General features: G+C 43.8%; 1 protein-coding gene across 1 annotated transcript; it reads right to left on the bottom strand.

Annotated features, from left to right (window-relative positions):
• Positions 1 to 6,779: 6,779 nt before the first annotated feature.
• On the bottom strand, positions 6,780 to 36,814 carry glcci1a (glucocorticoid induced 1a). Its single transcript, XM_080295859.1, is given in 9 exon segments — positions 6,780 to 8,066; positions 8,149 to 8,269; positions 12,985 to 13,195; positions 13,301 to 13,453; positions 21,883 to 21,939; positions 22,159 to 22,205; positions 35,349 to 35,597; positions 35,600 to 35,675; positions 36,761 to 36,814. Coding segments are annotated over 9 exon segments (1,278 nt in total). The 3' UTR covers positions 6,780 to 7,756.
• Between the last annotated feature and the right edge of the window lie 22,599 nt (positions 36,815 to 59,413).

The raw sequence follows: 59,413 nt of genomic DNA, 5'->3' as shown, positions 1-59,413 counted from the left end.
AAAGTGAGATAATATTAAGAATCACAATAAATTGTCGAAAGAGTCACATAGTTTTGTCATTTTCTTGATCATTAAAATGATCCATATTATATGACCTTTAACATTTCACACTTGAAGCCACTAACAAAAAAATCACCTCACAGAAATTAATGTTACGTGCCATCAGGACCCCAAAATTCTTGATCTCTGATCCATTTTCATCTTGACAGGTGTCAAAATGACTCTCAAGTGTCATATAGGCATTTCTGATATTCAAATTAGATGACTACGATGTAATAAATAAAGCAGTCCTTTGACTCAAAATGAATAAATATCAAATACTGTGGCTCGTGTGGTAGAGCAGTTTTGGTTCAAATCACCTGTCAAAACGCCAGAAAGACCTGGATCCACTGTTTTATTGCTGTTAATGTAGAAAGAGTCTCTGGTTTTAAACAGTATTCAAATGAGTGATGTTATGGTGAATGATGCAGCATCAGCCCATTAGAATGTGCTGGATCTCTGTCAGCTGGCTGAACTCTTCATCTTGTGGCAGGGAACCTTGGCTGGACAGAACTACACCACTGGAAGGCAAAACCACATGACAGCCAGCATCTGAAGCACACACGATAAGGTTTCATTACCATATATTTATTTTGCTCTTTTGAAGCAGCTGCTAAAACAAAAGGGCACTTGATTACTTTTTCCTTGATCAGTGTAGCATTCAATGCATCTGATTTGAAAGGGGGAGGGGAACCAGGACAATGAAATCCCTCCCAGGGAGAAGGGGGTAGCTGACATGCATACAAGGCAGGGAGGTTTGGATTCCTGAGGTGGGATCAGCCTGTCTCGTCTTCACAATAGACCCGTGAGAAAAGACAGATGCACAAAAGAGCTGAACGTGGCAGTCCATCCACTTGACCAGCTGACGTCCCCAGAGATGACGAGTTGGTTGCTTAGTCCTCCGCCTTCACAAAAGCTTCCTTCAGCATTGTACTCAATATTTGACAAAGTTGACACATCTGTTTATACTAGGAGTGAGCATAAACAGAGGAACATTTTTTTAAAGTGGCAATAAGTTTTATGTAGTTTTTTAAACAGCTCAAACTGCAATCTTTCCGCATCAGCACAAATGAAAAGCTTTTTTAAATTGTCTTTTCACTCACTTTGGCCATTTGTTTGTAAGCAAGGTCTGGGGTAGTTTTACATTTGTTGGTAGAATGTAAACAAATTTAGGTTAGAAAATATTGACAAATAACAAATTTCTCCATGAAATGTGTGCATACATTTGAGAAACACGTGAGTAAGTACCGAAAAATCAACTGTTCCATTTGATTTTAGGGTAGAGTGTTCAGAAAAAGAAAGGAGAAATACTGACTCATTTCAAACTAAATTAAAACTACCCTTAAAACGAATGAAACACCCCAAACTAGCGTGACTACTCATCAGCTACTCTTCTCTGCCTGCTCCATAGGTCCAGCAGATTTTGGAAAAAGCACAGTCTTTATTAATAAGAGTCAAACATATATACGTACGCTTAAGACTAGTTTATAAGACATGGACCAAAGCTTCTACAGGGGCTAACATTCAGTACCAACATGGAGCCGAAACCCATTCAAATATTGTAGCAGTGTTGAGCTTTATTTCTACAGAATCAAATTAAATCTGCACATGAGGAAAAATAACAAAAACAAAAAATAACAATTTCAATAAAATAAGTGTTTATCTCAAATTGAGATTTTGAGGGTGTAAGGAAAATGCTTGCTGTTGAAATTTTCCATGTTTTGTTTAATTTCAGGTGAAGTTAATCAATATGATAAAATAACAGATGAATGGTTAGAGAGAAATATTTTTGTTTTATTTTCATTGAAAGGTCTGAATAAATATCTGTTATTTAGAAGCAGCCTCTTAGTGCAAGTGTGACTTTAACCTTTTAACCTTTAAACTCTGTCTTAGTGAGCAGCACTGATTGGAGAGAGCTCTGATTAGGGACAACTCTCTTATGCATCTAATAATTTGAAGGCTTGATTGATCCAAATATGAATTCAGAGTGAGGGGCAAACCCAGCTGTGTGGCTATGTCTTAATAAAACCAGACATCATATCTGGGGTTCTTATTTGTTGTATTATCTCTGTGCTTTGATAAATGAGGATTAGCATTTTGCACAGAGCTGCTCCTGAATGGAGAAACAGCAGCACAGCAGGAAGCAGAAGGCCGGGAATCTGGGGATTACAAGAGGCTTTCTGCTCCCTAATTTGCTTTTAAAAGAGTCTTACCTTTGTTCTATTAGGTTCAGTTAGGATGTGCTGGAAGCTCGAGATTAGCACAGAGAATCGAGTTTGTGACAAAGCCGATTAGCTGCTGAAACAGGGCCAATGATGCTTTTGTTTAGAGAAACTGTTCCTGTCAGGCAGAGAAATATTTCCTTTTCTGAATTTAGAAGCTAATGTAAATATAAATGTTGGTGCTATGATATCCCTTAGTGCACAACGGCTAGAACAAGTTTTAGTTGTAAAGACAGGTGGAGGTTTGGAGCTCTCAAAATGAGAGATACAAACAGCTGTTTGAGCCCTTTACATGCTAAACTGTGACAAAATCTGAAATCAGCCAAATTCAACTGGGTGCCGGTTGTCTACTGCCATCTGCTGGGGGATATATATCACTGCTGGGCAGAGGTTACAATTTATAAAACAAATGAAACAGCTGTTATTCAAATACAGCACCGGTTCACAACAGTAGTAGTGCTTTATGTAATAGGTAAACAACTATACTATTCATTAGACAATGTTCTGTCGTGTCTTAACCTCCTTGCTGTGATATTTCTTTGTTTGAATGCTGACTGGGGCTTTTCTGTGTGGCACTATGGGTTTCAGCACACATAATTAACATAATTTCTAACCAAGAAATTAGCTTAGAGAGTCATTATAAATTGGCTATAAATATAAATGTGAGGGAGACAAAGTAGAATAGCAGTAGAGTAAAACATTATCGCATGGATTTTAAACTAAAGAGGTTAGATTAGTTGGTAAGAAAATCAGATTAACTAAAGACAGGATGACTGGTCTAGGGAGCACACTGCCCTCTAGCTGAGCTTCCACATATGGTGAAGAACTATAAACTTATTGGTTAGTAGATTATTTCTTCATTGTAACAATGCTTCTTGGCAAGAAATCTTATATTGTTAGAAAGCCTGTTTATTTCCCCTTAAAAGGTACAATATTTGTGGGTTCACCAAAGGTTGAGTATTTGGGTATGAAATACTTGTCAAATCAATGCTAATGTCAATGAGCTGTGAATGGCAACCCATTCTTCAACCGGCATTTGTCACAACTCAGCCATTGTGGTTGCTGTTGGTCATTCTGGTATGACGTATTTATGGAGTTGAGGTTGGGGATGCAGGCAAGCCCTTCCATCCTCTCCTCTTCCAAATTCTGGAGGTAGTGTCTGATAAACCCTGCTCTGTGGGGCCAAGTGTTATCATCTTGGAGGATAGGGTTCGGTTGCACACTGTGGGGATATGGGATTGCCGCTGGTTGCTGAATCTCATCTTAAACTAAATACATTTTCTGACTTCAGATGACCTAAAAGGAAAGAAAGGAAGGAGGGAAGAAAAGAAAGCGGGACAGGACTCAGCATCTTAACTGAGCTGTCCAAAGCTCTCCCTATGTCTTCTTAATAATTTTGATTTCTTTCTAAATGTATTTCAGATTTCTGCTGTCAGGCTTAGCTCCTTGACAAACTATGACTGGAGTTTAGTCTGAAGCTTTACTCATCACCCTCGTTGGAGAAATGGAGCTTGGATTTGTTTTCTAGGCAGCGCTGGGGCAGCTGCTGAGGTAGTGATGCTCGTTCAGGTGGGCTGTACTTGTAGGATTTTGATTGCATCTCAGGGTTGGACATGAAACTGCGGGTTAATGGACTGTCGTGGACAACTGTACACCTAAACAACTGATATGAATACAAGGCTTTTTAAGAACTAGCCCAAGAAACACACAGGCACAAGTGTATGTGTCATAGTCAAAAGTTGATTAAAAAAGGCAAAAATGAGTTCATAATTAAAAACTGTAATTTAATTTCAGTCATTTCTGCCAGTGGGGTGTTCACTAGTTGCAATTCAACTTATATAGTGCCTCACAATATTTTCTTGGAAAACAAATTATATTTAAAATGGAATGATTAAAGTGTTAATGTTTAAACTATTTGTGCATATGTTTGCCACCATCTTCATCTCTCTTTTTTAATCAAAATCACCATCATCTTTTTTTTCAGGGTGATTGCTGCAAACATCAGACTGCTTAGATACACACGAAGACCTACCTGCTTCAGCTAACTCTTGATTTCTTTTTTGTCATCAACAATTTTTATTTATTTCATTTTAAACTTCAATAACAGAACTTAAGGATAACTACATAAATAAATAGTTTAAAAAAACAAACAAACAAAAACAACAAAAACAAAGTTATCCTATTCTTTCTTCGCACACCAATCCCCACACCACCACTCTGTCATTACTCTTCTGTTCCTCAAGTTACAGAAAGCCAGCTTGTAAAGGGGACCAAATACAATCATATTGATGCAATTTGTCTAATAAACCATAAGTCACTTTTTCGTAGGACGCCAACTTAGCCATTGTCTTTAGCCACTCTTCATAGGGAGGGGGGTTCTTTTTCCACCAATGTCTTAGCAGGACCCGTTTGGCCGTAGTAAGAGCCAGAATAATCCATCTTTTTGTATAACTGGAAAAATCTCCACCAGAAAGTTCTGTGGTTATACCAAGTATGGACAGTTTTGGTGAGATACCAAATCTCCTTTTTAGAACACTGAAAATTACCACCATTATATTTTCCCACCAATCCCGAAGTGCCGAACAGCTCCATAAGATAGCTAACTCTTGATTTCTAATGACCTGTACAAGACTAAGAAAAAGAAAAAAAGTTCCTTATGTCATCACACATTTCACAGCTGTGATGAATAAAACCCTGTATGACACACAAAAATGAACAGACAAAATCCAGATTTTTTTTTTTCCTTTATTGCCATTGTGCATGAACTTTGACACTACTGGTTACACAAAGAGGAGCTGATGAACACTCTGACCTGCCAGTGGTGTGCTCTGGTCATTGCTGGTTTTGTATCAGTTGATGGCTTTAACAACAAACTTCTTGCTGATTCAGCCTTCATGCTCAAAACCAAAGGAATGTGAGATGAGACATTTGTGTCAAAGAACGAAAAGACAACACCTTTTCTTTTTAATTTTTTTTCCTATTATTGCACACATCTAGGTTACCAATGCCAAGTATATGTGGAACATTGGGAAAGCTAAAATTCTTGGTAAGGTGCTGAAATGTCTTTAGAAACCACGACATTGAACCTCCTTAAAAGCCTTGTATATACAAAATAACGTATATACAAAAGGAGTGTCAATACAGGGATTCAACAAATACACCAGTTATCCAAAGAAATGATGAGTAAGATGAAAATGCACTGGTTATTTACACTTGGCCATGTTCATGTCTGTTTGTAACATTGCACAGAAAACATGAAATGCTATGGTATTGTAGTTTGGTGGTAGCATCAGGGTGCCTACAGCATCCCATAATAATAATAATAACAGTGAAAACGAGGCCGGCCAGTGTAATGCTTTCTCTATGCATCATACAGCAGAAGGCGCTCTTGTAGCTGCAACCAAAAGTCTGAGTACAGAAACAAAGATCAAACATAATTTAGGAATCAATCACCTCTCATGCTCATATCTCATGGAATGGATTTCATTAGAACAGTAAGTTTCGAAGCTTACCAGAGTGCAGAGTGGAGGGAAAGGTTGTACAAATATTCATTTTTAACTTGCACAAGAACTGCGTCATCCCAGACCAGGCGTCATGAATAGTGAAAATCAGACTTTGATCTGTCAGTCACAATTTACCTGGATTTATATATTTATTTACGCTTTTTTCTTAATTTTGGCCACCTGGGGGCAACAAAACAACTTACTCGTTAAGGGCAAAAGCTGCCTGTCACTGGCATGTTTTGTAGCTCTTGACATACACTTGGAAAGATTGTCAGAATTAGAACAATACAGACCCTGTGGGAACATGCTTACCTGCAGTCCATCAACACGCCAAAAGCATGCTGCTTCTGGAAAACAGTGCTATGCATAGGTCAGTTGCTGCTTGTTTGAAAGCTTGGATTGAACTATAAATGAAGATACTACAGAGCTCACTCAGAGGAAAAACTACTTTCCAGGTTTTGGGAGTCACTGTAGCGATCCAAAAGAATGCTGCTGTCACTTCTACAGAGCAATAAAAACAGTAAGGTCACGTAGCTCATGCCTGAAAAGGGCTGACGTCTTTTGGAAGTGATGCAATCAGCAACCCATAATCATTAAGAGATATAGCTCCATACATTTAACACTGCCTCCATGTGGCGGCTGACAACTGGAACATCTCCAGAGCTCTGAATTCCCTATTTAGACATTCAGTAGATGTGGTCCACTATTTAAAGTTCTCTCTGTCTGGATCTGACAATCACAAGTCCAATAATCATTCTCTCCTGGTTTTATCCAGCTTTTTATCATCTCTGTGTCCTATGGAGTAGTGAGGTCTGTCACTTAACAGCAAGCTTGCTGTGTCAAACCTCCAGGCTTGACTGAATATATTCTAAGATGTGGAAAACTAAACTTTAAAAAATGTTGTGGTAACGCATCTGGGTTATAAATAAAAACAAGTTTATGCTGCTCACAATATTTTGGGTGGAAACCGCAATTACCCTTTGAGCAGCGGTCTAATCTGCCAATCCAGTGCCAGTTTTACGTCCTCAAAGTTTTATTTCCTCAAAGACAGGTTGCATTTGAACATTTTCCTCATACTTTCACATAGTGTTACTGCATCCTCATTGCTTTTGCTCCACCATCAGCCAATCACATTATCATTAAGCTTAACAGGCAAGCTCAACCCCATCAGTACATCCACAACAACACATGGCAGAGGTCACAACAGCCTTCACTATTTGCAGCCATGAGCTCAGGTCTAGTCACTGAACAGAAAAGAGTGATTCGTATATTAATGAAAATGTGAGGGAATAAATGTCAGGGAATCTGTTCTGCTTTTTATGGACATACATTCCAAATTACCTGAGTATAGACTCCGATTGTGAAATACCTGAAGCAAGATCTGACACCGTGTAACCATTTGAGGCCATTTTCTCCTTTTCTTCCAACGTTTTCCTTGTTGCATTTAAGACAAAGCTCAACAACATGACCTGGACAGTGTAAACATCATCCTGTTCTTGTTGTCTTTCCTGTTCCATTTATAACACAGCCATAGAGTTTTAAACAAAGACTTTTCTTTCTTTTTATAGAGCTATATGTGGATATACATGTTTAAAGAGCTTATTCATACTGTGAATGTTGAAACAGAACACAACACATCATTTCATCAGAAATACACTACCAGCTTAAAATGCATGCCCCTCCCCGATCCATTGTGTTGCACTCCTCACTACGCCTGCATATGAACCCTTGAACTGTCAGGTCTCTTCCTGCCAACAGCAGCTCACTTATTATGCAGGACAGGAGGTTGAGGCAGCAAATCATATTGGTTGTGGTGGATATTCTGGACACTGTTGCTACGCCATGCAAAGATAGAAGGGCAACGGAGACAGTGGGCACAGAGAGATAGAGACCCCCTGGTGGAGCAGAAGGTGGTGTTGGTGAGAAAGTCAGTGGTGGTGCTCGATGGTTGCAAGTGTACATCCCAGAGACAGAGGCCAGCTCTGCTCAGGTCTAGCTGATGGCCGGGCTGTCTGTCTGGGACTCTGATGTCTCTGAGGGTGAGGCAGGCTCCTCTGGGGGATCATCTGTGCTGGTGCTCGTGGACACCTGAGTAGGGACACCATAGAATGACGTGGTTCCGTGTGGGTCAGAGCCAGAACCTGCTTCCCTGCTGTCCTCGTCTTCCTCGGGCTCTGATGCAAGGGTGAGTTGTAAAGAGCCAGGGAGTTTGACGGGACAGAAAGCTGAACCCGTTGGGATGAAATTCACTTTGTTTTTGTCAGGGCAGGAGAAGAGGGGTGCCGATGTGGACTGCCTGGAGCTGCACAAAAACATGTTCAGCGGAATTAAAGGGGGCAGCAGAGTACTGAGGAAATTCAGTATAAGTATCAAAGCATCTATACCTCATTTCCTCAAAAGCTTTAATCTTCTCACAGCCCTCTGGTGGTTCCCGCTTGAACATATAGCTGTTGTTGGGTTTGGGTGAGGAGGCAAACTTTGGCAGCGGTGAGCTGCTTCCATTGTCTGAAAACAGAAATATGATGCTTTTATCTTTTTTGGGATTGATTAGTAAAGACTATTCTCTGCAGTCATCTGCTCAAATGACACAGATCCACTGTGAATGCATATTTTATATAATAACTGATTAAAGTTTCGATTTCTACCAAAACTCCTGAGATATTATCTCATTGGTGAGCAAATTCAAGTGTCTCCTCTCAACTTTTCAGGAGAACACAGATACTTACAGAATACAGTTCAAAGACATGTTAGGCTAATGGGTGATTCAAAATTCTCCATGGATGGTACATAAAGTGCTGAACGTGTATAAATTAAAACACTCTACACTGAATATAAAATTGCCTTTATATGTCTGAAACTCTTTGAGGGGTCAGTAAGAAAATAAAAGCACTGCATAAATATCGTTCCATTGCAAAGCACATATTTGCCCTTTTTGTGCCATGTCAATTTTGTACTGGTTTCTTTCAAAGATAATAAGATGAAAAGCAGATATTTCATAAAATCAACATTTCTTAAACGGGCACAAAGGACAAGATATATACAGGGTGGGCCATTTATATGGATACACTGTATAAATGGGAATGGTTGGTGATATTAAAGTCCTGTTTGTGGCACATTAGTATATGTGAGGGGGCAAACTCCTCAAGATGGGTGGTGACCATGGTGGCCATTTAGAAGTCGGCCATCTTGGATACAACTTTTGTTTTTTCAATAGGAAGAGGGCCATGTGACACATCAAACCTATTGGTAATGTCACAAGAAAAACAATGGTGTGCTTGGTTTCAACGTAACTTTATTCTTTCATGAGTTATTTACAAGTTTCTCTTTGTTCACAGCCATTGACATGTCGAAGAGGTTAACACGTGAGGAGCGGATCGAAATCGTGTTTATATCTGGTGAACGCAGTAACCGGGTCATTGCAGAAGATTTCAATGCAAGACACCCTACGAGACCACCTATCTCCCATGCTACAGTTAGCAAACTGCTTGCTAAGTTTCGTGAAACTGGTTCAGTGTTGGATTTGCCACAATGTGGACGCAAGAAAACTGTCACTAATGAAGAAACATCAGTGGCTGTCCTAGCTTCATTCAGCAAGAGCCCACAGCGTAGCACTGGAGAGTGGCATTAGTAGAACATCCCTTCGGCGGATATTAGCTACTCACAAATGGCACCCTTACAAACTCCAGCTACTGCAGCATCTCAACGAGGATGACCCAGATCGGCGCACAGAATTTGCAGAATGGGCAAAACAAAAATTGGAACAGGACCCTCAGTTCACGCAGAAGATTTTGTTCAGTGATGAGGCAAACTTTTATGTGAATGGTGAAGTTAACAAACAAAACCACCGCTATTGGTCTGACACTAACCCACATTGGATGGATCCCTCCAAGACTGTTGGAACAACAAAAGTGATGGTTTGGTGTGGTATATGGGGAACAATGATAGTGGGTCCATTCATCATCAATGGAAACCTCAAGGCCACTGGATATTTGAAATTGCTATATGATGATGTGTTTCCTCTTTAGGCACTGAAGCTGGCACGTTCCCTGAGTTTTTCCAGCAAGATGGTGCACCACCACATTATGGGTGCTAGGTCCGAGCATTCCTAGATGAACAGTTTCCTGGAAAGTGGATTGGTTGTCGTGGGCCAGTTGAATGGCCCCAAGGTCTCCCGATCTGACCCCCTTAGACTTTTATCTTTGGGGTCATCTGAAGGCAATTGTCTATGGTGTGAAGATACGAGATGTGCAGCACCTGAAACTACGGATACTGGATGCCTGTGCTGGCATTTCTCCTGCGGTGTTGCTATCAGTGTGTGAAGAGTGGGAGAAGAGGGTTGCATTGACAATCCAACCCAATGGGCAGCACATTGAACACATTTTATAAGTGGTGAGAAACGTGTAAATAACTCATGAAAGAATAAAGTTACGTTGAAACCAAGGACACCATTGTTTTTCTTGTGACATTACCAATAAGTTTGATGTGTCACATGGCCCTCTTCCTATTGAAAAAACAAAAGTTGTATCCAAGATGGCCGACTTCTAAATGGCCACCATGGTCACCACCCATCTTGAGAAGTTTGCCCCTCACATATACTAATGTGCCACAAACAGGACTTTATATCACCAACCATTCCCATGTTATTACGGTGTATCCATATAAATGGCCCACCCTGGAGATTTATTATTATTGTTATCCCTATTTGCTAAAAGTCAACCGAAGTATAATAAAGATTCTATGTGTGTGTCTGACTTATAAAATGTGTGACTTATCAAAAAGTCTAACTGGGTATACTGTGATTGACAAAAACAGAGTTTTAAAGAGAAAAACAAGAAAGAAAGTATTCCTCTGTATTTTAATTAAAAGGGGGATTATTTTAAAATGAAGGCTCATGTGAGAATATGCTAAAGACAAATCTAATTTAATTACAATTACATAAACTAAATGAAACATGAAGTCAATTAGAAGCATATGTGACTTTGTTAAGAATTAAAAGATATGAGGTTCTTCCCTTTTGTCTTCTGCGAGATGAGCAGTTCAGAAGATGGGATCTTAAGAGGTCACAGCTGCAAATTCCAACGCTGGAGTGATCAACTGATGCCAAACTGTGAACCTGCAAATTGGTTTTGTATATTTTTGGCTTTTCCTCTGCTCAGTTTTTGCCACATTAGATGATTAATTCAGAAGGATTTTGGTTTACACCATACGGCCACTGAATGACAAGGGTATGCCGGTTTCCTGTTGGGTGGTTATCATCAACTCGGTATACAGAGATAAGTGCATCCATTTATTCGCTCCAACCATTCTCCTCAAAAGGATCAGAACATAATTAGCATTAGCTCAGACTATGTTAATTAGATAAATGCAATTCAGTTAATTTGATTATTATACACCGAACTGTACTTTTATTAAATTTTTGTTAAATTGTTTTAATAAAATATCTTGCAACTAAAGTCTAAATTGTGGACATTTACTTTTTAACTCCTTGTGAAACAGTAAAAGTAAAAACCTGAGTATAAAGTTCATTTCAGTGTAAATAGCTTTGACAGGTTGCTCCAACCCTTTTTTATTGTTCAATTTCAGGTAACAAACTATGTTATGGTGCTTGTGGGCTTGGTGGTAGTCAGATGTGGATTAGACGGTTCTGTGAATTGTACAGGGACAAGTACTGCTGCCTATTGCTGGGTTTTGATATGGATGAAGCTTTACTGTTTGAGGTGTTGCCTACTTGAGGCGATTTGTGATTTGGCACTATATAAATAAAATTGAATTGAACTGCAAAAAACTCCCCACTGCTGGACCGCGATTCATAAGTCTTGTCATCAGATATTGATGTTTCTTTCATATATAACACAAAAAAATTGGACAAATGCTTAATTCCCAACACAACTAACTATCCCTAAGATGCTCAACCCATGTTGCTGTCTGGATTATTGTTGAAGTCCTAAATTATCACCTTTAAAATGTTTGTGTTAATGACATGATGTACAGTAAGGCATGCACTGAGCGCAACACTAACTGAGAGACTGAACAAACGACATACTCAGTTCAAATCAGCACAGAAGACTTTTACAATACACAGGCATCTACCTGAAATGTATTTATTTAATCTATCGTCATTGATATTATTACACAACCTCCAAAACAAGAATGGTTTTAAAGGTGGAGGCAACTGATATTCTTTGCTCCTAATTTTTTTCTGTCTGTTTTGCAGTTGACTGGGGTCAGTGTCACTCCCGGTAGCATAAGGTGATATCTGGTGACATCTAGTGTCCAGCACTAGAACTGCCCTACTGGCATTTGTCGCAGAATATCAAAATTGGTAGGTCCACCACTGGTGCTCTGTGTTTTTCACAGATAAGAGCAGGTTCACCCTGAGCACATGTGACAGACATGCAAAGGTCTGGAGAAGCCACAGAATGTTCAATTCAATTCAATTTATATAGCGCCAAATCACAACATAAGTCGCCTCAAGGCGCTTCTGAATGTTGCCCGTAACAAAGTGACTGGTATGTCGGTGGGTCAGTGATGGTATGGGGCAGTATATGGATGGAGGGATGGATAAACCTTTACAGGCTTGGCAACAGCACTTTGACTGCTATTATATTGGGATGACATCTCTGGACCCATTTTCAGACCCTACATGCTAGTGCAGCTGGTTCTGGTGCATGACAATGTCCAGGCTCATGTGGTCAGAATATGCAGGTAGTTCCTGGAGGATGAAAGAATGGCTTCCATGCTCCGCTAACCTAAATGAAGAAGAAGACCACTGGGACATTATGTTTTGGTCCATCTGACGCCATCGAATTGCAGAACATCTCAGTCCAGAAACCCGGTGATGCCCTGGGTCATATCTGGGAGGAGATCCCCCCCAGAACACCATTTGTTGACTCATTAGGAGTATGCCCCCATGCATACAAGCACATGAAGGCCATACAAACTGCTGACAACAATTTGAGTTTCTGCAATGAAATGTCACCAAAATGGACTAGTGGCAGAGAATTTTGAATTCACGCCTCTATAGGTTTAAGTTTCCATTATCATCAAAAGATGTTACATAGCCAATATAGGCTATGGTCTACATTTGATTTACTCCATTCCTTTGCAATACTGTAGAGTTTTAGTGATCTCCTCCAGGATCTGGTCAGGATAGGAACAAATCCCTTGACCCCAGCAGCTACTTTTTGTGGACACTTCAGTAGGACCTTAGCGTTGCTTACCTTTATCTCGGTCATATAGTAGATCATCTGTGGAGTAAGGACTGCCATCATGTGATCCCAGTGGGCAGGCTGGCGAGGGGGATGGTGACAGGCTAGAGCAGCTGCTGGACCGGCCAGGAGCTGAGGGGGTCTGGGTGTCCACACTGCGGGTGCTGCTGCTGCGCTGCTGTGGAGGGAAAGGTGCTCGTCGCCCATCGGGAACCTCCAGGGACTGCAGAGAAAACAATATAAGATTCAAAGCTCAGTCAAGAGATGGCAGTGACACAAGTCACAGGTTTACTAAAATACCATGCTGAAAATGGAAACTGAGCCCCACCTTAAGTTCCTCCTTATCTCCATTGTCTTTAATGAAGACCTTCTCCAGCTCATGGTTGATGCCTTCCATGCTGCTGGGCACCCTGGAGATCGAGGGCTTTGGCACAGTGATGTTGGACAGTGGCATCTGGGCAGACTTCGACATGGAAAACTGCTGCAGCGAGCACGCACACGCACACGCACACACACACACACACACACGAACCTTCTTGAGGCACACACACTACTCCAGCTTCACTATAGCCACTTCTCAGCTCCGTAATGTCTCTTTTCCACTAGTACCTACTTGGCTCGACTTAATTCAATTTTGGGGTTTTGTATTAGGTGGGATTACCTGGTACCAGGTACTGTCTGAATAACGGTTCAGCCAGTGTTCCAAGCAAGCAACCCATTTATGAAACCCGGCAACAGGGGAAATGGCTGTACAAAACCCAACACCACAGTCCCTCTATATCAGGGGTTCTTAACCTTTGTTACCTCGGGGCCTAACTTTTCCACCACAAAGTGGCTCGGGGCCCACTCAGATATTAACACTGTATTGAATAAACTGATGTTGCTCATCAATTTATTCAGTACAGGTGATTTATATTTAATAACTAAATCAAATGTACTTGATTTTAACAGCTAAAACCTTGTAAAATAAACATGATGATGCAATGCAAGAATCACAAAGACATTTATTTATTATGTGCAAGTGAACCTGCACATAAAACAAAATGCCAAACAGGTTAACAATACATGGAACAAATCAAACTTCAAGTAGAAATTGAAAGATTCAAGTCAGGCTTAATAACACAAAAATAATGAATAATTCAATTTTACTCCAGCAAAAGAGACCAGGACAAAATGGGAAAATAGAAATCGGATAAATAATGTCTTGATAAAATAAATACATTCAAAATAATTTTCTAATTAAACGAATAAATAAACAGTTTTAAAACTTAAAGTGCAAATGAAAACAGGGCTTGCAAAATCGCTAGCCCCGGGACGTCGGGCTAGCGATTTTTCCAGTCGGGCTACCAAAATCTATCTCTGCCCTGCCCGTCGGGCTATCGTAGGAAGGAAAAATATATGTCAATGCTTTTGCATTCTTTCGGAAATGTAGCTGGGTAATTATGTCATTGGCATCGGTGAGCCACTGTCAATATGTGACATATTGAAATCGCGTTTGAATTTGCGCTTGTTTTTTTGCTTTCACTTTGCAATCGTGTGAACTGTGTATAGAGAGCGACAGCACTGATTGGTGAGTGATGATAATTTGTGCACCAATTCCTCTGACATCGTCTTATTAATCGTTAGCTTACTATGCAAACATGACAAGTGAAATCTCCCGCAGCAAGCTTAAACATGTGAGAGGTTGATCGCGCAGAGAATCGCTGAGCTTATGTGAGTGAGTGTGTAAAAGCAGCAGGATATATATTTTAGTTCTGCTGAGCCAAATAAGACAGGTCAGGGTGAAGAAGTGACAGCCAAAAAGCTTACCACAAAACGGAGAAGTTATGACAAATCAGACTATAAGGCAAAAAGAAAGTGCAGCTTTATGGTTTCATGGACAAAATAATTTCTGTGGCTGCAATATGACGAGCTAAATAACCAGGGCTGCACATAAGTGGTCCGCAGGTGCGCATTCGCTGTCAAAATAAAAAACACGCACAAGAGAAGTTTTTCTGGAGGAGGACAGACATTTGTTTAGAACTCTTAAAGATGTCGAAGAAGCTCCTTTAAGCAATTACTTTGGTGTTCCTCCACCTCCAAAGAAATGTCAGAAGGAGTCCGAACCACAAAAGAAGCACGTATTCTCGGAAAAGTGGTTGCAGGAGGTGAGCTGGCTTCAAACAAATAATGAACGCACAGAGATGTGGTGCAGAATGTGCCGTGAAAATCCCACTCTAGTGGACAAAAACAGCTTTTTATATGGACGCAAACGCGCGTTGCAACTTCTTATCTGGTGCGTCTTTTATTTTGACAGCGAATGCGTACCTGCGGACCACTTATGTGCACCCGTGTAAATAACATAATGTTCTGCCGGGTGTGTTGTTGGTTTTCCCTTGATTTCTGAGTCGACAAGCGCCTTTGTTACTGGGACCAGTAATTTTAAGAAAGGCCCCCATTAGAACCCATGAGAAATGCAAGAAATGCATTATTGCTCAGTCTGCAGTATCTTTCCCGGAACAAACACCAATTGAAAATAACATACTAAAAATAAACCTGAAAGATCTGTTTAGAACAGCGTACTATGTTGCAAAGAGTGAACTACCACTGGCAAAATTTAGCAGTCTTTGCAAACTTCAAAAAGCAAATGTCCTAGATCTTGGTTCCACTTGCCTCTTACCCGTGACTTCAGTGCAAATTTCAAATTCAGGATCTGACACAGACTGATTCATGTCCTACACAGTTCTTACAAGTTCATAGAAATTTCTGTTCAATTAGAACCAAGTATTTGAGTTGATGATTGTAATTTTTATACAATGTTGTAATTTGTGTTTCAACAATTTTTTGATTAATGTTTTGTTTCCTTTATTATACATTAAAGTATAATATTGTAAAGGAAACAAAACAGGAAACAAAACGTCAATCAAAAAATTGCTCTCTTTTTTATTCGGGCTACTTAAATTTATTTTGGGCTACCAAAAACTGAAGAGTCCCTGCCCGAAGGGCTACCAGGGATTTTGAAATTTTGCGAGCCCTAGAAAATATAGCCTTATGCCTATGAGTGAATCTGAAAGTTGCTTCAGCAGTAAACCTTTTTTTCATTGGCAGAACCAGAAGTTACTCTTTATATTTGAGACAAATGAACAACAACAAACAGTCACAACAGCCCATTTTTATGTTCACCTCTTAATGAGACACTAGAGCCTGCCTCTGAGACCTAATCAGATCCAGTCTGGGTGGAATAGGGGAAAGGCTCACTCTCAGAGCAACACTGGAAGCTACTCTGAGTTCGTTTTGGGCTTTGGTCTTGGTTGTGGCCAAGCTGTGGGAAGCTGTACTGTAATTGAGGTCTATATGACAAACACCCAGAGACTGAGCAGTAGGTATAGCATTGACTTGACATTCTCCATTGTTGTGTTGCATATAGCAAAAGACACAAATGATACAAATAATGTCACTGGACTTTTGGCCACATTGCTAGAATAACCCCAAGCACACTGAGGTAATGGAAAACGGCTGAAACAGAGTGAAGTCGAGTCGAGTTGAGCCGAGCAGGGCTTTCGTACCCTTTCCAACAATACCTACTCAATTTGGCTCATTTTCTATTACAATCAAGTACCACCTAATGTGCGTGGGGTCATTATAGCAACGCAGCCAAATGTCCTGTTACATCATTTGTATGTGACACAGATGACAAAATAAAAGCAGGATGTCGAGGCAATGACATTGGTGTTGCTTGGTCTGTGGTTTTTTGTCAGCCTCAGGGACCACAGTGTTGTTTGTTGTGCAGCCATTTGTCTTGTTGTCTGGCGGTTTTGATTTTCGTGAAGGTGAGTGATGCCACTGACTAGCCAATCGGTGGCATGCAGTCTGACAAGGTCACATTTGCGGATATGTTTCACTTGTCTTTATGTACATTTTAACTTCTTTATTTTTTACATTCATTTAATGTATGGCCATTACAGGACACTTTGCTCTTAAAATCAAAGTCTGCTTGACAAGGTTATCAGAGATACCTGAGAGTGGATGACTGAGGTGAAGATGGCTGATGGTACTAGTCAGGGCAGGGTGCTGATGCTGTAATGTACTTGGAAGAGTCAGCCTTTACTGAGGGGTTCTTCTTTACTGTGCTGGAGCTTTGCACTCTGCTGGAATTACAAAGGAAAACACAAGAAGCTGTGAGAGCAGACACCATGAAATGGTGACATACAACAGTCACAAATTTGAACACGATGTGACCTTGCACAGTAGTTACAGACTGAAACCACACAGCCAGACAAATCTCTTTACATTCACCTCAGTCAGCCACTCATCACTTCCCTTTCTGTAGTGAGCAAAGCTCCAAAATGAAGTAATGGAATATGCCAGCACTAGTCCACCAAGTAGAGCAGGGCGATATGGCCAAAAATATTTATCACAATATATATTTGAAAATTTGCGATAACGATATAACTGAACTTGTACTTGTGAGCATGCATTTTCTTCAGCATTGGAGTCCTGCGTGGTGCGCGTGGCTCAGTGCTTTACTTGTTGTTTGCTTTGAAACAATTGTACCTGCTAATTCCAGGTCTTTCTGTCTCTCTCCACAACTGTTCCTTGGCTCTTGGACAACTCCTTTGACCATTTTTTTCACTCCTCTGTCTGAAACCTTGCAAGGAGCATCAAGTCGTGTTCAGTTTATCATAAAATGATGTTCTTTCCACTTCTGGATTATGATCCCAACAGCCCTTACTGGAACGGTCAGTATTTTAAAAATTCCTGTGCAGAAGATGTCATCAATATATTTTGAAACAATAAGGCTGTGAGAGTTGGGCAGGGCGATATGGCCAAAAATATATATCATGATATAGATTTGAAAATTTGCGATAACGATATAACTGACGATATAATTTCTGCGAGACAAAATACAACTCCACAACTTTACTAGTGCAAAAAAACATCCATTTATTTTCACTTAAACAAGCAGCTGTTTATTATGTACATTAAACCTATATAAACATTTAACAGCGCAAATGCAAATTCCTTGCTGAAAGTTTAACCAAAAGGCATTTCCAGTAGAAATGGGCTGACATATCCTGAGCATAACCATGTATAATATCCACTGAAGTTAAAAAAAGGTGCTTTGCAACATTAAACTGCAGTGTGCAGTACGTATTTTTCGGACCATAAGGTGCACGGGATTATAAGGCACATTAAGCGAAACAAAACAGTCAGATAAATCAAACTTTATTAAACTCATTCTTCTTGCTTCCTCCACTTCTGTACCATTGATTCATTAATGCTGTATTCTATCACAGCTGCTATTCCCATGTTGTTGCAGTATATTAATGACTAAACTTTTATTGTGGATGGATTTTCTCAGTTGTTCTCCTGACTGAAGTTTGGTCCGTTTACAGCATCCTGCCATGCGATTGCATTTGTCTCTAACCATGAAGAACCTTCACGTTAACTTTTATTGAGTGGAAACGTGTTAGGGTTCATCCTGCAGCTTCACGGTTTATGTTATGCTAACATAGCTGTGTCACTAGCGATCACGTAGCACATCATTATATACCAGCTAGCCCAACTTCAGTAACCTTACAAACGCCACTGCTGTTTAGTTCTCCGTCTTCATTTATGTTGGATGTGATAGCAGAGCTGTACGCTTGAATTTTTTCAGAAATCTCTCAGTCAGAACGTGCTATAGAGATTGAAAATGTGACGTCATTCTGGGGTAAAACCGCAAAGGATTCTGGGAATGCGTGGCAAGCGGTACTAGCACACGCAGGCTTTCACATGAAAACAGTCACTCAGCGATAAAAAGAAACATAAAAAAATGGCAAGAAGCTGTTGTATTATTAACTGCAATAGCCGGTCGCATGACAGCCACGGGAAGCCGACGGGTAAAGAGATCGGTTGTTATCGGATTACGTCGCGGAAGAAAAATTGTTTAAGCCGTGTTTCCGAAGTAACAAAGAGCCGACGGATGGCCTGGATTGCAGCCATTCGAAGACCAAATATAACGTTCCAGAACACTCCAGCTCACATGTTAGTCTGCTCCAAGCATTTCCACAAAGGTAAGTCTTCTAGTAGTTATTACGTAGTTTATCATAACATAATTGTTGATGTAGGTTACAAATAAGTCTTATATTGATTTGAATTGAATTCGTTGCGCTATGCTGCTTTGTTCACGGTGGCTTTGCGGGCTAATGTTTGTTGTGTTTTGTAGGAAAACCAGCCTACAAAATGCTGGAATGCGATCCAGACTAGGCCGCCCTCTATCAACCTGGGTCATACCGAGTTTAAAGCTGCTACCACAGCCAGATTTGATCGGTTAAGAGAGAGAGCGATATCAAAACAGCCACAAAAAGTCCCGCATGTATGTGCCCAAGTGTTGTACTGAAGCAAGCAAGTGATGAATAACTGTTTTCCAGTATGTTGCTTTGCTATTTTTTTTTTTGCATTGTTGATTTGTTTTTTACCGAAGCAGGTGATAAAGCATAATCAAATACAATTTTGCCTCTTTCTTGTAAGATTCTATAATAGAATGAAACAATAATGCCAGTTATAAGTAAAGACAATAAATTGAATGAATGACAAAACACTCATTTTACTTCTATTAGATCTGAAAATGTTGTGTAACACTACAACCTGAAATGACAAATAGATTGCGTTAGCCTGTACAGGAGATAAAGGAAAAAAAATTAACAACAGCGGTGAAATGGAACAGTCCAAATCACCAAAGTAAACTGGACCTGGGCTTGTTGCAGGGATCTAAAGTTACTAAACATTTTGTGAGTGTATGAACTCACACTTATGACCATATAATAATAAATATGTGCGTGATGAAAGTTGGGCAGCACGCTAACGTCCTTACTACACTCTGTATGCTCGTATGGGTCTGACCCTTTCACGCCTTTGATTTTTTTCCTCGTCCTTTTTTTTGCCTTTTCGTCAAGTCTGTCTTTGTACGGCCCTGCTGTGTTCTCCGTCGTTTTGTACATCACTGTTTTTGGGGCAAATAAAATGCAAGTAGGGATTAAAACCGCAGAATTAATGATTACCGGTGCTGGAAATACTAGCACTTGATGCAGTGTTTTGATTTTGTTGCCACGGGTACCCACAAAGCAATGCACGAAAGTCACATGGTCTGTCAATCTCTATATCATGCTTAGGTAACAAGCAAAACTAGCGAGCTAACTTCCGCTAACTTCTAACTCCGTTAAATGTAATAAATTCTGTTTTCATGGATGCCTGGATGTCAAACTTCATAGTTACACCTGGTAAAGCAGCAATGCTGATCGTTTTATTAAAGATGAAAGAATTTAGACAGTTTGTAACTCTCAGTGATGCTGCAGTGTTCATTTGACTTTGGGATCTGAAGAGATGGAGTTTAGGACCCAGATTACTTCCAGATTTACGAGCACCTTAGTCCAACAAATACGGTAATAACGACGGCCCCTTGCATGTTCTACAAAAAAAATGTGCTTTGGTGGGTATCTGACGGACAAACACCAAACCAGTTCCACATCACTGAAGCTGCGCCATTTTTACAAACCAATTCTGGTTCATCCATTTCACTCAACGATCCGCTTTCCCCCTTCTCATTCTCCGTTGCCGCCATGCTTTTTCGGACATGTGCGTATGAAAACAAATGCACTGCGCATGCGCGTTTTACCCATATTCTATCGCGATATTTCATTTTCTTATCGTTGCCTAACATTCAACCGGTATTACCGTGAATGGTATAATATGGCCCAGCCCTACCACCAAGTCATATAATTCAGTATCAGATGGATTAGTAGTCTAACGTGTGATAATTTTATCAGAAATCAGCTTCTATAGAAAGCTAAACTTCAACAGACTTACCCCACAGTAGGGCTGCTCAATTAATCGAATTTTAATCTCGATTACGATCTGGGCTTTCAACGATCATTAAAAATGACCGAGCCGATTATTAGCACCTCCCTCGTGCTTTACTCTCGCGCTGCTCCGTGTGGCAAATCGAGCGCACCTCTCTGCATTTCGAATACGCGTCACAACAATTAAGAGGACCCGAGGGAAGCTCGGAAAGCTAAGCAGAAGTTATTTGGAGAGGAGAGTGACTGCTGTTGGTTGAAAAGAGAGGTAAAAAAACTTCAGTGGTGTGGAAACATTATGGGTTCGCGGAGTCAGACGTGGATCAAGTAGACACAGTGTGTAAACTTTGCTACGGTGTCGTAGCTGCACCACAGAGCAACACTGCAAAGTTCACTAAACATAGATGTTTACATTTTTCATTTATTTTTTATATTGCAAACATTTGCACTGTTATCAGTATTTGCACACTATTTTATATTATTTTTTGACAATCTTTAAAGTCATTATTCAACACATTGTTATTGTTAAATAAATATCGTCAAATAATCGCGATCTCAATTTCAGTGAAAATAATCGTGATTATCATTTTTGCCATAATCGAGCAGCCCTACCCCACAGTCAGTCATACTAAAGTAATTAATCAGAGATTAAACAATTAAATGACAGAAAAGTTTCTGCTTTTCAATTACAATAGACTTTGTTTTGTTTTTTTCGAAATTTTTCTGAAATGTTGCACATTTATTCCTTACCATTTAAACTCAAAGAGTTGTGCTGACAGATTTCTTTTTGACAGAAAGGGCAGTTACACTGGTTCAACCAATTTAAGATTAAAGTGGGTTGTATGTAGCCAACAATGTAAAATGAGTTTGATATTCCTGGTTTAGAGACTATATGACAGTGAGTCTTCTCTCATGAATAGCTTTTTAAAAAGGGCAACAAGGGTTGTAGACATTTGTGATTTGCTCAATTTCTCAATTTCAGCTTCATATTAAAGCTTATAGCTGATAGTTCTGCCTATCAAAGTAAGGACCATTTCCTTTCAAGCGTTTAGTATCATACCTCTTTGAACTCGTCAGCACTGCCTCAGGATGCAGAGCAAATTGAATGGTCTTCTTTCTTTCGCGTTTCGTCACTCCAACATCCAGGTGTCTGAACACAGCAGCAGATTAATAGCTGTTAACTTAAAACTGTTTTCCCTACAACACCTCAATGAGTGTGTGTTATGAAATTGTTCTGACTAGCAATAACTCTCAACATCTTAGTCAAGACGTGGAATAAATAAGTAAACCTGCCTTTTCCTAAACCATAATGAATTTATCTCTTCTGGGGATAATAGATTCATAGAATATATGAAGTGTGTGGGCTCACCTGTGTGGATTTATCTTTCATATAAGATGAGTAGTGCACATGTGGATCTCAAGATCACCGTCCAGTTATAGTGTCCAGAGAGTAAGTCCACAGAATAAAACCTAATCTCAAAATAAAAAAGTAAAATTCATTAAAATCTCTGTAAATCATTAAAATGATATTACAGATGAATATTTGCTATCCATATTTGTTCCACTGTGCAACATGAGTTGCATTATAGTATGAAGACTTCTTGTATCTGTGCTTGCAGAGGAATTATCCATGATGCCAGAGGTAATTACATGGTCACAGCTGCTCCAAGACAAACAAATCAAATCAAACTAAAAAAAAAAATGTTAAAATACATTTCAATACAGGAAACAAATGGTAAATCGTCTGTATTTGTATAGCACTTTTCTAGTCCCTAAGGACCCCAAAGCGCTTTACACATCCAGTCATCCACACATTCACACACTGGTGATGGCAGCTACATTGTAGCCACCCTGGGGCGCACTGACAGAGGCGAGGCTGCCGGACGCTGGCGCCACCGGGCCCTCTGACCACCACCAGTAGGCAATGGGGGTGAAATGTCTTGCCCAAGGACACAACGACCGAGACTGTCCGAGCTGGGGCTCGAACCGGCAACCTTCCGATTACAAGGCGAACTCCCAATTCTTGAGCCACGATCGCCCTTTACAAATTTTAACAAATCACCGGGCCTTCATCAATGTGCTCCAACCCATTTAGGCTAAAGTTAGTCAGCCTTCAATTTTTTCTCTGAATTAAACACAGAAGTGTTAAAGAAACAACAAAGTTTCTTACTAAGAAACAAAGTATCAGTGTAATTTGATGAATGCAAGCCAAACAAGCCAGGTGCATCACAAGTAGGGCTGGGCGATATGGCCTAAAATCCATATCGGGATATAATTTAAACCATGTGCGGTAACGATATATATCGTGATATATTATTTTCTTCTGTATAACGTATTTTCCACACTTAAAATCCTTTAATTTTCACAAAAATCGTGAGTGTGCCTTATGTATGAATTCTGGTTGTGCTTACTGACCTCGAACCGATTTTGGCAGAAATCTGTTAAAAAATGTTTTAGTACAACTTTGGTAAGCTGCACTGCTTGATGGATTGTCAGAGCATTACGGCTGCCGTAGTGAGGAGCTTCGCGAAGTAAATTGAGTCCAAAACTCCGTCCGCTTCAGGTCCCAAAGTCAAACGAACACAGAGTTAAAAACGGTCTAAATTCTTTCATCTTTAATAAAATCATCAGCGTTGCTGCTTTACCAGGTGTAACAATTAAGTTTAACATCCAGGCATCCATGAAAACAGAATTTATTAAATTTAACTGAGTTAGAAGTTAACAGGAAGTTAGCTCGCTAGTTTCCACCTAAACATGACATACCATGTTCTGACTGAGAGATTTTTGAAACTAATTAAAACGTACAGCTCTGCTACCACTTCCAATATAAATGAAGACAGAAAACTAAACAGCAGTGGCGTTTGCAGGGTTACTGAGGTATATAATGTTGTGCTACGTGATTGCTAGCGACACAGCTATGTTAGCATAACATTAGCACAGTGAAGCTGGAGGATGAACGCCAATTTTTTTTCCACTCGATAAAAGTTAACGTGAGGGATTTTATTTTATTAAATTACAAGCCATTTTTTTTTCATTTTTTGGTTACACAACCACCCATCACTACTCATGACAGCCTATGCTGCTGCAAATGTATAAACATACTGGGAAATCTATTAAGGTACTTGACGTTTTTTTGTTGCAACTGTGTGGTACCTAAATGAGATGTGGGCTACTGCTGACACTGTCATCTCATGTGAGGGCCACTTTAGCGTTCAAGTAGTAAAAAAAAACACAAACACAAACAAACAAGAAAACACCCACAAATATTTCTGAAGATGTAATGTTTTGTTTGTTTTTTTTTAATTTCAAATATTGTATAACAAGACAAAACAGAAAACGTGAATGCAAATGTTTTTCTCACTCTTAACTGAAGCCTTTCATTAAACTACCAAATAAACACATTGGTCCTCTCTTTCTGACAAGTGGCAGCACTTCTGCTATAACTGTGTTCGTATTTAACAAAATAAAAATGCAGACATAAGTGTACACATTAGTTTTTGACTCTCTCACTGAAGTTTGAGACCCCTGGTCTAGAGCGACTCATTTTCAGTTATACTTTCTACCAGTAGCAGAGCACTTTATTTTCAGTTGCTTATGTGAGCGAAGACCCTGGAACTTACTGTTAAGTTGCAGGGGAAGTTGCAGAGTTTAATCATCCATCCATTCTCTTCCGTTTATCCTTATCAGGGTCATGGGGGGCTGGAGCCTATCCCAGCCACAGGTCGCCAGCCTGATGCAGGGCTAACACAGAGAGAAAGACAACCATTCATGCTCACATTCACACCCATGTTCAATTTATATTCACCAAATAACCTAACCTGTCTAACGCCATGTCTTTGGGAGGAAACCAGAGTACCTGAAGAGAAGCCACACAAACACAGAAGGAACGTACAGTCTCCACACGGCCAGGTGGCGGAGTTGAACTCAGGACCTTCTTGCTGTAAAGCAACAGTGCTAATCACTGTGCCACTGTGAGTTTCTTTTATTTCCATTGAACAAAAGTTGATTTTTATTTGTATGTTTTCATAGCTCTTAGAAATAAAAACAGAACTGGCAAAAAATAAAAAAAAAAAAAAAAATTGCAATTGGTACATCTCCCGCTATAGTGAATGCCAACTTTAAGTCATTAAATGTATGTTGAATGTTAAAGCATTATTTATGACATTACAAATATTTGTAATACATACAATAATATTTAATATCTCCCATGCAGCTTGTATTATTGTTAAATATGAAGGTAGGAATTTAATGAGAAATCCAACCCAATAATCTTCGTCTTTGGCTCCTCCTGCTGGAGCATTGAACCAATGTCATTAACCGGGAGAAAGTTAGCAAAAAACAAAAACCTTATAAAGTAAGAAAACTTAACTTCATATTTATTACCACAACAAATAGATATATTTGCTCAGTCATAAACTTCTACTACAGTGGAGCAAAAAAGTATTTAGTCAGCCACCGATTGTGCAAGTTCCCCCACTTAAAATGATGACGAGGTCAGTAATTTGCACCAGAGGTACACTTCAACTGTGAGAGACAGAATGTGAAAAAAAAATCCATGAATTCACATGGTAGGATTTGTAAAGAATTTATTCGTAAATTAGGGTGGAAAATAAGTATTTGGTCACCTCAAACAAGGAAAATCTCTGGCTCTCACAGACCTGTAACGTCTTCTGTAAGAAGCTTTTCTGTCCCCCACTCGTTACCTGTATGAATGGCACCTGTTTGAACTCATCATCTGTATAAAAGACACCTGTCCACAGCCTCAAACAGTCAGACTCCAAACTCCGCCATGGCCAAGACCAAAGAGCTTTCGAAGGACAACCAGGAAAAGTATTGTAGACCTGCACCAGACTGGGAAGAGTGAATCTACAATAGGCAAGCAGCTTGGTGTGAAAAAAATCAACTGTGGGAGCAATCATCAGAAAATGGAAGACATACAAGACCACTGATAATCTCCCTCGATCTGGGGCTCCACGCAAGATCTCATCCCGTGGGGTCAAAATGATCATGAGAACGGTGAGCAAAGATCCCAGAACCACACGGGGGGACCTGGTGAATGACCTGCAGAGAGCTGGGACCAAAGTAACAAAGGTCACCATCAGTAACACACTACGACGGCAGGGAATCAAATCCCGCAGTGCCAGACGTGTTCCGCTGCTGAAGCCAGTGCATGTCCAGGCCCGTCTGAAGTTTGCCAGAGAGCACATGGATGATACAGCAGAGGATTGGGAGAATGTCATGTGGTCAGATGAAACCAAAGTAGAACTTTTTGGTATAAACTCAACTCGTCGTGTTTGGAGGAAGAAGAATACTGAGTTGCATCCCAAGAACACCATACCTACTGTGAAGCATGGGGGTGGAAACATCATGCTATGGGGCTGTTTTTCTGCCAAGGGGACAGGACGACTGATCCGTGTTAAGGACAGAATAAATGGGGCCATGTATCGTGAGATTTTGAGCCAAAACCTCCTTCCATCAGTGAGAACTTTGAAGATGAAACGAGGCTGGGTCTTCCAACATGACAATGATCCAAAACACACCGCCCGGGCAACAAAGGAGTGGCTCCGTAAGAAGCATTTGAAAGTCCTGGAGTGGCCTAGCCAGTCTCCAGACCTCAACCCCATAGAAAATCTGTGGCGGGAGTTGAAAGTCCGTGTTGCTCGGCGACAGCCCCAAAACATCACTGTTCTCGAGAAGATCTGCATGGAGGAATGGGCCGAAATACCAGCTACTGTGTGTGCAAACCTGGTAAAGACCTATAGTAAACGTTTGACCTCTGCTATTGCCAATAAAGGTTATGTTACAAAGTATTGAGTTGTATTTTTGTTATTGACCAAATACTTATTTTTCACCCTGATTTACGAATAAATTCTTTACAAATCCTACCATGTGGATTCATGGATTTTTTTTTCACATTCTGTCTCTCACAGTTGAAGTGTACCTCTGGTGCAAATTACTGACCTCTGTCATCATTTTAGGTGGGGGAACTTGCACAATCGGTGGCTGACTAAATACTTTTTTGCCCCACTGTATGTGTCACTGCAACGACTTGAGCAGCTCATGTTTCCTGGTTTAGCTGTTGGGCTGGCTGTTTGTTGTTTGGGGTCAGGAAAACTGTCACTTTAATGTTGCAGATTCTTCTGTAGACTTTTAAGGTTTTTATTCATCATCCTTTGAGTACCAAGTCTCTTTGTTATCACATCTAACTATTGAAGTTTCTCAGGTGACATCATGCACACATTGCTCAAGAATTGTCTGCCATAGTAGATATGAAAAATGTGTAATGCTCAATTCGTTAGGTAAAATTAGCTGCACAGACGCTATCACACCAAAAACCTCATGATTGCCTTAGTAAGATTGCAGTTGCCTGTAGCCTACGTGGAAGACACCGACTTGTCTACAAAAACTTGTGAAGTAGGGCTGGGCCATTTCATACCGTTCACGGTAATACCGGTATAATGTTGGGCAACGATAAGAAAATGAAATTCCGCGATAGAATATGGGTAAAACGCTCATGCGCAGTGCCTTTGTTTTCATACGCACATGGTGGAAAAAGCATGGCGGAGACGGAGAATGAGAAGGGCGAAAGCGGATCGTCAAATGAAACGGATGAAGTGGAACTGGTTTGTAAAAATGCTGCAACTTCAGTGGTGTGGAACTGGTTTAGCTTTCGTCCGTCAGATACACAACAAAGCACTATTTTTGGTAGAGCATGCTAGCGGGCCGTCGTTATTACCGTGGTTTTTGGAAATTACGGCATACTTAAAATCAACCCTTTGATTTTTCTGAAAATTGACAGAGCCCCTTATAATCCCGTGTGCCTTATGTATGAACTCTGGTTGTGTTACTGACCTCGAAATGATTTTATGTGCACGGCGCTCGCAAATCTGTCAAATGTTGTAGTACGACTTTGCTAAGCTACGAACCCGCGCCGCGGCAACATAATGTTACCGTATTGTGTGTGTATAACCTCTTTTTAAGTTTTGTGGATATTATACATGGTTATGCTGAGGATATGTCGGCCAGTTTCCTCTGGAAAAGCTTTTTGGTTAAACTGTCAGCAAAGAATTTGCATTTGCACTGTTACATTTTTATATAACTTTAATGCACATAAAAATAAAAAAAAAACAGCTGCTTGTTTAAGTGAAAATACATTGATGTTTGTTTGCTTGTTTGTTTTTTTTGCACTAATAAAGTTGTGGAGTTGTAAAGTATTTTGTCTAGTGTCAATAATATCATCAGTTATATCGTAATTGCAAATTTTCAAATGTATATCGTGATAAATATTTTTGGTCATATCGCCCTGCTCTATTGCGAAGTACCAACAGTAGTAAAACCTTAACAAGTGCAATAGAACCTGAAAGAGAATGTTTGATGAAAAATATCAGTGACTCGCACAATATGCTAGAGACCAATTACAAGGAGAGTTTTACGAACCGATCAGCCAAAACTGCAAAAATCTCTTTCTCTAGGAATCTAGATCAGTGGTCCCCAACCCCCGGGGCATGGACAAGTACCGGGCCGGGAGAGTTCAGGCTCGGATGTCAAATTTATGGTTTTCAGGGTTTTTATCGTTAACTCTGTTTCCCTGGGTCTTTTCCCGTGTTGTAGTTGTGCGTCTTATTTTGAAAGCAATATTTACACGTTACCATAGCAACCAGAGAGCATTAAGGGGCAGAGATGAGGATGTTACTTTTAATGTTGTTGGCGCATTTCAGGAGGACGCTGCTAATAAAGTTACACAATTACACAGTGAATTTGCGTTTATTATTATATTTACAAAATACCACAGTTTTTGTCTTGGTCATATCATTTTATTTTGTTGTATTTATCCGCCACACCTTAAAGGCTGGTCTGTGAAAATATTGTCTGAAATTAAACTGGGCCGTGGTGCAAAAAAGGTTGGACCGCTGATCAAGATCATGTGTTCATGTCAGTCAAGTCTTCACTCAACTATAAGAAAATGGTGAAAATAAATTAATGGCTATGCAATACGCAATAACTTTTTTGTACTCTAAAATGGCTTATGACGTTTGAACTAAAGCAGACTGTTCAGTTCAGTTGTCATAAAATGTGGATTGATCAAAACCACAGCCGTTGTTTTACATTTTGTAAGCGTTGTGGTCAGGTATCACCATAAAGCAGATAATGAAAATGTGGCGTAATATTCTGTTCTTTTTAACTGAAATTTGGAACTGGGCGATATGGGACATGAATTATCCTGATCACTTTTTCATATCAGTATATAGTAATATGTATCACTACAGGTCAGTACAGGTAAGCCATCTGGGTCTTTCTTTTCTAGGTATTGGCTAATGAGTGAATGACACTCAGCTAATAAAGTTTAAAAATATTTATTGAAACAAAAACAACACCACACAGCCATTTCAGAATTTGAGAATTTTAACTGTCCTTTTTTGCAAGTCCATAAACTCAGAATTCAGTTCTTTTCAGTTTCTTCAGTTCAGGTATGTGTATGTCAAAAAGTTAGTGTTGTTAATAGTACCCAGTAGGGATGGGTACCAATATCCGGTGCCATTATGGCCGAAAAGCAGCGCACATTTCGGTGCTTTATTTCAGTGCTTTTTTTCCTGAGATGTCATAAACTTTGGCTGTACTTCACAGCAAAAGATGTAAACTCAGCAGCCTGCAACAAGTGCTTTACGGTGATACTGTGCAAAGGAGGTAACTCCTCGAATCTGATGAAACACCTGGCGACGCATAGCATTATGTTAAAAGCCGAGAAATGCACCGTATTTGATAGCTTGCTGCGAGACCTCACACCGAGCACATCTACTGCGGGTGTGGTGCCTGTTATCAGACCCGGAGTTAGCAACATCCCCCAAAAACCCGAAGAGGAGACTCCTGGCCCCTAGCCCTGCCAGTGTAGCAGAAATGATGAGGATGATGATGGCAGCAGCAGCCTTTCTTCTCTGCGTGAGCAGCTTAATGTTGTTCGTGTGTAATTTACGTTGAGTAGGCTAACCACGTTATTACATTAATGCATGTATGGTGAACTAGCAAACACCGTCGTAGTTACATGCGGCTGTCTTCTTGTTTGATAGAGTGATACCATATATGCCCTACAGCTGCAAAAAAGGCTAACGTTGTTATCTTTTTACAGAAAAAACAGCTGAACATGAGAGGTTTTAGGACAAAGTTTGTATTTTCCATTGTTTAAACACCAGTTCCAACCAAAGGAGGTATGTTGTATCAACAGAAAAGGCTAACTTGGTTATCATTTTGCAGAAAAAAAGAGACTGCTAAAAATAAAAACATAAGAGGTTTTTGGATAAAGTTTGTGTTCTCCATTCTTTAAGCACCGGTTCGAGCACCGGTTCGAGCACCGGCACGTTTCAAAAGTACCGGTTTGGCACCGGTATTGGATAAAACCTAAACGATACCCATCCCTAGTACCCAGATGGTGTATTGCTTCAGATCTGAAAAACTTATAATGTAGCTACAGAACCTGATAGCTACGGCTGATCCTGAATCCTGACTTGCCACATGTGGATGAATTTGTCTCAGACTTCAATAACAAACCCGACCTGCACAAGGGAGTGACTATTTCTGCATTATTTTAGATTAGCTTAAGGTTAGTGCACAGAGAGCTTCATGGAATGCACACATACACAGAGCGAGTAAATAAAATACTGAACATGCCTAAGTAAATATATTTTTAAAAGTGCTATTAACATGAAATTCTCACCAGATGTTGTAACAACCCATACAATCCACACGTGCAAAGAACAAATCACAGACGTCCATAAATTATATGTAACAGTGAGAAATGACACAGAAAAAGGCTATTTAACACGCTTACTGAAATGTATTTAAAACATTGTACAAAAACCTTTGTCGGTGATGACTGCTTTAAGATGCATCCTGTATTGCTCAGGTGTGGTTTTGGCCCATTGTTCTACACCAAGGGTGGGCAACTCCAGGCCTCGAGGGCCAGTGCCCTGCAGGTTTTAGATCTCACCCTGGGTCAACACACCTGAATCAAATGATGAGTTCATTCATTGGAGAACTTCAAGACATGTTGAGGTCATTTAGCCATTTAAATCAGCTGTGTTGGGTTGAGGACACATCTAAAACCTGGAGGACACCGGCCCTCGAGGCCTGGAGTTGCCTATCCCACAAAGTCTTCAAATCTGGAAGGTTTGATGGCCCCCTTCTATGAACTCTGAGCCTTAGTTCCAGTTCCGTATGCTAAAAAACAGCCCCCTGCCATGTTATTCCCATTTCCAAACTTCACTGTTTCTATGGTGTTTTGGGGATAATGTGCAGTCAGATTTGGTCTCATCTGACCAGGCTATATTCTCCCAGAATTTCACAGGCTTGTCTAAATCTTGTTCTGTTAACTTTAAATGTACTTATGAGCATGCATTTTCTTCAGCATTGGAGTCCTGCGTGGTGCGCGTGGCATTTCCAGTAGAAAGGCATTTCCAGTAGAAATGGGCTGACACATCCTGAGCATAACCGTGTATAATATCTAGGGATGGGTATCATTTAGGTTTTATCCGATACCAGTACCAAACCGGTACTTTTGAAACGGTGCCGGTGCTTAAACGGTGCTCAAACCGGTGCTTAAAGAATCAAGAACACAAAATTGGTCCAAAAACCTCTCATGTTCAGCTGTTTTTTTGTAAAAAGATAACAATGTTAGCCTTTTCTGCAGCTATAGAGCATATATGGCATCACTCTTGGCTGGAAGCAGTGCTTAAACAATGGAAAAAACACAAACTTTGTCCAAAACCTCTCATGTTTAACTGTTTTCCACTTTTTCTTTGGTCATTTTAGCCTTTTTGGCCAGGGTGAAGGGAGTATCTGCCATCAAACAAGAAGACAGCCGCATGTAGCTATGACGGTGTTTGCTAGTTCACCTTACGTGCATTAATGTAATAACTAGAGGTGGGAATCACCATACATCCCACGATACGATATTATCACAATACTTAACGCACGATACGATATTATTGCAATTTTTTAAAAATATTTTGCGATATTCAGATTCTGTACATAAAGGTAAACTTTATCAATATTCATTTTATCTAATATCAAAGTCTCACACTCAGTCTTTCTCTCATTTCAGTCAGTTTTATTGTTGACAAACTGAACGGTTTGTATTACAGTCTAGTCCAACTTAACTGAATGCAACCATCTGGTACAATTATAGCTATTCTGAACTATGCAATTTATGAAAACTATGCAGCCCATTCAGCAACTGAAGAATTTGAAAGTAAATTAAAACAAAATATAATTTTACATTAAATAAAAAAGTTTAACTTAATTAAAATAAAACATGTCTTAAATTTAGTTTATTGCTGCCAAAAAAAAAGTTAAACACATTTGGACAGTGAAGGAATGTCAGGATTCTTGCTCAGAAAAAGGATCAACGTGCTCTGAAGTCAGAGCATGTTCCAGTCTACAAAAACTTTTGTAACAAAATATCGATTTCTGCTGTCCCTGTATCGATACATTATTAGCAAACAAAATATCACGATACTACACAGTATCGATTTTTTCCCCCCACCCCTAGTAATAACGTGGTTAGCCTACTCAACGTAAATTACACACGAACAACATTAAGCTGCTCACGCAGAGAAGAACGGCTGCTGCTGCCATCATCATCCTCATCATTTCTGCTACACTGGCAGGGCTAGGGGCCAGGACTCTCCTCTTCGGGTTCTTGGGGGATGTTGCTAACTCCGGGTCCGATAACAAGCAACACACCCTTAGTAGGAACGGCGCATTTCTTGGATTTAAAAAAAAAACAAAAAACGCTATGCGTCGCCAGGTGTTTCATCAGATTCGAGGAGTTACCTCCTTTGCACAGTATCACCGTAAAGCACTTGTTGCAGGCTGCTGAGTTTGCATCTTTTGCTGTGAAGTACAGCCAGACGTTTGACCGCTTCGCCTTGGGCATTTTTAGCGCTGCTCTAAAAGAACGTATGTACCTGGGCCCGCCTACTATCCTTGGAAACGTAAAATGATTGGCTAGAATCTGAAGCGTATCACATCTCAGTAAAAAAAATAAAGCACCGAAATGCACGCTGCTTTTCAGTCTGGTTACTACCGTTTATGTCAGAAACGATACCGGTACCCATCCCTAGTCATTTCTCATGGTTACACATAATTTATGGAGATTTATGGTTTGATTTCTTTGCATGTGTGGATTGGATGGGTTGTTACTAACATCCGGTGAAAATTTCATGTAAATAGCACCTTTAGAAATACATTTACGTAGAAAATTGGTCATGTGTTGAATACTTATTTTACCCACTGTGTTTGTGTTTACATTAATATATATGAACTACATAAAAAAAATGATATAATGTGTTAATGACTCTTGCTTCTGGTACCCCATGTGGTGACAAATGCTCTCAAGTGCTGACAACCAGGTGCTAATCAGTACTGCTGCCTTTGCTATACAGCCATCCTTTGAACGCCACAGGAGTCGGTTTGTGACAGTGGGATGGTGGGGGGTGGCATCTCCTGCACTGGAAAATCGAGGCTTGGTCATTATTGTCAATCTCAATGCAGCAACATAGGAAGAAAGGGATTCTGCAACCAGTGGCATTCCTATAGCTTCACAGTTTGGACCGAACTCCAAGACGACAACACATTTCCAGAATTTGGGAATGGAGAGGATTGAATGGCCTGTTTGCAGTTCTGACCTAAACCCTACCAAACACCATCCATTCGCTTCCACTTATCCTTTTCAGGGTCGCGGGGGGCGCTGGAGCCTATCCCAGCTGTCATAGGGCGAAAGGCGGGGTACACCCTGGACAGGTCGCCAGTCTGTCGCAGGGCTAACACATAGGGACAGACAACCATTCCTATCCCCACAAGCTGCATGTCTTTGGACGGTGGGAGGAAGCCGGAGTACCCGGAGAGAACCCACGCAAACACGGGGAGAACATGCAAACTCCACACAGAAAGACCCCAGCCTGATGGTGGAATTGAACTCAGGACCTTCTTGCTGTGAGGCAACAGTGCTAACCACCATGCCACCGTGCTGCCGCCCCTACCGAACACTTCCGGATATAATGATGAAATGTAAAAACTATGAAAAATTTCGTACAGGCCAGGTTAGTCTATGCCTGGCCTATGGTTAGTCTATGCCAACACCAATATCTCTCTGCAATATACATCACTGGTTACTAATTGCCCAGGGGTCATTTGATTTCCTTTAATATTAAAGGAAATAAAATTTACACCCCAAAAATGTAAGTAATAACCAGAGCAATAGCTAAACAATGTCACTAAAGAAATAATGATTGTTTATGGCATATTTAGGCCCCCAGACAAAACACCCTGGATTTCAGCAGTGATATTTACGTCAAGTGTAGATAACATCATGTAATAACCCACTCCAGAGAGATTAGCCAGGCTAACTGAAATAATCATGACATGTTTCATGTGTCTGTGTTGCACATGAGCCTGATAAATACTGGCGTGTAGACAGAGACATGGATGATGAAGAGACTAGCCTACTTGCTCATAGTTTCCGTTTGTCTCTTAGGCCCCAATTACCAAAAGACCTAAATACAGTCAGTTGACAACATATTTTATTTCCCTTCCACTGACAGCAAACAGGTACATTTAGCAGATGAATAAAAAAACTGTTTGATGGAAATCTGGATAACCATCGATAACACTCAGATCAGAGAGTCGTGTTTATCTTCGACAGAGCAGCTGCATCATCGCCACCACACTGGAGTCTACAGCCTGACGTCGTTACCTCGTCACAATGTACCGTAGAAATCCTGTTTATCAGCTAATATCAAGTTATTGATTTTAAATAGTTGCTATACAGTGCCCCAACAATAAAACTGAACGCATGGGTGGAGCTGAAATAGTATTTAACTTCGGACGATAACAACCCAACTATGGCGAACATATGGCGATGATGTACCTCTTTGCTATTTCTAGCATCCAGCATCAGATAGGTCGACTGCATTACGACACACGTAGAGTGCTAGCAACTAGCCTAGCATAGCTCCCGAGTGTGGTGAGCTCTGACTTTGCTACAAGGGGGATGGTGCGCTAAACTACAGCTAGCTATTGAAATGTGTTATAATAAATGCTATACTGGCTTTAAACAAACACTCCCGGCCTTTGTCTGAATTATGACAATGAAATCTTGAATTTGGCGCAAGTCCATTTCACATGAAATTAAGTAATTTAGGAGTTGCTTCGACTGTTTGTTCCCTTTCCTCGGTATTTTGAGTCACCAAAACACAACGCGGCCCCCGCTTTTCGAACAGCATGAAAAATTAAGTATTTTATTTTCTCCGGTACTGAACAGGGGCCTACACATAGGCCGAACGCGAGGGTGGAACGTAACTATTCGGAAACAGGTTGGGTCTTTTTTTTAATCAAAGGACGCATTTATTCATTTATCGTCGAAACCATTCTATTGCCCGATTTGTCAAGCTACTTTGGTTTGGCGGTCGCTCAGTAGGTGACTGAACACCACTTAGCATAGCACGAAGCTAAACGATGATGGGTGCATTTAGGATAAACTTCATTTGCTAGACAGGAAGCGGTTACCTTTGGGAACAGGCAAGCTCCTGCTGTACAGCGGTGACACTCTCTGCCTGTGGACCAGGTTGCCGTCCGAGCCACTTCCACCCGGGTTGGCGGGACTGGAGCAACTGGACGTCGTAGGTCCTGTGTTGCTCCCGGCTAGAGGAAGAGGGGGGGTTGAGTTGTGTTGAATTCTACGCAGAAGCCGGTACAGTACCGTGACGCGGAGCGGCTGCACGCGGATCGTGGCGGTGGAGGTGTTACTGCTGCAGATAGAGATGAGGCTGTGGGAGAGGCGCCGAGTTTATTCCGCTGTTGTCGCTGGGACGAACTCGCTGTTGGCTGACCTGACTACCAGCAATTACTTCATTAGATTGTTTGTGATGTTAACATGGCGAACGTAACAGTTCCTTTTATAAGCTCACATTTTCACTAACGGAATTGCTTTTAACACAGTTGACAAAAGCTGTCCATGAAGTACACTTTGCCTTTCAGGTTACGAAAAATTCTCAACTTCAATTGACATGGCATGATTTCCACTTGTGCGCTGATCCTGAATAAAAATGTTTTTTTGGCAGAATTCAAACTTATGTTGCCACGCTTGCATATTTATTTGCACCTTAAAGTCAAACTAGTCCTCCCCCAAACCAACCACTCTCCAATACAGCAACGCAGTTACCTATCACTTCATATATTTTATGTGACGCCAGAGCCACGCCCACCTGGAGGACAAAACGGTACTGCGGTCCTTTGCCCTCCCGGCTTTGATCGCTTCGAGTTTAACTCGAAGATGCCACATAGTTGCTGTGCTATTGGATGCATAGCCCAACGTTTATTTACAACTGTCAGAAGCGTGTAGACTCTAAGGGTCTCAAATTGAAATGAGCCGTGGGCCACTGCTGGCACTGTCATCTCATGTGAGGGATACTTTAGGGTTCAAGTAGTACAAACAAACAAGAAAACACCCACAAATAATTCTAGAAATGCAGTGTTTTGTTTGTTTTTGAATTTTAAATATTGTATAACAAGACAAAACTCCAAACGTGAACACACATTTTTTTCTCACTAACTAACTGAAGCCTTTTACTGGTACTTAAATTTGTACTTGGTACTTTCTTTCTGGCCAGACACATGGCAGCACCTCTGCTATCATTTTTGTTCATATTTAACTAAAATGAAAATGCAGATATAAGTGTACACATTAGGTTTTGACTGCTAGTGAAAATTGTTTTCTTTACAAATAACTCTCACTGAACTAACACAACCAATCCCTCAACATGTTTGTACTCTCTGCTCATATTGCCTTCATATTAAATATTTTTTTGCTTTTTAAAGAAAGCATTTTAACATTGAGCTCAACAACAAACAAATCCTCTCTAACAAAAAAAAGTAACTTCGTGGGCCAAACTCCATTATATTTCTTCATGTCAATATACGTAGCACTTATCTTTGCTAATGATGGGGAAATTCTTGTTGTTCACCTCCCACATGGTGGCGTTATTTACCCATCCACATAAAAAATGTAGCTGTCCGTATTTTGAAAGCTTTCACTCTGGTAACAGGGTAATATGAGGGATTGTCTACAAGATACATGTAGATGTCACCGGACTGGAGCTGTGTGAGACATGTATCCACTTTCGGGGATTAAAATAAAGCTGCTGTGATATAATGTGGGCCACAAATTACCAGAATGCATAGTTTCTCTTCATATCTTCCTTTTGCCTCCATGGATGGATGATCCAAGTAGTTATTTAATACAAAAGTTATGTAGATAGATATATGAGGGGTTGTACAAGCCAAAATCTAGTCCCTCATTCTCACACATACATTCTTCTTTTACATCCATATATCTGGATCCTCACATACTGTCTTGCAAATATATTAACACTACCTATTTTACACACACACACACACACACACACACACACACACACACACACACACACACACACACACACACACACACACACACACACACACAGTATTTATCATTTACTCTTACAGATATACGTTTTGACTCTCACATAAATGCATTTTCTAAGCAGGAAGTCACTATTAAACCACACAGTAATATACACTTGGAACTTTGTTTTACTAATCAAGACCTGACCAGAAGAACTAAGCAAAGAAGCTATTCAAAATCATTCAGTTTTCTTTACTAGTATTGTTTTTAATTTGGGGAGTAAGTAGCAATGGAAATGCCATAAGATTTTTTTAAATAATGTATTAGAATGTATTGAACAAATTCAAAGAGAGACTGCAGATTCTTTGTTCTTCAGAAGAACTAGTTGATCACATTCAAACCTTTTCTGGAATTTCTTTTTTCAGAACCGGTAGAATACTTGTGCACTTTCACCACAAGGAGGGTAATCCCCTCTTCAGATGTGTCAGGGCATAGTCAACAATGCAGGAATGGATAACCCAGATATGAATGGTATTTGTAAAAGTGACTGTGGTACTGGTGAATACAGAGCACTATCAGTTGGAGACAATGTTGTTACACTTGATGACGAAGATGATGGCAGTCACAGTATTGTATTGCAACCTTGTTCATTTTCTTGAGAGAAAAACACATTACATTGTGGAGGTAAGCATCAACGACACAGCTCTCAGTTCTCACTCCTTCTTTATTCGTCTCCAACATCAACTGCGCATATCGCGCCACAAAACACAGGAACACACTTCCTCTACACTGGGTGTGAGTGGAGCCCTCTAGTGGTCCACCACACATGCCCCCCCCCCCCCCCCCCCGAACACCCAGCAGAACTAGTCCAGGACCCGGGGCTTAAGCAAACGGCCGGAGCGGCTGAACTGGGGGGGTGGGGAACTGACAGAGGGCAACCCAGCCCGGGAGCGAGGCTGGCACTGGCGGTCAGAAAAAGCTGAAGACGACTCGGACTCCGTTGATTTTGGGTCGCTCCTGGGGGAAAAAACAGAATCCATCAGCCCGGTGGCAGGTGGGCGGCCGCGGCGAGGGGCCTGGGCCGGGACCACCTGATCCTCTTGCATAACATGTGCAGGCTTAAGTCTGTCAACAGAGACAACTTCCTGCCGACCGCCAAAGTCCAAAACGAAATGTTTGTTGCCTGGTTTAAGAACCCTGTATGGCCCGTCATATGGTGGACGCAGCGGAGTCCTATGGGCACCGTGCCTGACGAAAACGAAACGAGCAGAGTCCAATGAACTCGGAACAAAGGTGTCAGGCAGGCAGTGGTGCACAGGACCAGTAACAGGAAATGAGTTTCTTGGGGGGCGAAAAGGCAACAAAGAGGTATCGAAACATGGGGGAGGGCTCTCAGGTAAGAATTCCCCGGGGACCCGGAGAGGCTGGCCGAGGATCAGTTCAGCCGGGGAAACCCCGAGGTCTTCTTTAACCGCGCTACGCAAACCCAGCAAAACCCACGGAAGACGGTCGACCCAGTCGCCACTTGTCAAGGAAGCACGGAGTGCGGCCTTAAGTGACCGGTGAAACCGTTCGCACATCCCATTAGCTTGCGGGTGGTATGCTGTGGTGCGGTGGACCTTGACTCCCAGGCCGTCAGCCATAGCAGACCAAAGCTCGGAAACAAACTGGGGGCCCCTGTCCGAGTACCGCCTCCGGCCACCTGGTTGTGCGGTCCACCACAGTCAAAAGGTGCGTGAAACCCTGTGACTGCGGCAAGGCACCTAACAGGTCCACATGAACGTGATCGAAACGCCTACCCGGGACACGGAAAGGTTCGAGGGGTGCCTGTGTGTGCCGGTGGATTTTCGAGCGTTTGCATGGGATACAAACTGCCGCCCATTCTTTCACCGTCTTGCGAAGGCCCGGCCAAACAAACCTGGCGCTGACCAGCTTGACCGAGGCCCGGACGCCGGGATGAGAGAGGGCATGCACCGAGTCAAAAACACGACGACGCCACGAAAGGGGAACCACCGGGCGGGGGCGGCCGGTGGAAACGTCGCAAAGAAGGTGCGGACCGCCGTCCCACACCGGGGTGTCCTCCAGCACGAGGCCCGTTTTTGTTGACTGAAGGGCAAGGACGTCCGGGTCAGCACGTTGCTCGGCGGCCATGGCAGCGTAGTTGATGCCAACATACACCGGAGAAACCAACACACGTGAGAGACAGTCAGCGACGTGATTGGACTTACCAGCCACATGCTGAATGTCTGTGGTAAACTCAGAAATGGCCGCCAACTGGCGCTGCTGGCGTGCGCTCCATGGGTCAGAGACCTTGGACATCGCAAACGTCAAAGGTTTGTGGTCAACGTACGCAGCAAAGTTGCGACCCTCGAGGAAAAAACGAAAATGCCGTGTCGCGAGGTGCAGGGCCAGCAACTCCCTGTCAAAAACACTGTACTTGCGTTCAGCATCCCGGAGCGTACGACTGAAAAAGGCGAGCGGTTGCCAGAGACCTGAAACCCGCTGTTCCAACACTCCGCCCACTGCCACGTCCGAGGCGTCGGTGGTCAACGCGATCTCCGCCGACGGAAGCGGGTGGGCCAGCAGGGCGGCGTCAGCCAGCGCAGACTTGGCTGCGGAAAACGCACGGACGCGTTCAGGCAGCCAGTCAACCGGATCTTTGGCTGTTTTACCTTTTAAGGCAGCATTAGAGTGGCTGTAGCAGGTGGGCAGCTCTGGGGAGAAAGCGGTTGTAAAAATTTATCATCCCCAAGAACTCATGCAACGCTTTAACCGACGTGGGACGCGGAAAAGCCGAAACGGCCTGGACTCTGTCGGGCAACGGAACCACACCTTCAGCGGAAATGCGGTGCCCGAGGAAATCCAGAACAGGCAACCCAAACTGGCACTTGGAAGGGTTGATGATCAGGCTGTGCGCTTCCAAACGCTGGAAAACCTGGCGCAGATGGGACTCGTGCTGGCTCGCTGAGCAGCTGGCCACCAATATATCGTCCAGATAAACAAAAACGAACGGCAGCCCACGCAAAACGGAGTCCATCAGCCGCTGAAAGGTCTGGGCGGCACCTTTCAGGCCAAACGGCATGCGCAACAACTCGAACAAGCCGAAGGGGGTAATGACAGCGGTTTTAGGAACGTCTTCGGGGCGCACGGGAACCTGGTGATACCCCCGCACCAAGTCAATTTTAGAAAAAATCGACGTTCCGGCGAGATTGGCAGAAAAATCCTGAATGTGGGGGATGGGGTAACGGTCATTCTCCGTGGCATTATTTAAACGGCGGAAATCTCCGCATGGCCGCCACCGACCGTCCGATTTGGGCACCATGTGAAGCGGAGAGGCCCATGCACTGTTCGAACGCTGTACAATGCCAAGGTGCTCCATGGCTGCAAACTCTTCCCGAGCGACGGACAGTTTCGCGGGGTCGAGGCGGCGCACGCGCGCGAACACCGGGGGCCCGACCGTGGGAATATAATGCTCAACCCCATGCTTCGTTACCGTGCTAGAGAAATTAGGGACAGACAGCGATGGAAACTCTAAAAGCAAACGCTGAAAAGCATCCCCGGAGGTCACTACATTAGCCCGAATCAGGGGCTCGGCGGCCCGAGTAAAACAGGGTAGCGAAGAAAACGAGAGAGCATCGATTAAACGTCTGTTAGCGACATCGACAAGTAGTCCATGAGCACACAGGAAATCAGCACCCAAAATAGGTACAGAGCTAGCAGCAACAACAAAGTTCCACTGGAAATCCCGGCCATGAAAACAAACAGTCACCAACCTTTCCCCAAACGTTTTGATGGGAGAGCCGTTAGCTGCAATGAGCTGCGGCCCACAGTTCGCTGCTAGTCCGTCGGCAGCGGTAGGGGGAAGGAGGCTCTTCTGGGAGCCGGAGTCCACGAGAAAACGTCTCCCGGAGCGCGAGTACTCTATGAAGAGCAGCCTTTCTGTATTGCCAGCGGTCGCGGCTGCTACAGCGCGCTGGCGGGTCCGTTTCCCTGGGCCGTGAAAGCGCAAGGCGGCAGGCAGCGACGCGCTCTGTCACCAAAACGCTGATGGTAGAAACAGATGCTCTTTCCGCGGTGCCGGCGTGTAGCAATCCCTGCCGTCAGCAAGGGGGCGGATGCTCCGGGGGAGGCAGGTGGAGGCGTGGAAGGTGCCGCCGGCGTGTCCGTAGCCAGGGCGTGAACGTCGAAAGTGCGGCTAGCCAGGAGAATACGATCCGCTTCTTCAGCCAGGGAGCGATAATCCTTCGCAGGCAGAAGCGGAGAGTTCACGAGGACAGCTCTCACGGCGGCCGGTAGTTGGCGAAGGAAGAGGTGCACGAAGAGGAAACCACCGTCATCCGGCCCGAGCAACGATAGCATGTTCTCCATGAGCTCGAGCGCGGTACCGCCACCCAAGCCTGACAGGTTGAGGAGCTTTTCGGCTCGTTCGGCGTCGGAGAGGGCATAGCGCCGAAGAAGCAGCTCTTTGAGGGCGGCGTATTTCCCTTGGGCGGGTGGGTCCCGGAGGAGCGCCATCGCGCGACGGGTGGCCAGCGGGTCGAGCGAGGCCACCACATGGTGATACTTCGTGTCGTCAGCCGAGATGCCACGAAGGGCGAACTGAGCCTCCACGTGTACGAACCATGACGGGGGGTCATGGAGCCAAAAGTCCGGCAGTTTCAGTGCCACAGCGAACGTAGCTGCAACAGGAGGCGGAGGTCCGGCGGCCGCTGATGCATCCATAGCGGAGTGTGCGTTATCTACGGCCCGTTGCATGCTCGAGTCAGGGGTCACCAATGTGGAGGTAAGCATCAACGACACAGCTCTCAGTTCTCACTCCTTCTTTATTCGTCTCCAACATCAACTGCGCATATCGCGCCACAAAACACAGGAACACACTTCCTCTACACTGGGTGTGAGTGGAGCCCTCTAGTGGTCCACCACAACATTAACAAAAGAGACCCATTATGTTGGAAGAAGGACCACAAAGGATATTTAATTTATGGTAGTTGTGATTGTATGGAGCTCCGCAAGGGACATGGGAGAAAAAAAATTAAGATAAACTTTTGTGAGATCTCACAAAACAATGTGCCGGGTGAGCGGTGTTCCCCCCGGCTATAGTAGGTCTCGACCTCCCGTTAGCTTCGAGATGGTGGGTGTCAGACGTCTCCGAAAACGTCGGAGCACTTTTGCAAATATGTGATGTCTTGTAAATCGAGCAGATATTTGACATTTACACAGCTACATTCACGCCTCAAAATATCTTAAAAGTTTATTTTGTGACCCAGAAAGAGTAATATTACAACTAAGTAGCTGCCGCCATTGTTGGAATTCAACTTTTGCGAGATCCCGAGTTAGTTTTGCGAGATCTCGCAAAAGTTCATCTTAATTTTTTCCCCTCCCATATCCCTTGTGGGGCTCCGTATGATTGTGCACAGATTTTTGTTAGTCTAGTATCATTAGAAATGTTGTCACCGATTTAAACTCAAAGACAGTTAAAGCTAGTTAAAGTTATCGTCCATTTCATGCATGTTGCCAGTTTGGATATTATTTCAAGACATTTATCAGTATAATTATATGTAGTGTTGGGGAGTAACGGAATACATGTACCGCCGTTACGTATTTAAAATACAAAATATGAGTAACTGTATTCTGTTACAGTTACCGTTTAAATAGGTGGTATTTAGAATACAGTTACTTTAACGAAATAAATGGATTACACGGCGGTATTTTCCTGTTTCATATTGTTTGGGTTTTGTTTGTTCTGTCGTTCTGTTGTTGCAGGCAGCAGCGTTACGGTTGCCATGGTTACAGGGTGACGCGCTCTCTCTGCGACTGTGTGTTTCCTGGAAGAGAGACCAGCCCTTTCTCAATTCTAAGTACGCAAGTACGTACTCGCGTTCTCGGCGAGACCGGTCTTGCCGAGATCACACGGGAGTACGTACTTGCTGAGAACGCGAGCACGGACTCGCGTTTTGTACAATTGGAACACCAGCGTACTTGATGATGTCACAGGTCCAGAGTTTTTACTGCCGTCCCCTCTTAATTTAACTGTGAGTAATATGTTATGAAGCTTAACTTTAATCACAGCCAAACCGGTATACTCAGGAACAAATAAAACACTGAAATAAACCAAACATTAACATTTAGAAGTGATCTAAGTGACTTATATATTCAATTCAATTCAATTTTATTTATATAGCGCCAAATCACAACATAAGTCGCCTCAAGGCGCTTCATAGATACAGAGAAAAACCCAACAATCATATGACCCCCTATGAGCAAGCACTTTGGGGACAGTGGGAAGGAAAAACTCCCTTTTAACAGGAAGAAACCTCAGGGAGGGGCGGGGCCATCTGCTGCGACTGGTTGGGGTGAGAGAAGGAAGACAGGATAAAAGACATGCTGTGGAAGAGAGACAGAGGTTAATAACAGATATGATTCAATGCAGAGAGGTCTGTTAATACATAGTGAGTGAGAAAGGTGACTGGAAAGGAAAAACTCAATGCATCATGGGAATCCCCCGGCAGCCTATGTCTATTGCTGTCATGATCCTGGGTCCTTTTGACCCAGCATTTTGTGTTTTCTCTTCGATTTTGGTTCTGTTCTTCCTTTGTTTAGTGTTTACTCTGTTCTGCCCGTGTGTTCCTGTTTTATTGTGAAGGTCTGCGTCTTATGTGAGTGTTTTCAGTTTGCCTCCCTAGTCTCGTTATGTTAATCACTCCCAGCTGTGTTTCCCACCTGTGTGTAATCTCCCTGTGTTCTCTGAGTGTATTTAAGTTGTATTTTCTGTCTTAGTAATTGCTGGTTCGTCTGTGTTGTTTCCCCTTGGTCTCCCTGCGTCTTCCCATATGTATTTCTCCGGACCTCCCTGCATCCTCGTTCTGGTTTGTCTTATTAGTTTACCCAGTTTAGGTTTCCAGTTTCATGTTTTGTCGCCACCGCTGTTTGTACTTACCCACCCCTGTTAATAAACACTCACCTGCACCAGAGCTGCTGCCTTTTGGGTCCTTCCTACATTCCACACGGCTTGCCCCGGCAATCCGTGACAGTACGAACCAGCCACCATGGACCCAGCAGCAGTAAATCCGTCCGAGGAGCTCCAGGACGACGTTACATATAACGTGGAGATTCTCCTCGGGCTCTGGCTTGAAAACCCTCCAGAGGAGCTTCGCCGCACCGTCGAAAGCCGGCTACAACGGCTCTTTTCCGGCCTGCCATGGCTTCTAAAATCGCTTCCTCCGACCATGCAGGCTTTTCTCCAGCACACACCTCACCTTCTCTCAGCCACTCCTGCCTCGCTGCCCGACTGGCTGGATGTGATCTTGCCCGGCCCGTCGGAGCCGTCTGCGGGGAGGAAATGCCGATCGCGCCGCCGACGCGCCACCCCACAGCCGGACGTTCGGACTTCTAATTTACCGGCTGTGGTGAGTGAGGACTCTGTCTTTTCCAGACAACGTGACTGTTCATTCAGGGGCTGTGTTTTGTGTGGCGGATGTCAACGCGAGCTGCGTATCGCCTGTGCAGCTACTCCCAGCTCAGTTAGCTCCCCCGCAGCTACCCTCAGTTCAGTTAGCTCCCTCGCAGCCACCCTCAGTTCAGTTAGCTCCCTCGCAGCCACCCTCAGTTCAGTTAGCTCCCTCGCAGCCACCCTCAGCTCAGTTTCCAGTGTCCCCCTCAGCTCAGTTTCCAGTGTCCCCCTCAGCTCAGTTTCCCGTGTCCCCCTCAGCTCAGTCTCCCGTGTCCCCCTCAGCTCAGTCTCCCGTGTCCCCCTCAGCTCAGTCTCCCGTGTCCCTTTCAGCTCAGTCTCCCGTGTCCCTTTCAGTTCAGGCCCCAGAGCCACCCGTGTCCCTTCCAGTGCCGCCTGTAGCGCAGGCCCCAGTAGCTCCAGTGCCGCCTGTAGCGCAGGCCCCAGTAGCTCCAGTGCCGCCTGTAGCGCAGGCCCCAGTAGCTCCAGTGCCGCCTGGAGCGCAGGTCCCAGTAGCTCCGGCTCCAGTATCCCCGGTTTCACTCATTCACTCCATGCAGGGAGAAAGTCTAATATCACCTCAAGGGGCTTTTCGCGGTTCAGCCGCCATTGGCACAGTTTGCCGCTCCAGGGCTTCCCCAGAGGCTAGGTCTCAGTCCCCAGCTGATTCTGGACCCCTGAAGTCTATGCAGCCACCTGAGAACTGCACCATGTCAGCGTTGCCTGGGGAGAGCCAGTGCTCAGTGCATTGCCAGTTGCCTTCGTGTTTGCCAGAAGACTCCATGACTGCTGGCTTAGTGTTGACTTCTGCTGGAGGGTCCGAGGGACCGCTCCGGCCTTTGTCTCTAGTCTCCGCTGGAGGGTCCGAGGGACCGCTCCGGCCTTTGTCTCTAGTCTCCGCTGGAGGGTCCGAGGGACCGCTCCGGCCTTCGTCTCCTGTCTCCGCTGGAGGGTCCGAAGGACCGCTCCGGTTTTCGTCTCATGTCTCCGCTGGAGGGCCCGAGGAGCCCGTCCAGCTTCCTACCTCATCAGCTGGGGGGCCCGAGGAGCCCGTCCAGCCGCCTGCTGCAGCTTCATCATCCTCCTCGCCGGCTGCAGCTTCATCATCAGCCTCGTCTGGTCCAGCCTCAGAGCCTTCAGCCTCGCCTGGTCCAGCCTCAGAGCCTTCATCCTCGCCTGGTCCAGCTTCATCCGAGTCTTCATCCTCGCCTGGTCCAGCTTCATCAGAGTCTTCATCCTCGCCTGGTCCAGCTTCTGCCTGTGCTTCGCCTGGTCCAGCTTCTGCCTGTGCTTCGCCTGGTCCAGCTTCTGCCTGTGCTTCGCTTGGTCCAGCTTCAGCTTCAGCTCCAGCCTCGCCTGGTCCAGTTTCAGCTTCAGCTCCAGCCTCGCCTGGTCCAGTTTCATCCTCGCCTGGTCTAGCTTCAGCTTCAGCTCCAGCCTCGCCTGGTCCAGTTTCATCCTCGCCTGGTCTAGCTTCAGCTTCAGCTCCAGCTTCGCCTGGTCCAATTTCATCCTCGCCTGGTTCGGCTTCAGCTTCGTCCTCGCCTGGCCCGGCTTCAGCATCGTCCTCGCCTGGCCCGGCTTCATCATCTCCGCCTGCTGTGGCCTCAGCCTCGCCTGGCCCGGCCTCGTTTGGGTCTGGAGCTAAGCGGCCGTTTTCTAGACCGCTGGCTAGGCTACTGGCCGGCCACCATCGCCTGAGTGGCTGCCGTTGCCTTCCGCGCGGCCGGCCCCCGGACCGCCATCGCCTGAGTGGCCGCCGTTGCCTTCCGCGCGGCCGGCCCCCGGACCCTCTTCGCCTGAGTGGCCGCCGTTGCCTTCCGCGCGGCCGGCCCCCGGACCGCCATCGCCTGAGTGGCCGCCGTTGCCTTCCGCGCGGCCGGCCCCCGGACCCTCTTCGCCTGAGTGGCCGCCGTTGCCTTCCGCGCGGCCGGCCCCCGGACCGCCATCGCCTGAGTGGCCGCCGTTGCCTTCCGCGCGGCCGGCCCCCGGACCCTCTTCGCCTGAGTGGCCGCCGTTGCCTTCCGCGCGGCCGGCCCCCGGACCGCCATCGCCTGAGTGGCCGCCGTTGCCTTCCGCGCGGCCGGCCCCCGGACCCTCTTCGCCTGAGTGGCCGCCGTTGCCTTCCGCGCGGCCGGCCCCCGGACCGCCATCGCCTGAGTGGCCGCCGTTGCCTTCCGCGCGGCCGGCCCCCGGACCTTCTTCGCCTGAGTGGCCGCCGTTGCCTTCCGCGCGGCCGGCCCCCGGACCGCCATCGCCTGAGTGGCCGCCGTTGCCTTCCGCATGGCCGGCCCCCTGGACTGTTTGGGTTCCTGTGCTGTCGGCCCCCTGGCCGGCCCCCTGAACTGTTCTGTTTTGGACTCCTGTGCTGTCGGCCCCCTGGCCGGCCCCCTGGTCTTTTCTGTTTTGGACTCGGTTTTCCTGTGCTTTGGTGTGCTTTTCTTTTGGTTTTGGACTTGTGTTTTGTTTTTCTTTTTGTCTTCTGGCCTTCTGGTGCTCCTGTTTTGTTTTGCCTCGAGCCCTCCGTCCTGGACCCCCTCCTCCCGCCCTGGTCGGGTTGTTTTCTGTTTTTTTTGTTTTGTTTTTGGGCTGTCGGGAGCCAGCCCTTGAGGGGGGGGGGTTCTGTCATGATCCTGGGTCCTTTTGACCCAGCATTTTGTGTTTTCTCTTCGATTTTGGTTCTGTTCTTCCTTTGTTTAGTGTTTACTCTGTTCTGCCCGTGTGTTCCTGTTTTATTGTGAAGGTCTGCGTCTTATGTGAGTGTTTTCAGTTTGCCTCCCTAGTCTCGTTATGTTAATCACTCCCAGCTGTGTTTCCCACCTGTGTGTAATCTCCCTGTGTTCTCTGAGTGTATTTAAGTTGTATTTTCTGTCTTAGTAATTGCTGGTTCGTCTGTGTTGTTTCCCCTTGGTCTCCCTGCGTCTTCCCATATGTATTTCTCCGGACCTCCCTGCATCCTCGTTCTGGTTTGTCTTATTAGTTTACCCAGTTTAGGTTTCCAGTTTCATGTTTTGTCGCCACCGCTGTTTGTACTTACCCACCCCTGTTAATAAACACTCACCTGCACCAGAGCTGCTGCCTTTTGGGTCCTTCCTACATTCCACACGGCTTGCCCCGGCAATCCGTGACAATTGCAGCATATCTACGGGAGGATTCAGGGTCACCTGGTCCAGCCCTAACTATATGCTTTAGCAAAAAGGAAAGTTTGAAGCCTAATCTTAAAAGTAGAGATAGTGTCTGTCTCCTGAATCCAAACTGGAAGCTGGTTCCACAGAAGAGGGGCCTGAAAACTGAAGGCTCTCCCTCCCATTCTACTTTTAAATACTCTAGGAACAACAAGTAGTTCTGCAGAGCAAGAGCGAAGTGCTCTAATAGGGTGATATTGTACTACAAGGTCATTAAGATAAGATGGGGTCTGATTATTTAAGACCTTGTATGTGAGGAGCAGGATTTTGAATGCAATTCTGGATTTAACAGGAAGCCAATGAAGGGAAGCCAAAACAGGAGAAATATGCTCTCTCTTTCTAGTCCCTGTCAGGACTCTTGCTGCAGCATTTTGGATTAACTGAAGGCTTTTCAGTGAGTTTTTTGGACATCCTGATAATAATGAATTACAGTCGTCCAGCCTGGAAGTAATAAATGCATGAACTAGTTTTTCAGCGTCACTCTGAGACAGGATATTTCTAATTTTAGAGATGTTGCACAAATGGAAGAACGCAGTCTTACATATTTGTTTAATATGTGCATTGAAGGACATGTCCTGGTCAAAAATGACTCCAAGGTTCCTCACAGCGTTACTGGAGATACCATATTTTTAAGCTTTTCAGGGCCGAGTACAATAACCTCAGTTTTATCTGAATTAAGAAGCAGAAAGTTAGCGGCCATCCAGGTCTTTATGTCTTTAAGACATTCTTGCAGTTTAACTAATTGGTGTGTGTTATCTGGCTTCATGGACAGATAGAGCTGGGTGTCATCTGCATAGCAGTGAAAATGTATGCTATGTCTTCTAATGATGCTGCCTAAGGGAAGCATGTATAATGTAAACAGAATTGGTCCTAGCACTGAACCCTGTGGAACTCCATAATTAACCTCAGTGTGTGAAGAGGACTCTTCATTTACATGCACAAATTGGGATTCCCATGATGCATTGAGTTTTTCCTTTCCAGTCACCTTTCTCACTCACTATGTGTTAATAGACCTCTCAGCATTGAATCATATCTGTTATTAACCTCTGTCTCTCTTCCACAGCATGTCTTTTATCCTGTCTTCCTTCTCTCACCCCAACCGGTCGCAGCAGATGGCTCCGCCCCTCCCTGAGCCTGGTTCTGCCGGAGGTTTCTTCCTGTTAAAAGGGAGTTTTTCCTTCCCACTGTCGCCAAAGTGCTTGCTCATAGGGGGTCATATGATTGTTGGGTTTTTCTCTGTATCTATGAAGCGCCTTGAGGCGACTTTTGTTGCGATTTGGCGCTATATAAATAAAATTGAATTGAATTGAATAAAAATAGTGTACATGTATTTTGTGACCCAGAAAGAGTAATATTTAAATGTTTTTAGCCCCGCTCGTCCGCCATTGCCGTGTTTGAGTTTTGGATGAAATGCATTCTGGGATATTTAGCTGTACCAAGTCCACACAAGTCACCACCGATGCATGCTCGACAAAACGGGCGAAACGAGAACACATCCGGGATTTTTTTCGCGTTCTCGGCTTGATGCGGACTTCGAATTGGAACAGTACTTGGTCTCCGACTGATGACGTATCACGAGTACACGAGAACGCAAGTACGCACAAGTATACATATTGAGAAAGGCCCAGCACCTTTTTTTCGTTGTTGTTGTGCTAAGCTGAATGCTACAGGCGTCACCCTAAAGAATGTAGCAAATATATACCCATTTCAATTATTTATTTTTACCAGTGACACCAATATAACATCTCCACATTCACAAATATACATTTCTGACATTCAAAAACAAAACAAAAACAAATCAGCGACCGATATAGCCACCTTTCTTTGCAAGGATACTCAAAAGCCTGCCATCCATGGATTCGGTCAGTGTTTTGATCTGTTCACCATCAACATTGCGTGCAGCAGCAACCACAGCCTCCCAGACACTGTTCAGAGAGGTGTACGGTTTTCCCTCCTTGTAAATCTCACATTTGATGATGGACCACAGGTTCTCAATGGGGTTCAGCTCAGGTGAACAAGGTGGCCATGTCATTAGTTTTTCTTCTTTTATACCCTTTCTTGCCAGCCACGCTGTGGAGTACTTGGATACGTGTGATGGAGCATTGTCCTGCATGGAAATCATGTTTTTCTTGAAGGATGCAGACTTCTTCCTGTACCACTGCTTGAAGAAGGTGTCTTCCAGAAACTGGCAGTAGGACTGGGAGTTGAGCTTGACTCCATCCTCAACCCGAAAAGGCCCCACAAGCTCATCTTTGATGATACCAGCCCAAACCAGTACTCCACCTCCACCTTGCTGGCGTCTGAGTCGGACTGGAGCTCTCTGCCCTTTACCAATCCAGCCACGGGCCCATCCATCTGGCCCATCAAGACTCACTCTCATTTCAGCAGTCCATAAAACCTTAGAAAAATCAGTCTTGAGATATTTCTTGGCCCAGTCTTGACGTTTCAGCTTGTGTGTCTTGTTCAGTGGTGGTCGTCTTTCAGCCTTTCTTACCTTGGCCATGTCTCTGAGCATTGCACACCTTGTGCTTTTGGGCACTCCAGTGATGTTGCAGCTCTGAAACATGGCCAAACTGGTGGCAAGTGGCATCTTGGCAGCTGCACGCTTGACTTTTCTCAGTTCATGGGCAGTTATTTTGCGCCTTGGTTTTTCCACACACTTCTTGCGACCCTGTTGACTATTTTGAATGAAACGCTTGATTGTTCGATGATCACGCTTCAGAAGCTTTGCAATTTTGAGACTGCTGCATCCCTCTGCAAGATATCTCGCTATTTTTGACTTTTCTGAGCCTGTCAAGTCCTTCTTTTGACCCATTTTGCCAAAGGAAAGGACGTTGCCTAATAATTATGCACACCTGATATAGGGTGTTGATGTCATTAGACCACACCCCTTCTCATTACAGAGATGCACATCACCTAATATGCTTAATTGGTAGTAGGCTTTCGAGCCTATACAGCTTGGAGTAAGACAACATGCATGAAGAGGATGATGTGGACAAAATACTCATTTGCCTAATAATTCTGCACTCCCTGTAGTCCGTGCTGCAGGGAGAATGGACTGCCATACCCGTTATGTGTCTGTGAGCGCGAGGAGGGAGAAAAAGGTGAGTGGAAAAGTACGAGTTGTCATCGAGCAGAAATGGGAGCTGGAAGCATGTAAATATAATAATAACCAGTGTTGGAACTAACGCGTTATTAAGTAACGCGTTACAGTAACTACGTTATTATTGTGGTAACGAGCACGGTACCTAGTTATTATGCCAAAACCAGGAATGCGTTACTCGTTACTGGGATTTAGATAGGGTCGTTACTCAGCAGCAAATTGGCCCTGGGTGAGGGACCAGACAAAGAGCGATTCAGAAGACCCTTATGAAAAGGATACCGAGGGAACAGTTTACCCTGCCCGGGATAGGGTTACCGGGGCCCCGCCCTGGAGCCAGGCCCGGGGAGGGTGCCCGAGGGCGAGCGTCTGGTGGCCGGGCCTTAGTTCATGGGGCCCGGCCGGGCACAGCCCGAAGAGGAGACATGGGCCCATCCTCCCGCAGGCCCACCACCCGCAGGAGGCGCCATAGGGGTCGGGTGCATTGTGTGCCGGGTGGTGGCCAGGAGCGGAGGCCCTGGCGGACTGACCCCCGGCTGCCAAGACTGGCAATAGGGACATGGAATGTCACCTCTCTGGTGGGGAAGGAGCCTGAGTTAGTGCTTGAGGTTGAGAGGTACCGGCTAGATATAGTCGGGCTCACCTCGACACATGGCTTGGGCTCTGGAGGGTGCTCCACCTGGAGACTCTGTTGTCCTGCTGGGAGACTTCAATGCTCACGTGGGTAACGACAGCGAGACCTGGAGGCGTGATTGGGAGGAACGGCCTCCCTGATCTGAACCCGAGCGGTGCTTTGTTATTGGACTTCTGTGCTAATCACAGTTTGGCCATAACGAACACCCTGTTCGAACATAAGAGTGTCCATAAGTGCACGTGGCACCAGGACGCTCTAGGCCGTAGGTCGATGATCGATTTTGTAATCGTATCAGCAGACCTGCGACCATATGTTCTGGACACTCGGGTAAAGAGAGGGGCTGAGCTGTCAACTGATCACCACCTGGTGGTGAGTTGGATCAGGTGGCGGGGGAGGACGCTGGACAGACCTGGTGCACCTAAACGCGTAGTGAGGGTGTGCTGGGAACGTCTAGCAGAGGCCCCAGTCCGCGAGATCTTCAACGCACACCTCCAGCAGAGCTTCAACAGCATTCCGAGGGAGACTGGGGACATTGAGTCCGAATGGACCATGTTCAGCGTCTCCATTGCCGAAGCTGCTGCATTGAGCTGCGGCCGCAAGGTGGTTGGTGCCTGCCGTGGTGGTAATCCCCGAATCAAATGGTGGACACCAGAGGTGAAGGGAGCCACCAGGCTGAAGAAGGAGTCCTATCGGGCTTGGTTAGCCTGTGGGACTCCGGAGGCAGCCGACAGGTATCGACAGGCCAAGCGGAATGCGGCTCGGGCAGTGGCTGAAGCAAAAACTCGGGTGTGGGAGGAGTTCGGAGAGGCCATGGAAAAAGACTTTCGGACTGCCTCGAAGAGATTCTGGCAAACCGTCAGGCGTCTCAGGAGGGGAAAGCGGTGCTCTACCTGCACTGTGTATAGTGCTGGCGGAGCGCTGCTGACGTCGACTGAGAAAATTATCAGGCGGTGGAAGGAATACTTCGAGGACCTCCTTAATCCCACTGACACGTCTTCCGAGGAGGAAGCAGAGTCTGGGGATGAGGGGAATGACCCGCCAATTTCCGGGGGCGAGGTCACTGAGGCAGTTAAACAACTCCTTGGTGGCAGAGCCCCTGGTGTTGATGAGGTCCGCCCCGAGTTCCTGAAGGCTCTGGACGTTGTAGGGCTGTCTTGGTTGACACGCCTCTGCAATGTTGCGTGGAGATCAGGGGCAGTACCTGTGGACTGGCAGACCGGGGTGGTGGTCCCCATCTTTAAGAAGGGGGACCGGAGGGTGTGTTCCAACTACAGGGAGATCACACTCCTCAGCCTCCCTGGGAAAGTCTATGCCAGGGTGCTGGAAAGGAGAGTTCGTCCGCTAGTCGAACCTCGGATACAGGAGGAACAATGCGGTTTTTGTCCTGGTCGCGGAACACTGGACCAGCTCTTTATCCTCTCCAGGATACTTGAAGGTGCATGGGAGTTTGCCCAACCAGTCTACATGTGTTTTGTGGACTTGGAGAAGGCATTCGACCGTGTCCCTCGGGGTGTCCTGTGGGAGGTGTTGCGGGAGTATGGGGTGTCTGGCCCATTGCTACGGGCCATTCGATCCCTATACAACCGTTGCAAGAGCTTGGTTCGCATTGCCGGCAATAAGTCGGACTCGTTCCCGGTGGGTGATGGGCTCCGCCAGGGCTGCCCTTTGTCTCCGGTTCTGTTCATAATTTTTATGGACAGGATTTCTAGGTGCAGCCAAGTGGCGGAGGGCTTTCGCTTTGGTGGCCTCAGAATCTCATCTCTGATTTTTGCAGATGATGTGGTTCTGTTGGCTTCATCGGATGAGGGCCTCCAGCTCGCACTGGAACGGTTCGCAGCCGAGTGTGAAGCAGCGGGAATGAGGATCAGCACCTCCAAATCTGAGGCCATGGTTCTCAGCCGGAAAAGGGTGGGGTGCCCACTCCGGGTCGGGGATGAGTTCCTGCCCCAAGTGGAGGAGTTCAAGTATCTCGGGGTCTTGTTCGCGAGTGATGGGAGAAGGGAGCCGGAGATCGACAGACGGATTGGGGCTGCAGCTGCAGTAATGCAGACGCTGCACCGGTCCGTCGTGGTGAAGAGGGAGCTGAGTGTAAAAGCGAAGCTCTCAATTTACCGGTCGATCTACGTCCCTACCCTCACCTATGGCCACGAGCTGTGGGTAGTGACCGAAAGAACGAGATCGCGGATACAAGCGGCAGAAATGAGCTTCCTCCGAAGGGTGGCTGGCCTCTCCCTTAGAGATAGGGTGAGAAGTTCGGCCATCCGGGAGGGGCTCAGAGTAGAGCAGCTGCTGCTCCACATCGAAAGGAGCCAGCTGAGGTGGTTCGGGCATCTGACAAGGATGCCCCCTGGGCGCCTCCTGGGTGAGGTGTTCCAGGCATGTCCCACCGAGAGGAGGCCCCGGGGCAGACCCAGGACACGCTGGAGAGATTATATCTCTCGGCTGGCCTGGGAATGCCTTGGTATTCCCCCGGATAAGCTGGAGGAGGTGGCTGGGAAGAGGGAGGTCTGGGCCTCTTTGCTTAGGCTGCTGCCCCCGCGACCCGGCCCCGGATAAAGCGGATGAAGATGGATGGATGGATGGATGGTTACTCGTTACTTCGTGTGGTGGCTATCGCGGCGCTTCCACAGATTCAATAACATTAGCAAGTGGTGGAAGCCAGCAGGTGGACGAAGGAAAAGGGAGGCAAGAGGAGAGACCCGAAGCGGCCACCGAGCTGAGTATCACGTGAACTGAACTTCAGGTAAGAAGTTATGACCTGCAGTCCATCTGGGTCAGATATGAACCAAGTTTAGGTGGAGTTTATTTTCGTTATGCTGACTTTTTCGTACTGCGTACTAGCTAACATGATGGAGTTTCTATACAGCTGGGTGGGTGCTATGTTACTGATGTTGAACTTTATTTTATTCATAAGGTTAATTATTAGAGTTTCAAACTGTCCCGTAAAAACGGAATCATCTCGTATTCAGAGAAAATATCATGCGTTTCGTATTGAGGTGAAAAGGAACAGTTTGTCCCGGACTTCAGCTACAATGAAAAAGACACAAAGCTGGAGTTATTCTGTGTTTATGCTGCACAGCTGGCTCTTCTTCTCTCATCCTCTCACCCTCCCTCTCCTGTTTCTACTTCAATCATGAAACTGATCAATGATCAGCTGATCGGCTTTTCTCTCTTGTTTATTTATTGCCCACTTTGCGGCAGAAAGAGGAAACCAGCGGATGTCGCGCTAAACAACAGCAGCACGTTTAAGCTTGATCAGCTGTTGTTAGAATTTATTTAATATTAATTTCTAGTATCAGCTGATGTTTGCTGGAGCCACAGCTGTAAACCTGCTGGTCATGATATGGTTTGGTTATCTGGTGAGAGGGAAACATGAAGATGAAACCAGGAGATGTCCTTACTGGATCATCAGAGCTGAACAGGTGATGGAGAAACCGGTTTACCTTTTAGGTGACATGAATGAGTTGAAGGGAAGTTATGAACTGTTTCTGAGAGACAAATAACACCAGGATCCTTTTCTAAGTAGCTGACAGCTGGTAACTGTGCAGGGGCGGGTCTAGCAAAGTGTTGCCAGGGGTCCATGTAGGGCATTAAAAGGGGAAGGGGGGCACAAGGAAATACTTTCTTATTCCCATTTAAAATGTCTCACTTTTACAAAAATAATTATCTGAGTCTTACAACAAACAATTGATAGATTGATACATATATACCATCAGAACAGTGTACATTACTGTCACAACAGTGTTTATTTTCATTCAAAGGCTTTATGATTTTTCCTATAATGGTGGGCCGGTCTCTAGTCAAAATGCCCGGGCCAATTTTCTGTCCCAGTCCAGCCCTGTGTGCAGCTCATCTGCAGTCTGGTGTTGCGGACCTTCAGTAATCGTAATAAATCACACAGCAATAGTACATTCATGAAGTTGTAAAAAGCATGATAATATATTAAGTAATCCAACGTATTCAGAATACGTTACTGTCATTGAGTAATGTAATGGAATACGTTACAAAATACATTTTGGGGCATGTATTCTGTAATCTGTAGTGGAATACATTTTAAAAGTAACCTTCCCAACACTGACTATATGAGCTCCAAACCTTTGTCTTTACATTTTACAACCACATTTCATGTTAAAACACAGTGTTAAATGACTCAGAAATCAAATACTACTAAAATTCTAAAGTTTTTTGACTATGTAGAACTCAATAAGAAATAAAGAAATCAGTGGTCATTTTACCAACTGATGTGGCCTCTTTGACACATTAACAAGACTAAAACTGACACCATGAGTGTTAATACAGTCAGTAAATACATTAAACAGTGGGATTTTGTATCAAATAGAATCAAGAGTTCTATAAACAATTTTAAAGCAGAACACCAGAGAACAAAAACAACTCACAAACAAGCAAGAAAAGAAAAAACAACTTACATATTGATTCACTGAAAAAAATGCATTGATTTTGTTTTGCTTTTTGTTTTTTAAATCAAATCTAAAAAGAAATTGGAACATGCTTACTTTAATCTCAGAACTACTGAATATAAGGTTCTCAGAAGATGTTATTGTCATCATCTCACTACAAGATTCTGGAACAAGTAAAATGCAGGAGTAAGGATGTCCTCACAGTAAAGAGGGTATCCTCAACACAGAAACAAAATGACATAGGAAATTTGATTTGTATACATTTTGCTGTAAGTTAAAGCCTGATTTGAGTGCAAGACGAAAATCATGGTTAGTTGCACTAACATACAGTATTGGACCTGACTTGTGTAATATAATATCACTGTTAAGATCTCTTTTAGAAAGAAATGCCATGCCCTGCAAATCTTAACCACATTCTCATTAGTTTGGCATTCAATTTATGACCATTTACCTGCTTGTAGAAAAATAACCTACAGTAACATTTAAGCAAACAGTTGGAGCAACTGTCAAAAATGTCATTAAAAACAAAACAAAAAACACGTACTTTTAACTTAAGACTATCAATATTAACTTCTATCAATATCTCTGTTTCTACACTCATTTTATAAGAGTGTGTGATGTTTGTTGTATATTTGCTGCTATGACAACTCAGTTTCCCTCTGGGATTAATAAAGTTTCTCTGATTCTGATTGACACAACACGTCAAACCCTACATGCAACTTCTGCTTCTGTTCGGTATCTCTCCAGAAAGGAATGAAAACTTCTTTAGCATGCCTTCTATTACTGCCAACTTGAGAAAGGTGAAGAGGCTGTCAAGAAGGTCAGCTGTGAGGATTGAAGGGGGTCAAAGGTCTCTGGGTGAGCTTAGATTGTGCAAGTGTTCGCAGTCCATCCTGAAATCTGAATCATAATCAGAATGACCTTTTAAAGTATTTTTATTGGTGTATGAACTTATTTTAAAATTTGCTATTTACATCTTTTTTAAAAAAAAAAGAAAAAAAAGAACTGATAATATATAAAAGAAGTGTATATCCAAATCTACATTTTTCATGTAATGTAGTCACCTGTGGAGGCAGTTCTCTAGCTATACACAAAGAACTATCTCACCAAATCTCAGAAAACAAGGCAGTCTGCATGGGTTTGAGTTACTCATCAAATAAATATGTACTTGTTCCTTTGAGAGGAACCGATTGCAAATGAAATAAACAAATGAAAATAAATAAAATGTTACAGAGATCACAGTTCATGATATTTAAAAGTTGCAGTTTGCGATTTAGCCCTCTTGAACATTGTAATTGCTATTGCATATAAGATTGGAATATGATGGCAAGAGAAGTAAAAACACATAAATAGCACTCTTATAAAATACCTTTTAAACAATCTGCAAAACATGCATGAAACAGAAATGACGATTTAAATCCAATGAGGCTTGAGTAAAAATAGGCAAACCAAATAAAACTAAATGCTCCAGTTCCATGGCTAAAAATGTTTCCAACCTTTTTTTCTTGTACAAAAATTTAAAATTTAAAGCTATTCTTTCCCACGTTTTTTTATTTTTATTTATTCATTTATTTATTTTCTGGGCTTTTAAAACAAATATTTTAGATATTATCCATCTCTTCTACAGTGTTGTAGATATTGACCCATTTACAACAGAGCTGAACTGATGTCTTCTAGCAAGGGGACATCGTTCCAAACTTTATCCAGAAAAATTAAATAAGAACAACAAAAAGATTAAAACCAAGCTTTAGTTAAGGCTAATGTTACCACAGGCAGATTCATGTTAGTGGCATTGTGGGTTACATAAGTCATGACTGACTGAGAATCACTGAGAATCTCGGTCTCTGAGATTAAACGTGAACAACACGGGGAGCTCAAATTACAAAAGCCAACAGAAATTAAGTGTAACAAAGTATTTCAGTATAAGATAAAATAATCCAATAAAGGGAAATGAAACTTAAAAAAGTGAAAAATCAAGATATGTATAAAGCAAATTAATTAGAAGAAATGAATATTGTCATTTAATGCAGTTAGAAAGATTATTTTCTTATGACAAAGCAGGAATCAGGGAGAGAAAGTGTTGACAGGCAGGATGAAAAATGATATTAATCAAACGTCTCAGTGTCAGAAGCAGATAGACCCGGCCCTGGGTCAACCTTCTCCTTGAGAACAAAGGCTGGAGCAAAATGACAGACAAGCACCATCAGCACCGTCAGACTTACATCCAAGGGCAGATTTTGGTAAAAATTCCACAGCTTCACCTCAACCCCACTCTAAACCTGAAAAACAAGCTTCAACATCAACCAATCTCCCCCAGCTAGCACAATAGAGGAACTGCTCTGATTTTAATGCAGACTTAGAAGCTACTTCCTTTTCTTCCAGGAATGAATGAACCACAACACTCATTATTCCTGAAGTGGAATTTAAACCAACAGAAACTAAAATAAAGACTGATTATTTTAAAGTGGAGACACACCACCTCATCAGGAGTCAATGGCAGGTGGTCAGAAAATGGCATCACCCTCAGCCTTACAGGGTTACCAGCAGCATATACAAATGCCAAAATCACGCTATATAGCAACTTCACCAGCCTATGGCTACAGAGATGAAGGATTTTGGAGAGACAGACAGCTGCAGAAGGTGGAGGGAGAATGAATGAAGTCTGTTTTTAGTGTGGGACACAAATCACTGGGTTAAAGGTTGTCCTGAAAAGCACAACACTCAGGCCGAGTGACTCGGGGCAGAACTTGAGAAAGAGAAGGGTCACCAGCATAGCAACAAAAAGTAAAAAATGAAAATAAGACACACACGCACACATATAGGGAATGCATTAAAAAGCCTACTAATACACACACACACAGAAGCAATGCAGGTTTAAACGTTCCAAGGATTTCTTAGAGGCTGACTCTGAAATGTATAAAGATGCCACAGTTCTGTCTCAAGGGATCCCTGACCAGTATAAACACGCACTCAAATTGCTGCAGGATTCACATTCTTTGGACATACGATAGAAACCAACAAAAACAGAGTTGATAAATTACATCTATTATAACTAGCAAAGATTTACCAGATTCTCTTCATTTGCATGGTTGCACGGTGGCATGGTGGTTAGCACTGTTCTCAGGTTCGAGTCCACCATCTCGTGGCTCAAGAGTTGGCAGTTCGTCTTGTAATCGGAAAGTTGCTAGCTCGAGCCCCGGCTCGGACAGTCTCGGCTGTTGTGTCCTTGGGCAAGACACTTCACCTACCGCCTACTGGTGATGGCCAGAGGGGCCGATGCTGCGATATGGCAGCCTTTGCTTCTGTCAGCCTGCCCCAGGGCAGCTGTGGCTACAACTGTAGCTGCCTCCACCAGTGAATGAATAGTGGCATTGTAAAGCGCTTTGAGGGTGTCGAAAAGCG

The sequence above is a fragment of the Astatotilapia calliptera genome, chromosome 22 (assembly GCF_964374335.1).
Source record: "Astatotilapia calliptera chromosome 22, fAstCal68.1, whole genome shotgun sequence".
Classification (NCBI taxonomy): Eukaryota; Metazoa; Chordata; class Actinopteri; order Cichliformes; family Cichlidae; genus Astatotilapia; species Astatotilapia calliptera.
The sequence above is the reverse complement of the archived record's forward strand: the minus strand, read 5'-3'. Positions and strand labels throughout refer to the sequence as shown.